Below are 72,089 nucleotides of genomic sequence, written 5' to 3' on the forward strand. Positions count from 1 at the left end.
CATCCACAGCCAGTGGCGTAGCGTGGGTTGTCAGCACCCGGGGCAAGGCAAGTAATTTGCGCCCCCTAACCCGTGGAGCCAGGTAGGGGCAGAGAGCTGCGAGTGCGCCCCCCCAGATGTTGCGCCCGGTGCGGCTGGCCCCCCTGCACCCCCCATGCTATGCCACTGTCCACAGCTGACACAGGCCCAGTAAATTTACTTGAAGCAAGAGGAGTGACTAACTTCCCCGCCCTGTGTTTTAATCCACTTCTGCATTATGTTGCCACCCGCTGTTCTGGAGGCTGAAAATGCACATTTATTCATATTCCAAAAAAACTCCCATTGTGCGTGCTTGATAGAAGAGGTTGACATTCATTTAGAGAGACTGTTAACACTCAGCAAAGGTCACGACATCCATTAGATTTAATGGGAAAATATTTATTTCCAGTCAATTTAAATCATTCTACAAAGAAATACAAAAAAAGGTTTGTACAGAAAAAAAGAGCGTATGCAACACAAAGTGAGAATATAAACACAAGGAACTTGTGAAGACAATATCAACGCACCTGCTGTTTCTTCTTATAGCTGTTTGATCTTTTTAAAAGAGGGTAAGAAGCTGAAAATACATTAGAATGGGAAATAAATATTCTGCTTTCTTTATTGAAGCTCTCCGCTAATCCAAGGGTAAATTCAGGAATAATTTATCACAATTATACACAAAAAATATTCTGGTGTTTTGGATATTGGACTTAACTCCTAGCAATCTCTGGCTCAAATTAATGCTAGCACTTCATGGCTAGGATTTGAGCCTAGATCATGTGACATAGGGTGGCATTCCACTAAATGTTATTCAGAGTCGACCCATTGAAATTAATGAACATAATTAACTTAGGTCCCTTAATTTCAATAAGACTTAGTTGAAAACCACCCATTATAAAGAAAATGGTACATAAATAAAACGTTGCGTATGCATGCTGTAACTACTCAGTAAATACAACCGGGGGGGTTGAAATTCCAAAGTCAGAATTTATGGCTTTCATCTTAGTTTGAGACTCAATAATTTTTATTTAAGCACTATATGGGTGCCATGCCAAATGCTATCATCCCTGGACGTATGTACAGTTGCACATTTCCAGCATGGATATACCAATGTTCTTGTTGTGTGCAATAAACAGATCTTTTCTTTATTTTTTATTTGCACAAATACATGTCTTCATCTCAGAGAAATTACAGAGCAGTCTTCTGAATACCTGACCTCCATGTTTTAGAATAATGTAACACTTTGACAACATGTATCACGATTTTGCATTAGTAGGACAAAAATAAATAAAAATACATCCATGGAAAATTTTAGTCCTCAGAGAGTATGTCAAACAGATGCTTCAGGACCATAATAAAATACCTACAGGCAGCTACTACATCAAAGAGAAAACTCTGATCTACTGACATAGAACAGCTTTAGTCATGATGATACATCAAGTAGATTTACTAAGTCCAAGAAGGTAAGTTAAGCTGGTCTCCATGTTCAGCTCAGAGATTTATCAGCTGTGTTGCCTAAACCCTCTCTATCAATTTAGATGCCAGCACTAATTTCTATGGAGGTTGTGTTTTGGTCCTATTTAGCTAACTTAGTTTTACTGCTGGTGGGTTACATAAATGTGCTCTTTCATGGGACGAGTTGCATTTGCTTTACAGTTAGGAGATGGGTGAGATACACCGAGAGTTTGTATTTTGTTAATGGTGTTTCAGCATTTTTAAAAAATAATTTATCACTCTCATTCACATTCAAAACATTCCAGGGTGATGTTCAGCAATTCAATCAAATGATTCACATGCTGGATAAATAATAAAGTAAAATATAAAACCAGCAAATAAACATGGGGGTTTATCTGACACATTCATAGTTAGAACTGACCCACTGAAATAGTCCATTGACTAACTCAAGCCCATTGATTTCCATGGGTCTTCTCTGAGTATTATTTAATTGGATACAATCCCCAACAATGAAAAGAGGCAGACTGAAAACACATAAGAGCAAATTAAGACAGTTCCCACTAAGATATCATTAAAAAATACAGTGGTACCTCAGGTTAAGTACTTAATTCATTCCGGAGGTCCGTTCTTAACCTGAAACTGTTCTTAACCCGAAGCACCACTTTAGCTAATGGGGCCTCCCGCTGCCGCCACGCCGCCGGAGCATAATTTCTGTTCTCATCCTGAAGCAAAGTTCTTAGCCTGAAGCACTATTTCTGGGTTAGCGGAGTCTTTAACCTGAAGCGCATGTAACCTGAAGCGTATGTAACCCAAGGTACCACTGTAATTCAAAGCTGCAACCATTCATTTTCTACGCTGTCTGAGATTTATTGAATTTGTATACCATCTGAAGACCACAGGGCAGTCCACAGCATAAAATTACAAAATGAGAATAAATAATATAAAATAAACAAAAACCAACCAACAGCCGCCACTCCTGCAAACACCTTTAAAAGGCCATAGAATGTTTATCAGTCAAAGGCCTGGTTACAGAGAAACAGTTTTGCCTGACACCTAAAGATACATAATGAAGGCACCAGGCGAGCGTCCCTGGGGAGAGCATTCCACAAACAGGGAGCCACTGCAGAAAAGGCCTGCTCTTGTGTTGCCACCCTCCAGACCTTCAGTGGAGGAAGCACACAAAGAAGGACTACAGAAGATGATTGCAGGGTCCAGGTCGGACGCAAGGGCTGGCTGATGGAGGAGGGCATGACACATGGACAAGTTGCAGTACCAGTCCACCCCTAATGTCAAATTTACAGCTTTTAAATTGTTAGGAAATACCTGTATAGCAGTACACATCAAAGCAATGGCTAAAAGAAAGAGTGAAACCAAATACTTAACAATACTAATTAGCTCTTTAAAAAAAAAAGCAAGCTGACATGGGCTGTGTATAAGCATACACTGAAACAGAAATGAGCATGGGGTGGGTTTTTTGTTCTTATTTGTGCTGAGCCTGGCTTCTCTGCACCTTCGCAATTTATTTGTCAAGTGTCCTTGCTGACAACTCAATACTGACTGTGTCGTCAATCTTGTACGCTTCAGAAGAGCTCTCCAGCTTCGCTTTCAAAAGCGCTACATGTACATTCAATCAGTGAAATATTATTTAGTCCCCTCATTATTTAAAACAGGAAAATCAATGTTGCAAACCTGGTGATAAGGGATTGTCACCTCACAACTGCTCACCCAATCACAGCTGTGTACAATTCGGTTCTGTTACAAACTGGTGGAACACAATCTCTCTGAAATTTTGGGAAGAATGTGCTTCCAGAACAGCTGTACCATTGTGCCTGCGCTCAGAATATGTATAGTTGTAGACATCTATTTAGCAGAATTTGCATACCGCTTAACTCTAAAGACCTCTGTGAAACTTGCAAAAAATATAAAATGTACACTAAAATTATCAGTACAAGTCATAAGCTAAAAACAAGTTCAACATTCATCTGATCCAGCAAGCCTTTGATTATTCTTACAATTATTCCTCACTGCAGATTGAGCATCAGTCTCTTCTATGATATACAAAGCTATGCTACTGAAGTAACAATTAACTGAATGTGCTCAGCATAGCATATTTATTACAAGGGGCTGATTTTGAGGTTCATTTCCAGTTGTCATAACTGGACAACAACTTCAAGAGCCAGTGGTTATTTTATTCATGCTACTTTGCATTTTGTAATCATTTGGTGACTTAAAGCGATGGATTTTATCCTGCACAAGTCACACAGCAATGAATAGGACTTCTAAAGGGGTATAATCGGCTGTGCCCAACCTCTAGGAAGTAATGGCTTTTCTAACTAAAATACCCCAACCTATCAGTTAAAGACCAAATGCTAAAAGCTCAAACACTGCTGTTTCCACCAGTTTTCCATGACGAAAATACAAAATGTTCCTTCTTTACAATAACTCATTTCCTCCTTGCACAGTCCAATTTGTCCATGCACAGATGGCACACAGCAGCAAATCCTGCAACTATCTTTCTTTCTCTCTCCGTCAATAAAAAATAGATTCCTTAAGCAACGCTTTCTTATAAGGCTAGGTCATGCTCTTCCGAAGGTCAGCAGCAAATTCTTCATTATCCAGTGAGCCGGCTAGAACATTTTCCTTGACGATCTTCTGTCACACTTATGCAAAATGTCACAACTTGAGGGCTTATTTCTTTGTTTAGAGTATTTTTATACTGCCCTTTACCAGAACTGCTTCTAAGGTGCTTTAGACAATTAAGATATTAAAAGGCTGCAATTTTATACAAATTTACCCAGGTGTTAGATCCACTGAAAGCGATGGGATTTGTGTTGGCATAGATATGCATAGGAACGCGATGAATAACTATCAACTCACATGGTGAAACGAAAACAACACACAAAACACCAGAATGAATCTGTGCAACTGCCAAGGTTTTAAAAGGGTGGGAAAGTAAGGAGGAGGTTGCCTGGTGCCACAAACATGACCAAGGTTAGCATTAGGTAAGCCTGTCTGGAGAGCTTTTCCAGCAACACAGTGCCACAACTGAAAAGGCTCTCTCATTGATAGGCCCCGTTCTATGTCAAATAAGCATGGGATGACTTTGCCTGGAGGTGCTGTGTCCATAGATTGCAGGAAAATACTGGGCAAGGTTTCGCCCAGTATCTTCTCTGTGTGATGGGCACATGGGAAAAAGCTGTCCCATGAGCCCTTGCTGAAAAGGGGAGGGGAAAGCCTATATAAGGCTGCTTCCCTTGGAGCTTTGAGAGCTTCTTGTCCTCCCACCGTTGGGTTAGAGCCTTCACTGAGCAATTTTGGGTGACGGGTTGACAGGGCTGGAAATGAATTTTTCTCTCTCAACCTGATTGGCACTTGGCTGGGTATTTTTACGCCTTTCCCTCAGTGAAAATGTGGCTTTCTTTCGTTGTTTGTATGAGGGTGGAAATGGTCAGGATCAACATAGTATAGGGGGGCCCCAAATGGGCCTGAGGGGAGGACTGACCATGGCAAACCCAAACATGGGTTCAGTATTAGCCTGGTTGGAATCTGCACCCTGGTCCCCCAGTGAAACCTTGTTTGCTTGGCGTACACCACAGCAAGGTTCAACACTGGCTGCCTCCTGTCATACCAGTTTAGAGCGATCCAAACCCAGCAAATCCATTCCATCAACGTGGAACGATGAACTGATCTTGGGACCCAATGCCATGCCAACCCTTGCCCTGCCTGCTGCTGTCAATAGAGATTTGGTCTGCTTTTATCCCATCACCATTGTACAGTCTGGTTGCTTTGCTGCTCCCATGGGTCACATAATGTGCCTGCCTGGGCAATGCTTACATTGAAAACAACCAATTATTTTTATGCTTAGAAATTCAACACCCAACTTCCATTCTCAAATTGACACTTTTCCTCTGGCCTTCTCTAGTCTAATGCTGGACTACAACTCCCATCAGATCAAGCCAAATGTCATGCTCAGGAATGATGGGAGTTGTAGTACAGAATATTGAGGGGGTCAGATTGGGCAAGTACCGTATCTATACTTCTCATAATACACTAGGCTGTGATTTCATAGCTTGATGCAGGGTTGCGGGTGGCAAATAATGTCTGACACTTTGAATGCGGGATTCATGGATTCAACATAGCACATGAATTTTGTTCAAGTTCACAGGCTTTCAATATGTCATTCAAGCGTCAGCAAGGCAAAGCCTGCCAAACATTTGACAGCATCCATTTCATGCCTTCCCTGAAACGAAGATGGGGGAGTGTGTGGGCAAATTCTGCTACACCCAGTATCATCTTGTCCTTTGCTATCTAAATTGTTTCAATTTGAAATGATAAGCCATGCCTTGAGCACTTGAGAATCGAGAGCATGTTTTTATTTCAGCAACTTTTGGAGGACCAAAGCTGGTCTCCAGCTTGCAAAACTGATTACCCTATTTTGGTGTCCACTGCATTGAACTACAAACCTTTTTAGATCTACCTTGATCCACAAATGTTATTTAGATCTTTATGGCCAAGACAGTAAAAGTTTCCTTCGGCACCAGTATAAGCCCTTGATTATTCACCAAAGAAGAGACTGCAGCTAGTCAAAAAGGTTATTTCAAGATATTTTGATGCTGAATCAAAAAATTAGGTGAAGGTCATGGGGAATGTTGAGGAAAGGGGATGTTTAAAATTATATGTATTTACGCTGTGGGTGGCGCTGTGGGTAAAAGCCTCAGCGCCTAGGGCTTGCCGATCAAAAGGTCGGCGGTTCGAATCCCCGCGGTGGGGTGCGCTCCCGTCGCTCGGTCCCAGCGCCTGCCAACCTAGCACTTCGAAAGCACCCTTAAGTGCAAGTAGATAAATAGGGACCGCTTACTAGCGGGAAGATAAACGGCGTTCCGTGTGCGGCTCTGGCTCGCCAGAGCAGCGATGTCATACTGGCCACATGACCCGGAAGTGTCTTCGGACAGCGCTGGCCCCCGGCCTCTTTGAGTGAGATGGGCGCACAACCCTAGAGTCTGTCAAGACTGGCCCGTTCGGGCAGGGGTACCTTTACCTTTACCTTTTTACTTTAGATTTATAAGCTCCCATGTTGAACAAGTAGTCCTTAGTTATATTCACCAGAAGGAGCCCTGTGGGAGGTGAACCACTCTCAGCCCCATGTACAAGAAAAGGTGAAATGAAGCAAGGAAATCAGGAATTGTGTAAGTTGAGTACAGAGAGCTGATAACTATGTTGCTTGGGTATAGGCTGGATGCCCTTGCTTAGGACTAGGCGATATATCAATATATCATCCAAAACAGGTTTGAAGTCCATATTGTGATATCGGTTTCATAATTTTTGACCTGGCAATATATTGTGAATCATGAGTGCTATGCAAAAATCACAATGTGGGGGGAAACTGTAAAGCCAGCCAATACCTCTACATAGCTCCATCCTTATTTCAGACACTGTGATATATTGGCATATCGCGATGTGTAGCTGGTGATATATCACAAAGTTGAAAACCGGATATCACCCAGCCCTATGCTTGATCTTATGAACTGGTATGTGAGTCCTTCCAAGGCTCAAACTAAACAACCGCTGCCATCAGTGAAACATAGCTATTGGAACAGATCAGATCCAGGATGCTAGGACAGTACTTTATGCATAGAGCATCACAGGGTTAGTGAAACTTTGCCAGCCAGACATTAGACATCAAACACAACTTGATATAAAAGCTTCTCCTTGGCTCAGTTGAGGATGGAGAAGTGGGGGAGGACTGGGGAAAACTCATCCAAGGGTCATCCCAAAGGCATTTCAAGCGCCACACAGAACCATACATGAGAAATATTTGACAACAACCTTCATAAGATGATTGCAACTGGCAAGCAAAACACGAAGGCTGGCTTCTCCCAGTTCCCAAGGACACAATGCTACTGAAGCCTTGACTGAACAACCTATTCCATGTGCTGTTGCAGCAAAGTATACCTACTTGATCAGAGTGCAAAAAGTACAAACAACACTAAAATATTGGGGTGTTTGTTTTCTAGAAACAACACGGCTTTTTTTTTTTTTTGGTAGTCTATTTTATAACAAAAACCATACTAAAGCAGATGGAAATCACTATAAAGGCCTAATCCTACAAAATTCTAGTTCTTCTGCTAGGAATGGAAAATTCTCGAAACTGATAAGCCTAGAAATAAGTACTTAATTGACGCTTTCTATATCAAACCACAAAATGCAAATTTCATTACATCGTCATTTATATGCCTGTAAATTGATACATTGCAATTTATATGCCTGTAAATTAGTACATTAATATGTTCTGAAAAACCTGCCGAATTATTCCGATTCTTCTAAGTAAGGCTGCAATCCGGGAAATTGGATGCAAACAGGTTCCCCCATCAGCTGTAGAAGGCAATGTCCGGACACGCCAGCCATTTCATCGCTGATAATGAGAAGGCCTGGCTGCTCCTGCTGGATTCAATTTGGGATTGGTGGTTTCCATTATGGCTCTCAGCAAAAGTGTTCAAAGTGCAGTAGCTCATATACAAAACATCTAATTGCACAAACCCTGGTTCCTTTACTTCCAAACGAATCCTCTGCATTCCTCTTTTAAGATATTCTGTCCTCAAGCCACACACCACATATGCAAGTTTCAGAATAAGTAGGTAGGCTGAAGTGGCCACATTCCAGAAGCAACATAGCTCCTGTCTCTTTAAGAATGGTGAGGAACCCAGATATTCCAAAGGTGCAGCTTCTCCCATCTCTGTGCACTGGTGGGGAAACTTTACCTGCTGAACATCGCTCTGGCTCCAATTTCTTAATAGGACCAAAGCGCTGACCCTTTTGAGAGAAAAGCATTAAAGGCTAAAGTGGTTTATAGATCGTAACTTTGGACAAGTGTTTTCTGTCAAAGTTTTCATATAGTGAAAGTTTATTTATACCGCATAATCATACATTCGGTTACTGGCTACTGAATCTCTAGTATTCAGAAGGAGATGACAGCTCCCCTCCCCCCAAAATCACAAAGCTTAGGTCATAATTTATACAAAAGCCCATTCTGAAATATTTCTGTTGTATCACTTCCTTTGTTTCTGTTATGTGCTCAGTGCCTAAAGGCAGAAACCAGAAGTTTAGTAAATGGCTATTTCTCTCTTTCCCTATCAATCTAAGCTCTAGGAGCCATATTGATTGTGGTTCTGATCCCTGATAATTACAATTGCACAAATTCTATACAGCTACGCAGCCAAGGATCTAATCTGCTGGGAAGCTCTCCAATACAAGCTTCACTGAAGTGAATGGGAGAGGTGAACAAACGCCACTCATTGAACGGCACTCACATGCCTGTAAGCACAGAAATTGAAACAGCAGTGGCATCTGCCATGATGTGGCCTCTTCAAAGCAGAGAGCTGCAAAAGCCATCTAGCAAAGTGTTCCTCCCCAGCACTGGTCCAGGTTTACAGAATGAAGGGCATGTAGCCACCACCTATCAGAACGAACTCACCATTTCTTTTGGTTTGAAAGAGTTTCCCCTATTCTTTTAAGATTGGCTAGAGGCAGGACAGCTAGTTGTTGAAAGAGTTAGCCATACAATGCGAATGCAGGCAGGAAGCTAAGAGGATGGCATGAAAGGCGTGTCCGAAAACACCGAGTTCATGGAATCGGATTCCGATTTCGTTCGGGGAGTTTTTAGGATACTTTCTGCAATGATGTTCTCACCAGGAAACATCCTTACTTTCCCATTCTGTCCCGGCTTCGGCTCCTTCACGGGCTCAAGGAACACCACCCTCTTGCCGCTGCTGGCTTTTTTCTCATCAGCTGGAAGGTCCAGGGGAGGATTCGAGGTCAATATGGAGGCATGTGGGTTACTTTGGCTTGGCTGCCTTTTTCTTCTCTTGGACCTGCACCGGCAAGGGCACGGCGTCAGGTAGAGGTAAAGGAGGACCAAGATAATGCTGGCTACACAAGCGGCGAGGGTGGTGAAAGCCGTGTTGAAGGTTTCGTGGGAGTGAGACCGGTCCACGGTGAAATTGCTCACATTGATCCTCACCTCGATGGTCTCATTCAACAGTCTTTTCCTGTTTATTGCAATGCAGGAATAAAGTCCAGCATCCTCATACTGGACCTCGTCGATTTCCAGACTCCCATTGAGAAATACTCTGAAGTGATCAATATCTTTGCTGGGCTCCAAAAACTGATTGTCTGGGCTGATCCAAACAAAGTGGGTGCCTGCATCGCTGATTTTAGTGTCGCAAGGTACGATCAGCCTCTCCCCAAGTTGAGCTTCCTGAATAAAGCCAAACGCATGGAAAGAGCCATTGATGGTGCTTTCTGAGCAATTCAAGTAGTTGTCGTGCAATAAGGGCAGTTTATTCATATTGGAGCCTGACCGCAACACGCATGTGTACTCAGCCTTGAAATCCTCCACCGAGCTGAAGTGTCTAAGATACCAGAAGTTTAGCATGGAGTAAAGTGTGCAGTCACAGTAAAAGGGGTTCCCATGAAGATAGATCCCACTAAGATGTCTAGCCGGCACTAAGCTCATGTAGTGAATGGGTATCGACTGGATTTGGTTGTAAGAAATGTCTAAGAGCACAAGTTCGGAGAGTTTGCGTTTCCCAATGTACAAGTCTATCGGGAACTGGGAGAGAGAATTGTAACTCAAATAGAGCTTCTGCAATTTGTGTATCCCTCCAAAAGCAGCAGAATCGACATGGGCAATGTGATTGTTGTACAGCAACAAAATCTCCAGAACTCTCAGTTCCTGGAAGACAGGACTGCCAAGCGACCTCAAGCTGTTGGACGACAAGTCAAGGTACTTGATATTTGGAGTCGCGGAAAAGCTTCCTGTGGAGATACTCGTGATGCCATTGTGGCTGACGATGAGGGTGGCCAGTTTATCAAGCAACACTGGCATCCAGTCGTGATCCAAAATCCCAATTCGGTTGTGACTGAGATCCAATCTTTTTGTGTGCTTGAAGAGCGTTGCGGGCACTCTTGAGAGGTTCTTACCGGTGCAGCTCACGATGTCGCTGGCACAAATGCAAGCGGCAGGACACATCGCAGAGGCACTGTGGCATACGCTTACGGCGACGACCAAGAGGCATATCAGTTTCTTGTAGTTCACGTGAAGAGCTGAAATGGTGTGCCAAACCGAAGACATGACTGTGTTTTAGCCGTCTCCCAGTGCTCCTTGCCACACTTTATACATGTAGTTAGCTTTGCGCCGGTCGCTGTTAAGAGAAACAGAAAGAATATTAATCTCTACAAATCACCCAACGTCTCACAGTGGCATGGCTGTCACCAGAAAACATTTCAGTGTTGTTCAGGGTGGGAGGGAGACAGGAGTCTGTGTAGCTATCGTTTCCTTACATGAGTGAGCTATCCCATAGCTTTCCTGAACCAATTTTAGGGTATGGCGCTAATTTTTATAAATCAAAATAGTTTCTAAACTTGATATCTGCCAATTTACATTACTCTCCAGTTTGACTGCCCATCTCTTTGCAAGGCCTAGCATTACACACCATGTCATTTTGTATTTCTCTTTCAAACTCTATGGGTTTTCTCGAATGCAGAGCTGAGCGCACATTGTCTCAAAGCTAAAAGCCTGGTACCAAACATCTGACTGGGTCAATGTGCGTTTTTTCTTCCAGCCACTGGTGCATGGATGAATCAAAACGACATCTTGAAAAGAAGTAAAACAGGTTACTAGGATAAATATTTTGTAAACAAACAATAGTGGGTACTACCACAGTATTTGATGCAACACATTGCTCTTTCCTGAGATCCTGTTATACCTTTTTTTTTCAGGGGATGGCCCCAAATAGACACAGATATGCACTTGATTGAACAGGAATAGTCAAGATGCCAAACATACGAAGGCTTATTCATATGCTCCTGAGAAGAATGTAATCTGTGGGTAGGGATGGAGAGAAATTCAATTCAGTTCACATAGGAAGCTGAATTTATCAGATTTGCACTTTCTGATCCAATATGAGAACAGAAACAGCCATACTTTAAAATTCCCAATAATCTGAATTTTGCGATGCTGTTTCTCATTTTTAAAAAATGCACGTATTGTGAATGTGTGCATAAAAAATGAATATTTGGCTAGAAATAACCAAGAACGTGCCTTAGGAGAAACTGCTTGCAAAATGTGTACATCAATGTGTGCACACAAAAATATATTCATTAGGAGAAAATTTCACTAAAATGCTGAATAATTTTCATGATTAAGATTAAAATGAAAATTCGTAAATGTGGAGAACCAAATTTAAGACTGGGAAAAATGAGGAACGTAAAGAAATGGAATTGACAGATCCTTTCATCCCTACCTGTGGGCATATTCGAATTGGTTTCCCATATGGGTGACCTAGATGAAATCCTGGTATCCTAGCTGGCAATGCCAGCGTCCCAGGAGATCCAGTGTTAGATTTCCACTAATGCCTACCCTGGGCAAGCAAGTTCAAATGATTGTACAGCTACCCAAAGCCCAGTTCTTGTGGAAGTGTTTTTTGTAGGTTGAAATATATGATCATATTGCTGCCCTCCCTATGTAGTTAGTTTGCACATACAGTGGTACCTTGGGTTACATACGCTTCAGGTTACAGACTCCGCTAACCCAGAAATATTACCTCAGGTTAAGAACTTTGCTTCAGGATGAGAACAGAAATCGTGCTCCAGCGGCACAGTGGCAGCGGGAGGCCCATTAGCTAAAGTGGTGCTTCAGGTTAAGAACAATTTCACGTTAAGAACGTACCTCCGGAACAAATTAAGTACTTAACCCGAGGTACCACTGTACTTGGCAGATGTTTTGCTGCTATTGTCTGCTATTGTCTGCTTTATATTCTTCTGCAACCACAGGCAGTCTTTGTTTCATGGTATTAGGGTCACTTTGAGGGGAGAAGGGTGAAGGATAAGATCGGAATTAAAAGCTACCTTTACAAGATTGTTCCCTATTGCTTCAACAAGCAATGACAGCAAAAAGTGAATGATAATGTGAGTTTACAGTGTAAGAAAAAATGTGTGTTCTTAGAAGGCTTGGGCTCCCTTAAATATGCCTGCACTGCTAAGTGACTTATTATTATGAAGCACCAACACAGAACAGCCTGGTTATTTTTTCTTCTTCTCCATTGCCTAGCAACTTGCATCATAAGCAAAAGATACCTCCTGATTAGGTAACACTGTTACTCTGCACCTTGTGGAAATTCTGAACCAGACAGTATACATTTGCAAATAGCATTCTTTTACTATAACAAACTAACTTCAAGTGCCAAAATCTCGCAGATTCATTTGTGCTGCATCCTTAGGGTTCCAATGGTCAATTCCGGCATTATCAGTTTTTTGACTGAAGTTTCAGTCCACTTTTACAACTTAACCTATATTTGTAATGCCTAATAATGGTTTGGTGATCATAAAACATCCATGTATAAAATTCTAAAATGTATACAAATAAACAGCCATGTAAAAATATGTAATAAGTATTTTAATTTGGGTTTCTTCCCACTAAATAGTGCCATTCACCACTCTAAGTTTCATTCTGTATTGTGTATCTAGTATGTTTCAGCTGTATTTATCATTCTCATGGGCTTATCCTCAAGATTATCCTGTGATATGGGTCACTACTGTTTCCACATTACAGATGGGTAGCAAAGGTCTTGTTTACCCATCACCACGAGTGCTACTCACTTGATAAAAAGACTGACTGCCATTCCCCCTATATTCACTGGCAAAAATGTGTTCACACAGGACTTGCACACCTCTAGAGGTCCTTCCTCACACAACCTCCCCCTTGTCTAACATGAAAGGAAGATATTCAGGTGAAGTCTCTGTGCTGTTGAAAACCACTGCAAAAACAAACAAATACGCACGCTTTTGCATTCACACAATCAATATCACATCAGTTTAGCCCAAAGACTGCAGATTCTCAAGAGGTCCTCAGAACCCAAAACAAGATTAAGAACACAATCCTTTCCCTCAAGCAGGACATGAGTGCAATATCCATCTCCTGCCCCAGACTGGTATTTAGGGGCATACAGCCCATGACCGTAGTGTTTATGAAAATAAGTCTAAAAAATGGCAGCAGCTGAAACTCTGGTTTGGAAACTATTCTGTTCATAGTTTGCATGGCTTCCTCCTACCCCACTCACAGAAAGCTACGTTTATAGTAAAAATCCAAGCTTCCCTCTCCATTTCAACTATATTTGTTCAAATGATATTCTTTTAATGTTCATAACCTTGACACTAGAAGCCACAAGTATTGAAATGCTAGTGTTCTTGTGAATTGCTATTGCAGAATTTGAAATAATGTTGACTTTGTTAGCAAAATAATCACAAATGTACTTATAATTAAAATGTTCAAATCCAATAGAGCTTGGGGATGTTTTAAGAAAGGATCAAAATGCCAGTCTTACATTTGTACATTTTGGCTCAATCCCCAAAATTCTGTATTTTCCCCATTTTAAATCTTCTTCAAATGAGAATAATTAAGTGTTAACAACAAATATCTATGTTTACCCATCTGTTTTGAATTTTCTACATGGATAATAAAGAAAAATGTGTTTGGTCTAAATATAAGGGTGATTTCTTCTGCGCCCTAATATGAAATAAGTGGGAGGGAGAGAAAATAAAAGTTGGCAATTTTAGTTGTTAGACTCACAGAAAACACACTGGATTTTATTGTTTTATCTTTTTGTAAACAGCTTTGAGGTTTTCTATAATCTAGCAGTGTATCAATTTTATGAAATAGGATAGAAAGGTCTTCTGCTAGGATACTCTACCCCCCCCACCCAATAAAAACAATTTTTTTAGTTGTATTGTAAATGAATCAGGAATATTATGGCTTTTTTCCACTGCATTGTTGGAGGGAACTAGATGACTCAAATGTGCATCAGGAGTTTTTCCTTTTTTAAAAAAAAAAATATGGATGCAAACCCATCTGCAGCAAACAATTCTCTTATTATGGGCCTTTTAAGATAAATACTGTAGGTGTTACAACCAAACAACATTTAATAATAGTAATAATAATAATAATCATTCCTGTCACTCAAACAATGGCTTCTTTATTACAAGAAATTGAAGGATTATTCACACCCACATCCACAGAGAGAGGGGTGGCGGTGATTAAAGCCTAGCATTGTAAAATTCAAATAATATTTGGACTTGGTGTTCTAGATAAATTAAATACAAGTAAAATAATATTTGGGCTTTTTAAATGCTGTGCAGTCATACCTCTTGTTAAGTTTGCTTCCAGTTAAATCTTTTCAGGTTGCGTCCCACGGCGACCCAGAAGTACCAGAAAGGGTTACTTCCGGGTTTCACTGCTTGCGCAGACGCTCAAAATGACGTCACGCACATGCACAGAGGGACGCAGGTGGCGCTGTGGGTTAAAGCCTCAGCACCTAGGACTTGCCGATCAAAAGGTTGGCGGTTCGAATCCCCACGGCGGGGTGAGCTCCCGTCTTTCGGTCCCAGCGCCTGCCAACCTAGCAGTTCGAAAGCACCCTCGGGTGCAAGTAGATAAATAGGGACCGCTTACTAGCGGGAAGGTAAACGGCGTTCCGTGTGCGGCTCTGGCTTGCCAGAGCAGCGATGTCACGCTGGCCACGTGACCCGGAAGTGTCTGCGGACAGCGCTGGCTCCCAGCCTTTAGAGTGAGATGAGCGCACAACCCTAGAGTCTGGCAAGACTGGCCCGTACGGGCAGGGGTACCTTTACCTTTACTTTACTACATGCACAGAAGCGGCGAATCGTGACCCGCGCACGCTCAGACGCAGGTTGCGTTCTGCTCATGTTGCAAACGGGGCTGTGGAATGGACCCCTTTCACAACCAGAGGTACCACTGTATAACCAGGAATGGGTGTGTGGGTGTTATCATCCCCACAATGCTGATGCAAATGAAACATTCACCTGGAGAGATCTGTCATGAGCCTCTTTTCTTTTTCTGGCACACTGGATTAGACAGATCTGGGAAAGGTTGGTACTGGATCATCCTGCTTTGTGGAAGAGTTGGGCAGCTCTATGGAGTTTCTTATCCCCTTTAAATATTCTACTTGTAATGCTGTTGGCTTTTGTTAAGAAAGGTACCCAAAACGATTATTCTGACTGTAAATTCTATGACAGAGGCCTGCTTTGTCCTACACTCCTACGTTAGGATATTAGTGTATTAACATGCCACTCTGAAATACTAATGGAGAGTACATAATACCTTTTGAGGTTGCCAACTATGAAGCAGGACTTTTAGAAATTGGTATAACACTTCTGTAATTCCGCACCAAGTTAAGCTAAATTCAGCATCACAGAAACTCAAATTATGAACATGCGGTAAACATCTCAAACACCTGTTTAAGATCCTAGGCAAAAGATGGTTCTTCTAACATTCCAACACAGACTAGACAAGGAGTAGCCAATGAGGTGCCCTCTTGATGTTGATGAACTACATCTCCCAGCAGCCCGAGTCAACATGGCCAACAAGAGTTGTAGCCCAATGTGGGGCACCATATTGGCTGCCTCTGCACTCAACTTAGGAAAAAACTGAATCCAAATTAGGGCAATGCAGATGCAGGCTCCATTAGTTCTCAGTAAAAACCACCAAGTCTCACGACATGTCAAAGACTTAACAAATTCATTCTGGCATGAAGTATCGCAGACATGGGTGTGGGGTTTGAGGAATGGAAACAGTGGCGTCAGAGGAGAATGAAATACAGATTGTGTTAATTACATTCAAGCTTAAAGGTGGAAAGATGGGCAGTGAGGGTGGACATTAAGAGGAATGGGGACAGGCAGGACTGGAACACTCAATCCTTTCTTTTCTCCAGCTCATGAAATCTGATAGTCATTTGGGGATTGGGAGGGGGGGATAGAGAGCATTAATGGAGAGGAGGACTAAGGATCTGTGCTGAGCCATTATCCCCAGAACAAACTGAGATCCACCTTCATTTTCCTCCAGTTTATGCAGTTCAAGAGGCACTGAGCTCTTGGAAATTCAGGACTTTGGTTCAAATGGAGCTTTCATGAAATTTTGATTACCAACCAAGCAGGAACAATTCAGTGTGATAGGCTAAGTTTGAGCTGTTTCTATGTTTCTGGCTACAACTAAAATAGAAAATTTCCTAGACAACCATTCTGCATGAATCTTAGTTAGGAAGAATTTTTAGATGGGTAGTTAAATCAACCATGCCCTAATCATTTGGATTGTTTATTAGACACAAATTGACTTCTATCAACAGGCATGGTACTGGTTGCATTAAGAAACATGCAGTTACAAACATTATGTTTTGAGTGCTACTTTGCTCTGTGTTAGTTTTGCCCAAGTATTCACATTTTTAAGTGTTTAATAAGCAACCTGCATGCCACATCACACTTTCCAAATGATCTGCTGATCCTTTCTTTTCTTTTCCCAACAGTGGCAGTAAACAAGCAACCAACACCGGCCAATGAGTTACCTAGTAATAACAAGGATGTGCATGCCACCAAGACATGCTAACAAACACATTATTAAAAACAAAATCAGCAGCCCAAATGAGGTACTGAGAGTCACAAAGAACATGAAGACTTACAGCAGAAAATTAGGGGCAAGCTCACCCTGCCCACCCATTTAATTGGATAGAGGAAATAGGCTATCCTCTTGTCATGAGTTGCCAGATCTAGAAACTGAAGGTGTCAGGTCTGTTTTCCACTGGTCTATGTGGTGACTCACCTAGGACTGCAGGTTATAAGTTCCCATAGGCTGTGATTTGCTCTCAGGCTCCAGTGTGAATCACAAAGCCAAGCAGCCCATTTGCTTCATTTGATCTTGTATGGCAATAGAAGCCTCTAAGTCAGACTGGGAGGCATTATATGCTGCTTGTTTGCAGGATTTCTTCTTAAGCCACAATTCCAGAGACTTGTGTCTCTTAATTTGCAGTCTGTGCCTCTTGTGGTAGCCAACGGTTGCCTCCTCCAGTTTTCTCTGATGTCCCAATGCAGAAAATGCTGGTGGGGTATTTGTGTGAAAGGTATAATGGGGACAGGTTGGGGAAAGAATTCTTGCAAATGTCCCTCTTTCCATCAGAGACGAGGAGAATTTAAGCAGATGTTCACCCCTTCATAAGCCTTCCCTCCAGTTTCTAGAACCACATATCAAAAAACAATAGTGTCCCATGAGTGCTACATTTAATGCTCAGGGTTATGAAGATTTGTTGACATTTAAACATATTCGATCAGTTGCTTCAAAACTTTGGGATGACCACTGTCACTGATCTTGAAAACTCCTGTTCTCTAAGACCCTTCTCAAAAGTATGCTGCCAGTAGCAGTGAATCCAGGGGGCAACATGGGTTTATGACTTTTTATATTTGCTATATTGTGTACTTGGGAAGAATGATTCTTTGCTTCTAAATTTTAAACCAAGGAGAAAATACTCTCCACTTTTGAAAAGAACAGACCTAGCGTGTAACCAGATTATAGCATGGTACTGATTACTTATTCAGAAATTACTCTAATGTCCCATCAAATTGCTTCAGGATGGCAGTATATCTCCAATCTAATTTTAATGTCACATCAGCACTAAAAAATAGGGTCAGCCAAGAGGCAACTATCAAGTCCAACAGCACCCAGTAAGTTTGCTAACCAACAGTTTTCTCATATATGATGTTGCCAGAACCCTTTAAGAAACCCCGAAAAATCTCTGAATTGCTTCTGAACATCATTAACACAAAATGGAAAGTGGAAGATTACAAAATCTAATGTAAATATTCATCAGTTATGGGTTCCCCTCAAATAAGAATATAAAAGAGGAAATTCAAACACCATTCTCAGTACAGTGGTAACTTGGATTAAGAACAGCTTAATTTATGAACAACTTGGATTAAGAACACTGCAAACCCGGAAGTAGGTGTTTTGGTTTGTGAACTTTGCCTTGGAAGCAGAACATGTTCCCTTTCCTGTTGAGTGTGTTCCATTTGTAAATTGAGTCCTCCGCTGCTATGGGAAAGCACGCCTTGGTTTAAGAACACTTTGGTTTAAGAACGGACTTCCAGAATGGATTAAGTTTGCAGATCAAGATACCACTGTATCACTGATGAAAAAGGAAGGGGATTCTAACCCAATGTTAAAGGTAAAGGTAAAAGTACCCCTGCCCGTACGGGCCAGTCTTGACAGACTCTAGGGTTGTGCGCCCATCTCACTCAAAGAGGCCAAGGGCCAGCGCTGTCCGAAGACACTTCCGGGTCACGTGGCCAGCGTGACATTGCTGCTCTGGCGAGCCAGAGCCGCACACGGAAACGCCGTTTACCTTCCCGCTAGTAAGCGGTCCCTATTTATCTACTTGCACCCAGGGGTGCTTTCGAACTGCTAGGTTGGCAGGCGCTGGGACCGAACAGCAGGAGCGCACCCCGCCACGGGGATTCGAACCACCGACCTTTCGATCGGCAAGCCCTAGGCACTGAGGCTTTAACCCACAGCGCCACCCGCGTCCCTAACCCAATGTTAGAAACCCATTAAAAGCAGAACAGCCTCCATTATTGGCTAGAATAATGAAGTTACTGCTTCACAAGCTTTTGTGACCCTTAAGATAAATACTGTTTATGACTATTTACCTATTTCTGTTTTTTATTTGTCAGCTACTTTAAGGATTCTATATACTTAAAAAGTTGGATATTAGCTCTCTAAACACTGTGCTCCATTTCTGATGTTCAGATGGTGAGCACCATTGCATACACATTCAAAACATTGCTGTGCATGCACACACACGCGACAGAGAGATCAGCAGGGCTGTGTGAATGCCAAGTTTTGTAGCAGTACAAAAAAAACTTTAGAAGAGAAATCCTAGAGGGAGGACCCTCAAAACAATCCAATGAGTACTGAGTGTGCCCAGCAGTCATGAAATTCTGATTAACTGTAGGGGGACAATAATATTTATTTTAAAAAATCAGAAAAGAGGTGGTGGTGGAAAAGAGTGGTTGAATTCCTGAAAAGAACACTCCATATCGCAACATCTTGACACAGCTCCCACTTTGTAAACAAAGAAAACTGAGATACCTACATGTAGGCTGTACCATATGACCAAATGCTTCTCTAGGCAAGAAAAACAAGGTAAAAAACCCCTACCTAGAAAATTAGATGCTGGTGAACTGGACTGTAATCTAGCATGCTCCCTGTCATACAAGCTTTTCTGTTTACAGAGAGCAACATTCAATTATGTGAGCCCTCATCTGGAATCCGAAATGATGCAGCCTAGAGGAAGTGGACAGTACATTTTAAAATGAATCTTCCTGTGAGCCCACAGGGCCTGCTCCTTGCTTACTGGCCCATTTCTACCTGGTCTGAGAGGATGGGGGCTAGACTGACTACAGCTGCAAAAGCTGCTGCTGAAAGTGCCAGAAATAATTCATCGAGGGCCCTGCTCATCTGTCTTATTTTCACCTGGCCTGACTCCAGCTACAAAAGGCTGCTTATGCTGTGCTGGATGTCAAAAGCCGCTTTTGAAGGTGCTTTACTGTGAGTCCTGCTCCCTGCTTGGCTGGCCTACAAAGGCTGCCCCTCAAAGTGTCATCGGATTGCAAGTCCCACAAGAGCTGTTCACCTGGCCTATTGTGATCTGGCCTGAAAAGGCGAGACCTTGACTGACTCTAGCTACAAAGGCTGCTTCTGCTGTAGAGAGCAGCAGGGTGGGCTGTCACTTGTTGCTGATGTCAGGATTTAGTTTTGGAAATGCATTGTTTTTGCTGTTAATCTGAAGTATTTTCTGGTATTTTTGTTGATGGACCTTGGGAATTATCAAAGGACTGTTTAATGTTTATTTATTAACAGATGATATGTTATCATTGGTTTATCAATTACCGGTTTTTTTGCTCTATAAGACTCACTTTTTCCCTCCTAAAAAGTAAGGGGAAATGTGTGTGCTTCTTATGGAGAGAATGCAGGCTTCGCAGCTATCCCAGAAGCCAGAACAGCAAGAGGGATTGCTGCTTTCGCTGCGAAGCGATCCCTCTTGCTGTTCTGTCTTCTGAGATTCTGAATATTTTTTTTCTTGTTTTCCTCCTCCAAAAACTAGGTGCGTCTCTTGTGGTCTGGTGCGTGAAAAATAGAGTGAAAAATACGGTATATGGCTATTTTAACTTCATGACCTAGATTTAAGTTACTTTGTTTTCATTGTCCTTGTTGCTTTTTTGTTTTGTTCTACTTGGCTGTGTCCCAGGGAAAAATAAGAATGAGCTCACATTGATAACATATATTTAAAGCACATGCCCCCCCCCCAAATCCTGGGAGCTGTAGTTTAAGGGTGTTTGGAATTGTAGTTCTGTGGGGGGGGGGGGATTACAGTTTCCAAGAGTCTTTGGGGGAAGCTAGGTGCTTTAAACACATGGTGTGGGTGTGACTTAATTTAATTCACGCATTACTTTTGCATTACAAACAGCCACTTAGCATTTCTAGAAAACTATTTTGATTTCTTTGCAATGTTAAACGTATTATATTTGTTAAAGCTTAGGGTCAAGTTCAAGGTGCCACCCTTTTGCATTCCTGACATTTAGGGTTAAAACTGTTCAACAGAGAGAAACAAAGAATTTTTGAGCTGTAGGTAGGATGGTATTTTGGGGGGTAATTGCATATGGTGTTTACCCTTTGGCCAATAAATGGAAATATAAGATATTGCTTGGGATATTTGAGGAATTCACTTGATAAGCATTTTAAAGAGAAACTAAGCTGACTGACTCTTCATAAAGTAATATGTGGATCCTTCAGATCTCACTTCTAATCTTGCACTATAGTTCTTGGAGAAAAAAATAGTACTAAAAAAATGTGTATGAAAATTATCTCATATACCATGGCTGGAAAAATAATGCTTCTCTGAGTGAGATATTACAAGAAGCCATACCTGTCACTGTAGACAGTACTAGGCTAAACAGCCACCGCCTAGTCCCATACATGGAAACCTATGGTTTCCAGCAGTTTTCCTTAGGTGAAAGCAAAAATACACATAAAAAGCACAGTGAAAATTTAAAGCCTAATTTGGGAATGAGGAAAAGATGAAATGTCACAGAGGAAGATACGAAATGTAATTATTGCAATAGGTTGACTAAAATATATTTTTGGACTGAATTATTCTCCAGAAATTTACCTCTGCAGTCACAATGACAGTATTATTGGGAAGGGGGCAAAAAAACTCACCAGGATGTTTAGAATGCACTAATCCTTGTCAGAAGAATCAGCATGCTATTTCTCGAACGCTGCATTAGTGAACGACTGAATCCTGGAACAGGGCTTTGTAGGGAAGTGATTAAGGATACTACTATGAATTTATGTCAAAGCCAGATAGAGGAGCAGATTCAAGTCTGTTCAACTAAAATGTCATGAAAGGCCAGGCAGATTCTTTTTACAAATTCCTTGACTGCAGTATGTTAACTCCGCAAGGGCATGCTGCTGGTTTCATCCAAGAGGGATGTTCAGGCACCAGAAAACCCTAGCTTAATATTCAGATGTAGGGATCATTACTGGTGATTACACGAAAAAGGACAAAAGGTCAGCAACTCATAATGCTATCTTGTCATCCCTTTCAACCACATGGCTAGCTCCAGCAAGCCAAAAAACATTTTATAAACAGAGAATCTAAGAGGTATGAAATGCCAGGATCACTTCTGATCCTAAACCACTAAGGTTGAGGTTGATTGCACCAAATTTAATATAATTTATGTCATCAAACAAATAAAAATGGCCTGCACATATTTTAAACATCTATTACTGAGCCCAAAGTATCCCAGATGCCTGCCATTCATTAATAATAATAATAATAATAATAATAATAATAATAATAATATACCCAGGAAGCTAAAACTCATGTTTCTAATCTCTTCTGTTATAACAATTGGGCAAGTCTGCATAAAAGAAGAAAAACCAAAGCTATCTTCCACATTGCCTTAAATATCCGTAATCTACAAAGCACTGATACACTGCTTAATTCACTGGTTCAAGCAGTTACAGACAGCATTCATAGTTAGGTATTTGGGGGGGGGGCACGCAAGAGGCAGAGAGATGTGATGCTAACATAGGGAAATGATTTAGCATAGTTTACATGCCAACAGTGACTAGTTTTCAGTACACCAAGCATTCATGTTTGCAATAGGTGAAACACACAGCTTGTCCGCTCTCATTTACTGTGATACTTCCAAAGACTGCCTGAGTCATAGCTGTATTGAGTAAAGCAATAACATTTTGTGCCACCACCTTGAAGACCAACAAGATAAACACCCCAAGATATTTGAAAGGAAAGGAGCAGAAAAATAATGAAGAATGAAACTGTGGGTGAGTCATTCCCGTGACTGAGAAACTGGTCCGTTGCCTACCCTGGATTCCCCCAAAGGAGAAGGTTTGAAGTTTGAGGGTTCTTCTGCATCCAGGAATTGCATGTCAGCAATTGCATCTGGTTTGGCAGCTGCAGGCATTCATGGATTGGGAAAGCCTTGCCACAGTAGTTCATGGTTTAACTTGGTTACTTCTAAGACTGCATTGCTGCAATGCGCTCCATGTGGGTCTTCCCTTATGCTTGACCCAGAAGCTACAGTTAGTGAAGAATGCTGCAGAACACTTGCTGACAGGAATGAGGGCTTGTCAACATACAACACCTCTGCTCGGAGATTTGCATTGGTTGCCTATTTGCTACTGGGTCAACCTGGGACCAGTTTGTCTTGCAAAACTTTCAAGCAGCAGCCCCTGGATTCTTAGGAATCAAGCTTTGGGTTGATTCTTACAAATCAAGCTCTGAAAAATAAGTTCTGGATTTCAAATGTGAAAAACACCTATCTAGGGCACAGACTACTTCCCTGGTTTATTATATAAGGTATTCTTTTAAAAAGCACAAAAAACACCTCCATTCTTTAACGAAGAGTACTGCTATAGTTTTACTCTAGTTCCTGTGTTGCATTACCCTCTGAGCTGTAAGAACAAAACCAAAAACACAGTTTGATATTTCACAACCAATCATAAACAACTCTGCTAATGACTGTTGAGGATAGAATCTCAGGAGAAAACCCCCTGTATGGTTTTATCTACATACAGAGACTGTGAAATGCAGGTTTTGTGTTTCAAAACACAAGGAGCTGAATGCTGCAGCTTCTGCGCTCTGTATAAGGTTTCTGTCTCTATTGGACACACAGAAAAATAGAGATTATCCTCCATTCATGCTTTTCAAGCTGTGTGGCCATTCCTATTCCAAAATCCTCTTCACAGATGGAAACAATACTTTAGGAAGGGGCTTTCCAGTTTTTGGCACTATTTAAAGCCTGTTAGTACAGTAATGATATTTTCAGAGAAAAACTCGTATTCTGGAGGAAGCCCAGAGTTCTTACATGGGTTCCATTTCCCCAGGCCTACTTTTCCTCCTTCAGTCAATAATCTCAATATTGCTGGGTTGATTAGAAGATTTCTTTTGGGGGATTTATTCTGCAATCCTACTTTCTTGAGTCACAGCAGCTGCAACTAAATCCACAATGCTGACAAACCTCCAAATTGTGACGGCATTGAAATCCCATAATGTTAAAAGTCAGCCCATGCACTGCACCCCAGCCTTCTCTAGTCTGGTGCTCTGCAGATGTTGCGGGACTCCAGCACCCATCTGCCCCAGCCAGCTTGGTCAATGCGGAGTTTATTTATTAAGGTTTTTTTTTATATCACCCATTCCCCACAACAGTCACAAACAACAAAATATAATATAGAATACAATTATTAAAGCCAACTTCAAATAAAATGCTTAGGGTTGTCTCTGGTGTTAGACATACTCAGAGTAGACCCATTGAAATCAATTGACATTACTCACTTGGGTCCATTAATTCAAATGGATCTACTCCAAAATAAGTTGGATACAACTCATTCATAACTATTATAATAGCAGCATCATACTTAAAACGGAGGGTGAAGATCTCTAGAAGACATCACCTCTAGAAGGCTGGCAGGAGAGAGACATCCTCACCTTTCACAGCAAATATGTTGTGGAGGCAAGATGCAAATGAAGCCCCACCAAAATGACTCTTTCAAGGGTCACTACACTGCTCACATCATTCAGAGCAGGGAACACAAAGAGAACCTTACCTACTGATCATAGGCACATAGATAGTCCAAAATATCTGGAGGGTGCTAGGCTGAGGAACACCAGCCTACATCATTGTAATTATTCAGCTTAAAGAGGGAGAGGACAAGTAGGCAAGTTCCCAAATGGGTTTATGGCCATCCTAGTCCTTCAATGCCTGAGTCTAGAACCCCTGAGTCTAGATTCATGTATTGAAAAGTTGTATGGTATGAACGTGGCCAAAGTAGTGTCCCTCCATCACTTCTGTGTGGTACTGCTATACCGGTTACATAACTCAATGTCATGTACCTTGGAAAATAATAGCCACAGACAGTGCTATTTTTCTAGAAAAAGAAGCGCCAGAACTCACCATGAATGCCTTCCTTGTTCTCTTGTAATGGCAATCCACACAGAGGTACAGTTGACTTGCAGGCCTCATTTGTGATCTACTCAACATGGGATGTGCAAAACATCTCTGAGGCCGCACATCTTGAGACAAGAGAAATACGGATGGCAACAATTCATGAGAAATGGCTGTAACAGTTGCTGGCTGTTGGTTGGTTGGTTGTGTCCTCACGAAACACCCTGCATGCTTTGAGCCAGCTGCCCAAGTCTGCCATCACTGGTAGTCCCCCTGGTGTCTACATATGGAGAGCCACTTGTGGCTGAAGACAAAATAGTCGTTCAATAGCAGGAATTGCACTGAAATTCTTTCAGCCACTTATGTTCTGCTTCAAATACCCAGGGCTTCCCCCACCCCACCCTGAAAGAAAGAATACATCAGAAATGTAGGACAGGACAGCTATGATAAAGCTATTCTATTTAACTTTCACTTGAAATTGTTGCTAAGCTATTTCTGCAGCTGGACTTTAAAAGAGAAGCATATGGTTAGATCGTGGATGGGGAAGCTATGGCCCTCCAGATGTCATTGAACTCTCATCAGCCACCATGTCCACTGATCAGGGATGACTGATCAGCACTACAGCTTCTTCACCCTCAAGATAAATGAAGTTCAAAAGAGAGGCTTCCAACAGCTTAAGGAAAGGACAGCTGGTGCCACACCCTTCAGATGCACTACAACTCCCATGTTCCCTGTCCATTGGCTATGCTGGCTAGAGCTGATGGGACCATCTAGAGCAGCCTTTCTCAACCTGTGGGTCCCCATATATTGTGGAACTACAACTCCCATCACCCCTAGCTAGCAAGGCCAGAGCTCAGGGATGATGGGAGTTGTAGTCCAACATCATCTGGGGACCCACAGGTTGAGAACCGCTGATCTAGAAGTCACCGTGTTGACAACCCATAGCTGCCTTAGGCAGTCAGCCAGAAAAGTTTCATATAATTTTATGATAATACTAAGGCAAAAACAGTGATGCATTTCTTACGAAAATATTCTCTGTGCCTTTGCAAGTCCTTGTAGAAAAATAAAACAGAAAGATTTCCATCTGATTCTTTAACAGCCAGGCATTCCAAATCAGGCTCCTGGTTTTGAACCGAGTCCAACTTTCTAGTAATGTTAATGGATATGAGTAATAATTACATATCTTCTTCTTTGTAAGTCACTTTGAGAGAGCTGTTTTTGCTGAAAAGTGACCAATATGTTTATTAAATAAACACAAAAATAAAGGCAGATGTGAATAAAAAGGGCATTTTAGACAGCACAAGTATGTTGTGATAAAAAGCAAAAAGGCAAATGAATTAAACTACCAGAAGGTATTGAGGGGTTGGAGACTTCCCTACCAATAGACATGATTTGACAAATCCATGGGAAGTAAGAGAAAAGTTAAAGAAACTATGGATCCAATGCTTTTAACAAAAGGAAACCATCCTGCTCTTTTAATTATGTCTAATGTTGTTTTTTTAAAAAAGGAAAGAGAAGAATAATTACACACCCTATACAGGCCTCACCAGAAATGCTATTTCCTCTTTGGGACACCTTCCAAAAAACAATGTAACCAATTTAGAATTTAACCAGATGCCGGCAACAATGATAAGCAAATCTTTGGGATACATTATCAAGCTGGAGAATTACCCAGCCAAAGTTTGATATTAATTCATTGATTTCCACAGGAGTATTAAGCACTTGCTGAAATCTCTCTCCCTTAAACTGCTTAACTGGTTGGATTACGAGGTTTCTTGTTCTCTATTCACCCATTCTATGCCTACAGAATCTCTTAATCATGCTTTGCTAAGGAATACATTATTTGAAATTACACGCAAACATTGACTCTGTGAGAATGTATTTGATTATTGTGCATTATTTTGAACTTGGTATTTTGCTTGATTTGAAGTATTTAGCAAAAAGAATGGTTTGCTGTGCCTGAAGAGATTTTATATGCATATGTCTCCATGCTGATCAGGATGAATGTTAAGGTTCTAATGGAGCATTGTATATTCAGTTATGATAATAATATAGGATAACAAGCATGGTTCAGCATGTTACGTTGGGGTGGGGGAATAACCTCCCTAGTTTTCAAATTGTGGCAATCCACTGCATTTGATATAGTGACTGATTTGATCATCCCTGCCTGATGAAAAAATAAACCCAAGTGGCTGATATCCAGTCACATAGAAAAATTATGCTAAACCACAAGAATCTGAACTATGTTTTGATTCCCGCATAGGGATCTTAATAGCTATTTAATGCAGTGTTTATCAAGCAATTACAAGTTGATTAATCACATGGATCTTAATCAATTAATCAACTGCATTTAAATACAGAACCTTTATGAGAAAAGTTCCGTCTACTTGCTCCCCTGCATATAACTTACTCAAACAACTGGATAAAATAAAAGCTACCACCCCTTGTTTGAAGGGAATATTGTCTTTCATATGCTATTTCTCATTATACTTGAACCAGGGTACAAAATGTTCCCTTCAAGATTCCAGTTGATCTAGGTCTAAGCAAAGATAGTGACATTGATTTCAACTGACTCAATTGCTTGTTGTTCTTATTGCTAGAAGAAAAGCCATAATGGTTTCATTCCAAAATGTCTGATAGCTTCGGATAAAAATGGGAAGAAAGTCATCTGATTATTCTCCCTTAACCTTGGCACAAGGAAGGAGAGGGTCCATCTGTACAACCTGCCCAGTCATTTGCTCTTCCATATCAGCCCTTGCCAATTAGCTGAGGGACGAATTTTAATCTTTAAACTATAATTTTAATTCTTAAACTATAGGCTGCAGTTTGAGCATGCTTACTTGAAAGGATGGTCCATGGGCAATCAATGGGACCTTTCCTTAGGGAAAGGTGTCTACTTGGGACTGTGGAGTTAACTGATAAATCTACCAAGCAAATTCCAAAAAAGCTTGCAGCCATATTTTACTTCGAAGCCATTACTTTGTATCATCTCACAAATAAAAAGAAATGAAAGGTTGTATCCAAGGCATACTCAGAAGTAGACCTCAGAAGACCTACTGAATTCAATGGACTTACATTAGCCACTCCCTGGCTTTCTGTGGGTATGTTCAAATCAAAGGAAACAAAATTCAGACACCCTTTGATTGTACACAAGAGACTTTGCAGAAGTTTGCATCTATGTTATTGGCATCTCTCCTAATTACCGGTACTTTTATGTGAATGATAAGGGAGAGGGACAGATGTAAACACTCATAATTGCAACCCCACCAGTTTTATACCAACATATATATCCCCCAGTTTTTCTGCTCATAATGGACTCTTGTTTACATAAATAAAAAGGGACTTTATATATAACAAAGGTTCATTTTTGGCACTTATAATCATTACTTTCTTGGACATTTTCCCTTCTTCCATTTTGCCTGGGGCCTACAGTATCATTCCGTTACAACCTTCATACTGCTCACTGTTACCTAAACTTAAGCCCACCTGTCCCAGCCAGCATCTGACTCACCTCCTTCTTTACCGAGTCTGATTATTAACCCACCTCCATGCAATTTCGACATCCCACCTTCTCCCAACATATCGCTGTAGGCAATGCATCTCTTCCCAATTACCGCTACCTAGCCAGGTTTGCAGCTCCCTACTGAGATTTGCCTCCACCTGCAATTCGTTTCCCTTTTCTGTCTTGGCGCCTGAAAATGTGCTGCTCTTAAAGGCCCGCGGAAATGCAGCCCAGCTCCCTCCATCATTCTCCTTGGGGAAAGTAGGGATCTGCCGTTTGCCGCCGTATCAACTCCCCTTGAACTGGAATGCACCTCCGCTTCCTCTCCTCAGCAATTTGCCCTTTCCTTTTCAACCCCGCATCCTACTCTTTCTGTCCCCCACCGTAACTTCATTTTTAGAAATCTGGTGCCAGAGGCTTCCCTTGTCGCCACAACTGAACATCAAAGTTTCAACAGCAAAGCTGTTGTGGCGCCTCGACGTTCTAACACATGGCCATTATTTTCTGGGACGTTGTCACGTCTGGGGGACGCTGAATAAATCTCAAAATAATCGACACCCCACCAAATATATCTCCAGAGTTTGCCGACGCGTCGCTTCTCTGTCGCTCCCCAGTCATTTCATTCCACTCCCCTCGGAATCCGATTCCATTCATAATTTCGCACGTTAGGAAGCCTACCCTAGCGCGACGGATCTCCCCGCGTAAGATTTACACCTCGATGCCCAACTCTTCGACGTCAATCCCTCTGGAACAAAGGGCGGATTGCTTCCGAGAAATCGAGTGAAGGATCGCGTGCATAATCCTTAGGGCACGTGTGTATTTAAAGGGTGAACGAGACTCCGAAAACTCCCTGCCCTCCCGGGTCAAAGCATCCTGCGCAGTGTTACGTCTGGACAAGGAAAGCGCAGCACGAAAGACCCTCCAAAGGAACACCCTCACCTCGGCCAAGCTTACCTCTGATCCTGAAGGTGCGGGAGCCAGTGCTTCATGGCAAAGAGCTGCGGAGATCCGGCGTGGGACCAGGGGCCTGGGCTTTCGCGCTGCGCCTCCGCCCGCCGTGCATGCTCCTTTGCCCGGAGTGCGCTGGAAGTTTTCGAGATCGGCGGAAGGGAGCGAGCTGGCGGGAGGGCGAGCGGCGGCGGCGCCAGGCAAGCAAGCGAGCGCTCTAAGCGCGCACAAGGCATCCCCTGCGCACCCGCTCCGTCGCCTCCGCCCACCTCTCCGAAGCGGATTGGCTCCCCGGAGTCGGGAGCCTCGCGATTGGCCGAGTCAGCCGGGCTCGAACCAGTTCGGACGGCCCTGGCGACAGAGCGCGCTGGTGAAGCTGCCGGAGAGCTCGCAGCGGCAGGAGCGTTTCGATTCTCGCTCCCGGGTTGGCTTGCCAAGGGCCGAATCCTTAGCGGCAGCGCAATGCCAGGGGCGAACTCCAGGCGCAGAATGGTCCGCCCCCGCTGGAGATGGATGGGGCGGCTCCGTCAGTGGTGGAGGGTGTGGAGCCTTCCGCACGTGGAGAGGTCTCCCAAGGGAGGTTTGGGTTGGAAAAGACCCGGGAGGAAACTGAGCAGCGGGTGGGGAAATATTGCATGATGATGATGATGATGATGATGATGATGATTTATTACTTATACCCAGCCCATCTGGCCACGCCTGCCCAGCCACCCTGGGCGGCTTCCAAAAGAATATTTAAAACACAATAAAACATCAAAAATTAAAAACTTCCCTAAACAGGGCTGCCTTCAGATGTCTTCTAAAAGTCAGATAGTTGTTTATTTCCTTGACATCTGATACATGAGAAGCAGCCAGCTAGCCAGACCGTCAAATAATAAGAACACAACAATTTCTCTTCCTTTGCCAGCAGATGAAAGAGGGATGTATTTAAAGGGTGACCAGCGACCTTCTCTGAGCATTGCTTCTCTTGGGGGAGCAGGGAAGGTGTTATAGAAGTCAACTCCTAGGAACTGAGGTCCCTTCGCCCCCCCTAAAATATTTCAGAGGGCCATCCCCCAAAAAGTTGATGGGCATTGCCATTCAAACGGTGTGTGTTCACCATGTCTTGTGATCCATTATGCCTATGAATGGTCTGCGACCGCAATAAACATTCATTCATACAATTCTATGTACACCAAGAAGGCCATTATCAGTGCCGGATTTAGGGCAGTGCAGAGGGTTCCCCGTCATAAGGCACCAAACCAAGAGGGTGCTTTTGTAATAATGTGAAGTTTCAGAGAGCCTATTGAAAAGATCCATTAAAAGGCAGCTACGCCAAAAGGAATGATTGTGGAACTATTACCAAAGTCTGCTCCTGATCTTATCCATGCCCATGTTCTTGGCTGGAAGGAGTTTGGGTGGTGTGTTGGTGCCTTTCTTCCAGCCTTCATTTGCAGAGAGGAGCACCACTGTTGGTGAGGGTTCTGCTATGGAGGAAGCTCCCACTGTGTACGTATGGATGGAAAGCTAAAGGCAACAGCAGGCAGAGAGTCCCAGAATGGGTTGTTGACAGAGTTGACCACCAGAAGTTTTGAATCCAGCAAGAGGCTCAGTCCCGTCAACTACATCAGTCTGAAGCTGTGTGTGTGTGTGATTCGCTCTCCATCCTAGCAAGCAAGTCCCCCTGGTCTCAGTTGTGGTGGCAGATAGTTTTCTCTGCTTCTCCCATGCTCTTTAGGACTGAGTAAATTTTTCAAAGGACTAGGCTACAACTGCCTGAAAAAGCAGATATCCATTATATGATCATTTCTGATGAAGCAAGAGGTTATTTATCTTACTCTTTAAGGTACTCCAGAGTTCTCCCTGTTCATGCAAATTAACACCTGTTTTGGAATGAAAGCTGCAATCCAATAGAGTGTTATCTTAAGCCCCATTGAACTCCGCAGGGTTTGCTTTTGAGTAGGTCTGCATAGGATTGGCTGTTGTGTTCCTAAGCAGCGTGGATATAATAGACATTAATCAGATGACATACCTATTATTAGAATTCATGAGGCTCAACATGTACATTGAATTTGCACATTGTATATGTAGGACCTGTGATTTTACTTTGTTTTCTACATGGAAAGTTCTGCAGAAATGTGGGATTAAAATTTAAAATGGTTAACATTTTAAATAATAAGCTTCATACATTTAATGCACGGATCTTACTGTAAAAGACTGTGATGTTCTCAAGCAAGGGACACGGAGCTCAGAGGGCGCTGCTTCCATAGGTATAAGAGGGCAGAGGTTTTCTAAAACAAGATCCAGCAGATTTATCACCCAGCTTTTGTCCCAATGGAGCTCAGCATACTGCGGATTTGTTTGGATTTTTGTGATGGGTTTTCATCAAACAATAGATGATTGCAACCATGAGCCGATCGTGATGTTCTCAGAAGCTGTGACTGTTCTGAAAGAACAAGGTACAAGCCCTTAAAGTCAAGGCCAGATGGCAAGTCTTCTGATGGTGTTCATGCAAGAGTCTTCCTAGAGGGCAAAAGCATAGCCAGAGAGGATTTCCTTCTAGCTAAGCAGAGAACTTCAGCACTGCTGCTGCATTTTACTAACCATCTGTCTTGTGGGCTGTTTGTCTTCCCGGGCTGATTTTGTTGCTGCTATTCCCACCGCTCTTCCACTCAGGCTTCGCCTCCTGCACTGATAGGGGCTTCCCTGTGTTCCTGGGAATTAAATGAAGCAGCAATGCTTCTTGATTTTCTCAGGCGCTTTCCCTAGTGAGCTCATCAGAAACAGAAATACAGGCGCTTCCTGCTGCATGAAAAATCCGCGTTTCATAAAGCTCGCCATCGTGCCGCATGGCCCTGATGGTGCACGAAAGCCCCTTGATCGTGACTTTAAGCAGAGCATTATATTTGGAACGGTAATATGTGGAAATGTCCTGATGCGCTTCACTGTTATGTTAAGGCAGAGCTTATCGCTTGGGGGACTTGTGCCTTCTCCAGTCACCTTGCATGAGGTAGGACCCTGCTGGTGTGCTGCCCACCTGGCTGCCTCTTGCTGGGACCAGAATGGGGCAGGGAAAGTGCAGAGATATCATGGCTCGCTGCTGTCAACCTGGTGTTCCCCCAACATTGCCACCACCCTGCCCTGTCCTTGCTGTCCGTAAGGAAGGTGCAACAGTGGTGGCACCCCACCTGCATTCTGACTGGTTGCTGTTAGATTTTACTACAAGGCTGAGCAAATCTGCTTGAAATATGGATTTGCTCAGCTTTGCAGGAATTCCTATTGGATGAAATCGCAAATAGATGAGCTCATATTTCCTAGATGAACTCACTACTATGAAAGGAGGCTTTCAGCTACCCCAGCAGTTGGATCCTTACCCTGGAGCATGGGCACTTTCTGGTTTTGCAAGACCTGGTCTTCTTGTCTTATTAGATCAGGAGGTCTGATTTTTCTACTGACTGCAGCTGCAGAGCCCAAATAGAATTACAGGAGCCTATTTGCTGCCATCTTCTGGGGTGCCCCATAATACTCTCAATGTTTTCTATGTTGGCAGAGCAAGCAAGGAACACTAACTAACAGACGGCGCCATTGGATTAATCATGAGTAAGGCAAAAGGACACAGACTCTCATTAGAACATATCAGTCTTGGGAGGAAGTGGGAAGTTTTGAACTTGGGGATATCATTGCGGTTTTTCATCTGTGCTGCTATTTTGTAATTGCTACCGCTGTTTGTAAATTTGGAAAAGAACAAAAAACTCTGATGTTTGTAGTTAGGTGGGGGGCAGGTTAACTACACAGATACCCAATTTGGTTATCCAGGTTTTCCGGGGGGGGGGGGGCTCAAGCCAGAACCAAATAGGAAAAAATGGAAAATCACCTCTAGACACTAAACGTGGTTCTGCATTCTGAGGCCGTGGCTACAAATGTATTAAGGTAATTTATAAAGAGATCATCACGACTGCAGCTGCTAAGCCTCCAAGCAATCTTTTCCTCTGCCCAAGCAATGGGTGGGTGGGAACTCTGATGTATTTGTTGATTTTGGTGCCTTCAAAGGAAGTTATGAGTATATTGTTTTATTGGTCTAACAGCCTAGATTCCTTATTCACTGTTGGCGGGATCCTCTATGCCATTTTTGATTCCCCTGCAACAGAAATCGACTCATCATAGTTGGAAGAAAGGATCCATTAGCTTTTGGGGGTAGGTTTGCAAATAGAAAGTTCCTGGAAAGAGTCCCCTTATCATGGACTTGGTCCTTGTCAATTAATTGGAAGCATTCTGCCATAGACAGCAGCTCATTATCTCTAGCAATTAGTGGCAACACCTGCTGAAAAGCAGCCCCATCTTCAAGAAGGAAGAAATTACTCTTCTTTATTTTCTTCTACTGAAAATGGCTGAAGCCAAAGAATTAAGCCTCTAAACACAACTTGCAATGGGGAAGGACACATATCGCAATGAAGGCTGCGATCCCAGTTGCACTTGCCTGGGAATAAATCCCAGTGAAGTCAATGGGACTGATTTGGGACTAAACATAGGATTGAATTGTCAGATGTTTACTGTGAGGCTCAGGGTGATGAAGGCTCACCTCTCACACTTGGAAAACCATCACATAGCCTATTCCTGACCACCATTGGTGACCACCCTTTTCCTCTACATCTCATCAGTTATACATTTCAATAGAGGACAGTTCTGTTAATTTAATTGTTGCGCTTTGTCTGTTGCACGTATATGGACAGACGGACAGTTCTCATTGGTAAGGTTCCTGTGATCAGTTGGTTAAGCTGATTAATTGACCAAAACACAGGATTGAATTTAAAGGTGCTGCCAATTGATTTGGTGCCCCAATCTGAAAACTGCAAATGCCGTTCCTTAAAGGAGGCATTCCGTTCTGTGTGAAGAGAAAATGGAGACACGTCTTTTGCAAGCAAGAATGTGTGTGCCTCATTTAGAAACAAAGAAGTAATGCTTCTTTCTTTAATGCTTATGTAAATTTATGCAGATTTAATTAATTGCTTAAGGGAATGCAACCTGTACGATTAACACACACACAAGTATAATGTGGTAGGTGTACTTATTTAGGGATAGCCTAACTTCTGTTGTCTATCCTCTGGTAACCTTTAGGCCAGATTACTGCAACACATTATACATGGGAGTGCCTTTGAATGCAGTTCAGAAACTGCAGCTGGTATAGAAGTCAGCATCCAGATTCATGACTGGGGCAAGACAGTCTGAACATGAAAGACCTACCCAGTCTTGACTGTACTGGCCACCAATCAGTTTTTCAGCTCAAGCCAAGGTGCTGGTTTTGACTTATAAAGCCTTATGCAGCTCAGAAGCCCATGACCTTGAGGACTGCATCTCCCCACATGAACCAATCTGGACACGGCGTGCCGTTTCTGAGGCTGCTTTTCAGTGGTGGCTCCTTATTGGGGGGATGCTGTCCCTAGGGAAGCATGCCTGGTGCCCATTCTCTGTTTTTAGGTATCAGGCAAAAACATACTTATTTATCCATGCTTATGGTTTTTAGCTATGTCACTGGCTTTTGTCATGTTCATCGTTTGTTCTCGTGTAGCCCAAACACTGAGATCCAGCTCCAAGGGCTTCTGGCGGTTCTCTCAGTGTGAGAAGCAAAGTTACAGGGAACCAGGCAGAGGGCCTTTTCGGTAGTGGCACCCACCCTGTGGAACGCCCTCCCACCAGATGTCAAAGAGATGTGTACAGTGGTACTTCGGGTTACAGGTGCTTCAGGTTACAGCCGCTTCAGGTTACAGACTCCATTAACCCAGAAATAGTACCTCAGGTTAAGAACTTTGCTTCAGGATGAGGACAGAAATTGTGCACTGGCAGCATGTCGGCAGTGGGAGCCCAATTAGCTAAAGCGGTGCTTCAGGTTAAGAACAGTTTCAGGTTAAGAATGGACCTCCAGAATGAATTAAGCTCTTAACCTGTACAACCTTTAGAAGACATCTGAAGGCAGCCTTGTATAGGGATTTTTAAAAAATGTTTAATGTGTTTATTTATTTCAGTCAATGACCAGTAATGTTAAATGTTTTGTTATGTTTTTATATATGTTGGAAGCTCCCCAGAGTGGCTGGGGCAACCCAGTTAGATTGGCGTGGTACCAATTATTATTATTATTATTATTATTATTATTATTATTATTATGTGGGGTAGATAGGCCTTGCTCCTTTAAAATGTATTATTGAATGAGTATTTTAGTTTTTGTTTATTGTTGTGATGATGATGATGATGATTGACATCACATACAAACACTAGGAGGAAGGATTTAACACTGGTTCAAGTTGTGGCATTCCCCTGCTCCCGTAACAAAGTTAATTTTTCTATTAAAGATTTTGCTTTGACCAAATTCACATGCCGTGTAAAAGGCATTAGCAGCCTCTACTAAGTACATTAGAGCAAGTGTTTGCCCCCACCCATGGCTTAGATTCCTAGGAGTAAAGACTCTGGGATTTCATAAGTCATGCTGAGGGGGTGGGGGGAACTGTTACTCAAATACTGCAGATAACCTAAGCCAGAAGAACACATTGAAATAAATGCTTTGAGACAATACTATTCCTATGGTAACGTCACTGAAGGAATCTGACTTACCACAAGGATAAATTTGCCTCAGTGTGTAGAAATAATCCTCAATTCAGAGCAAGCTTTTCAGCTTCCTAAATCCCTGGCACTGATAGGGAACCAGAGCTCTGGTTATATAAACAGGGAAAAGCAAGGTTCTAATCTTGGAAATAGCATTGGAATTGATGGTATAATGTCACCGTGCAGATTTCATCCCCCAAATCTTGCCTTGGTAAAGGCAAAAGCCTCTGACCATGAATGCAAGGATAAATAGATGCAAAAAACAGATTTTGTCTTAATGTATTAAAAAGCTTACTTCAGTTAATTAAATGATGATAATCAACAGAATCCTAGCTCCACAAACTAGGCATTTCCATTGGAACAAAAGACTCCATCAAACGATAAAAAGATAGGTTTAAAAATAATTGCTATGAACCCTGATTGCCTAGTAGAGTGATTATACTTTAGCTCAAAATAGGATTGCATCAGAAGGTGAAGGCTTGGTTCCAATACAGTGGGACCTTGGGTTACAGACGCTTCAGGTTACAGCCACTTCAGGTTACAGACTCGTCTAACCCAGAAATAGTACCTCAGGTTAAGAACTTTGCTTCAGGATGAGAACAGAAATTGTGCAGTGGTGGCGGCGATGGCAGCGGGAGGCCCCATTAGCTAAAGTGGTACCTCAGGTTAAGAACAGTTTCAGCTTAAGAACGGACCTCCAGAACGAATTAAGTTCTTAACCTGAGGTACCACTGTACTTACTTTCTTCCCTCCCCAAAAACTCACAGTAACATTTCCAGTGGATTTTTCACTGGATGTCAACAAGTAAAAGGCTGATTTGTATAAGTTCTTTGGAAAGCACTGGAGCAGCTCAAAGTAAATATGTTTAGGGTAACGGTGTCAAACAGCAGACTAGCATGTGCTTGAGCACAAAGTAGGAGAAGTGAATTTATGGCCAACGTGGCATGCCATCTAGAGAATAACTCTTAGCTAGCATGCTTTGTCAGAAAGCTACTGCGGATCAAGATTTCTTTTCTAGGCAAGCAACTAAACCAATTTTTCACACTGTACTTGGCTGTTCCTTACAATGTTTCCAAGAACATTGCCATTCTGAAATTACTACCTTGCGAACAAAGAATTGGATTTCATTGAGGGAAGTGGCACAGACTCAGCAGTGGACACAATTCTCAGCTGTTATGGTTCAGGAGTTCAAGAGCGGAGCAAGAAGTTCAGAATGGAATGGAAGAAACAAAGATGTCCTAACAAGTTTTCACACCTGCCAGCCAAGCTTTTAAAGATAAGGCAAGGTGTACTCACACGTGAGATGCTCTCATGTTGCAGGGATGTCAGGATTGCAAACAGGCACCCCTACCGGTGGGTAGGTCTGCTCCTATATGCAAAGATGACACCTGCTTCTTAGTGACAAAACTGCACCCTACTTTTGGGGTTCACATTCAGCCATTCCTGCCTCAGGTTCCACTTTCACATATGGCTGCCCCCAGCCTCCAAGCTTCTACTAAGAACTCAGCTAGGTAAAGGTAAAGGGACCCCTGACCATTAGGCCCAGTAGTGACCGACTCTGGGGTTGCGGCGCTCATCTCGCTTTATTGGGCAAGGGAGCTGGAGTTTGTCCGCAGACAGCTTCCGGGTCATGTGGCCAGCATAGCAAAGCCTCTTCTGGAGAACCAGAGCAGCACACAGACACGCCATTTACCTTGCCGCCTGAGCAGTACCTATTTATCTACTTGCACTTTGACGTGCTTTCAAACTGCAAGGTTGGCAGGAGCAGGGACCAAGCAATGGGAGTTCACCCCGTCACGGGGATTCAAACTGCTGACCTTCTGATCGGCAAGTCCTCGGCTCTGTGGTTTAACCCGCAGTGCCACCTGCGTCCCTCAAGGAATCAGCTACACAGCTGCAAATAAAATGTTTTAAATGTGTTTAGTGCAATATACAAATGTGGCACTAGATGGCAAAGGCGAGCTATGCCAAATTCAATGTATTTTTCAAAACTTTTCACTGTGTGTTTTATATGTGTGTAGATTCCACCTAAGACTCTCTGCTTCCCAGGGAAGTCAGGTTCCCACAATGGTTCCCCCTTCCTCCTCTTCCTCCTCCTGCTAATGCAACCCAAACACAACTCCAGGTCTCATGGAGCTTGTATTTCTCAGAACAGCAGCCCCTACTCTTCCCAACCACCACATGGCCAACAGCTTTGAAGTGAGTGGAGACTTTTGGAAGCAGATTATTATATGGTGGGGGGAATCTGCTATACAAGCAATAAAAATAAAACCCCATATACTTAAAATGACTCTTGGGGTTCCGGCCTATAATCAGTCTTTGACACTGACAATGTTTGAAAACAATTCAAGCACTGCTGAGTTCTTGCAACTTTTGTCAAGTTGTGGGTGACAGCCTCTCCATCTTGTTTCAATTGAGCTGCACAGTGGGAAGCTTCAAGTGAGGGTGAATGCTCTCAGTTCTTAAGTTATTGCCATGGTTCATTCAATTTTCCAGAAAACTGAAGTTACAGTGGATCAACATTATTAGGCATTTGGTGTTAAATAAAAGCACTGCATGGTAGGCTGTGTCTCGCAGTTACTTTTGCAAAATGTCATTTTGGCTTTCTTTGATTAAAGGAATGATGAATGCTTTGAATTAAAATAGTAAAATATTCTGTATGAAAAATGGGAAAACCCATACCAGGAATCACTTTCACAGGAAACTATTACTGAAGGAAACCTAGCTTTTCCACAAGGTAGCAGGGCGCTGATGTTAGATGCTTCTCCACTCCCAACCTGTCATTTAGATTGCTTCGTCCTTCATGAGATGATTTTGGCTTTTCCCTTCTGCATTCTGTGCAGTACTAACTACTTTGTCAGTGCTAAGTAAATTGGCTGTAATGATTTTCCTCGGAACGCCAGATCAGAGCCTCGAGGCTGTTTTGAGAAAGTTTAATAGCTTTTTGTATCCAATAAAACTTTATTATTATAGGTCTGTTCCACAGCTCCAGCACTTTGCATGAGAACTTGGCGCCCTCTGAACAAATCAGTATAATGCAAAATTTTAAAACTGACTTTAAATTGCATCTTTAACAAAAAAAAGGGGGGGGGAGGCGAAGAAAAACAGAAAGGAAAAAAAAAGGGGTGAGAAGAAAGGAAAAACATCATCCACTCACATTTTAACTAAAAAACTCACAAGACATCCATCATTATTTAAACCTATACATTGATATATTACATTTGGCAAATGTCCAAATAAGTACCTACATGAAGTAGATGCTTTTAAGTTTAAATGCAGCAAGAGCAGTTAAGGCTTCAGATCATTGTGTCATAGACTGTGGTTTTTATTCTTCCAGTCTATTGTATTATTATTATTATTATTATTATTATTATTATTATTACCCTGCCCATCTGGCTGGGTTTCCCCAGCCACTCTTGAGATATAAGTCTCTTGTCAACCATAAAAACTCACGAAATCTACTTTTGTTGTCCTAATGATAGCCCCCATATCACAGGAATGTAATTAAAAAGTGCACTGACATCCGTTAATATCAATTATTTTTAGCTTGATATATCTATGAAATTACAGAGGATGCCATTTAAATCCTACTTGTGGTAGACTGGAAAGCAAAGTGCTTGGGCAGAGTCACAGAAGCCAGGGAGTTTTTGACTCCACCCAGATACAACTAAGTTCAGTGCCACCTAGTGACTAAACTATATGATGACACTATCCACATAGGTAGCGTTACATTTTCGTGGCTCAACCTGTCCCTTCATTTCTGCATGTTATAAAAGTGAGCTGGAAAACAGATCTAGGAATGCTGTTCTTTTTTAATATCCCCACAGTTGCGCATGAGTAATAGATTACAGCATGTCTTAACGTCGTGTTTTAATATTAGGTTTGATAAAGAAAGGGGGGAGTTTAGTATGCATCCTTGCATTCAGCCTGCTGAATTTGTACTGATCACCTGGACTGAACTTTTCAACCTAGGCAAACGGAAAGCAATTAAAGAGGTGATCTCAGTACCTGTCTCTTTGCTCTGAACATGTTGCCAACCAGGAATGAACTATTCTCAAATAGTGCTAGAAGACCTGTTATATAACCAAGCTTTAATTGGCTAGAGAATCAGTGCAGGAGGTATTTTAGTTGTAAACATTTCTCTGTGGCATTAATTATATCTCATTCATTCATTTCTCTCCTACCACCAGATGGACCAGGGTGCTTAATACATTTTAATTTTTCTGTTGTCAAACTCCTGCTGCCTGCCATGAGCCCAAAATAGCGCAGGGTGTTATTTCTTTTTTTTAAGGCATAAATAAACTTTGTTTCAAAAGTTACAGAAAACAGAGATTCAACATATCCAGAGAAAATACCTGGAACACAGCTGCAATTCTATAAATACTTACCTGGCTGGGATCAAGCCCTGTTGTACTCAGTGTGGCTTACTTGTAATGTTTAGGATTATATTAGCAAGATCATATAATGATTTTGGGTTGGGGTTGGGTCTGGGGTGTATGATTGACATAGCTCAAAAAGGGTGGTCTTCAAAGACAAATAAATGCATAAATTGCCGCATAAATTGGACTGCTGCCAAGTTTGCCTCCAGAGACTGAGCTATGTCCTTCACTTCTGGAAGAATGTTGAAAACGTCCATCTAATTTTTGCTTCAGATGGGTGTTTATAAACACACAAGTTAAAGCAAACCGCACAAAGGAAGGTTTATTTGCACAACACATAACAAATTAGCTTGTGCTGTCGAGCCCACACACCAGATGGTATGGATATGGTTATAACTGAGATGTAATTTAAATACTGTGCAAGTCTGGTAAACCTAAACAACAACATTTAAAGAAGGCAGCCGTTCTTTTTAGTACTGATGCGAGATGGTACTACAAGGGGTTTTTCAAGGAAATCTGTAATATACATAGAGAGCCAAGGAATAATTAAAGCACCTTTGTGATGTTGTTTTAAATGCACACCTCTTTAAATGGAAAAAAAATGGCCTGAGAATTTTCATTGGAGAAATGGATGTGAACTGATCAGCCACTGAAATATCTATCCACCTGAGAAAGGAAATCTTTATTGCATTGGCAGCCAACATGGTGTCGAGATCTTGCTGGACTCCAAACCCTGTTAGGTCCAGCCACCATGAGATTTGGGAGATGTTGGGCGTAGTGCACCCAGCTGGTTCCAGGTCTGCTACCTCTGCCCTACTGGCTTGGCTGAGACACAGGCTACTACTTAGCTCCTCCTCTTCCTCTTATGTCACCTGTCAGCAGGATGTCCATCTGGCTGTCACAAAGGGAGAGATGTACGGCAGAGCTAAGTCCATCACGTCTGCTGAGAGACCACTTAGAAATTGCTGCCCTTCCCCTCTCTGATTTGATTCTGTTTAAGCTCACCATTATCAAATTGTTTTGTTTAATTAGCAGGGCCATAAAATGGTTGCAATGAATGTGTGCAGAGCTGTGGTAAGTTCACCTGCCTGATACATTCCTGACCACATCACCCCACACACTTTTAGAAGATGTATTGCTAAGGCCATCTAAACCTGTGGATATGGCGCTGCTTTGCCATTCAGCTGGAAAAAATCCTGTGGAATGAGAAAAGATGGAAGAACCTCCAAGAAAATGCAGGATGGTAATGATTGAATGGCAGTGTTGCCTAGATGCCCTGGAAAAAGTCAGTGACTGAAGCATAGCAAGGCAGAACTGAATGCCCAGGCTAGACGTATCCTTAGAGTTATGCCTATGACAAGAGTAGCAGCAAAAATGGTTATGCAAATGTGTCCTCCACACCACTTATGCACATAAAATCTAATGATTCAAGACTGAATTCTGTGTATTTGTTGGCTACCAGGATCATCTCTGAGCAACTTTTGAGACTGCGAATCTGCACAATACGTTTCCATAGGTAGACAGGCATAAAAATTACATGGCTGCAAAGTGATATTCAAGACTGGTTTTGTTATGACTCTGCAAGCATCTTGTTTACAGTCTGCTGTCTGGCATTATACAGACTCCTTTGAATTGTCTCTCTTGCATGTTGCCAAAATGTCTTGTTTGGATTTTTTCGCAGTGGAATCAAATGAGAAGCAGCTAAATGTGTACAATGGCACAAGATGATAGCTATTTTAAAAGTTGCTTTTGGCAAACATGAAAATTAACATGGAAATGTAATTATCCTTTACCAATTGAGCAGGAGGGAAGAAGTTTTTTCAGCCTGACAGCTGCATTGCCTCATGGGTAACCTTCTGGGGCAGGGCAGCCCAACATGCGGCCCTCAATGTCTTTGTTGGTGGCCCTTGGTGACATTGGACATCCCCTGACCCTGTGGCTCTTGCACTGCCTTACTCACAGGGTATACAAAAGTTGAAGCAAACAAATCTCCACCCACTGCCAGTAAAATGAAGATGAAAAATGTTTCCAAATGGCTTAAAAAGAAAAGTGCTTGGTTTTCTTATGGGTTAGCAAAGATGCAGGTTTTAATGATCTTCCTTTTGTAGAGATTCAGTTCACCTGGAGGGAGCCATGATTGTATGTCTCCTCCTTCACTTGCTCCAGGACGCACAGAAAAGAAAGAAAGTGTGGGCAGAGGAGCAGAGGCTGCTGTGAGCCAGCCAAGACACACCCACTCTGGCAACTTGAGCTCTGGGCTCAGGTTAACCCTTTCATGCATGCATGTGTGAGTCAGTAACTGTATATTACAACAGAGTCTTGTCCCCTAGAACCAGGGGCCGCCTTTGCATAGGGAAGCAGACCCATTTGCCCTGATGGAGTGCACTGTTGAAATTCTGATCTCCCCAGAAGCTGCCCTACTCCAACTCAGGACAAGCAGGCTGGCCTGACCTGGATCTGTCCATTAATCGACAGTCAAGCAGCTGGGAGGGTGTGTGACATGAGATGTGCCTCTCCTTCTTCTCCATGTGTCAGTAGGTAACCCTGATTTAACCCTGATTAAACAAGTGGTTAAGAGTGGGAGAGGTGCACACCAGCTGCTCTTTATCCACAGGTTCACAGATATGTTACACTAACCTTGGCTGTGGTATACTGGTGCCATTCAATCAAGCTATGATTATGCTTCTATAATGACCTTCTTAATCTAACACTATCCAGATGTTTCTGGACTATAACTGTCATCAACTGAGCATTGGTCATGCAGACTGGGACAGGTGGAAATTGTAGCCCAAAGTATCTTGAGCACACCAGGGTGAGGAAGGCTGTTCTTCAGTGATTTGTAAGAACTATTGTCAGTAGGCAACACAGAGTTTGCCTAAATTGTAATGGGCAAGGAACAAAGAATACCTCAGAATATTATTTTCCTGCTGAATTGATAGTTTTAATATGTGATTATTTGTTGCTGTGTTCATAAGGACAATGACAACAGCAGCAGCAACAACAACAACAGAAAAGGATTGTTATGCAGTAAGAAAAGTATTCAGATATGAAAAATAACTGCACCCTTTTATCTACCTAAATCATGTATAAATATTTTGATTCAAATTTAGTGGAGAGCGTTGAATTATCATACCAGATTGCTCTCTTTCAGGAAAAAAGTGTAATCCAGGGATTTTCTGTTTACATTATTTGTGCAATTAAAAAAGCCTACAGTTGATGTCAGTGTATTAAATTCCAGCAAATTGGAGCAGTTGGTTACCTATTGACACTAAATCCCCGAAGATTCAGCAGCATAGCTAAACTAATCCATGATTAAAAGAGTGATTAATTTGCTTGATATGAAACAACCCCATTGCAATTGGAGCATAGTTCCTGCATTAGCAGCAGCAGCAGGATCTAAATACAGTGGTACCTTGGGTTACAGATACTTCAGGTTACAGACTCCACTCACCCATAATTAGTACCTCGGGTTAAGAACTTTACTTCAGGATGAGAACAGAAATCATGTGGCGGCAGCGGGAGGCCCCATTAGCTAAAGTGGTACCTCAGGTTAAGAACAGTTTCAGGTTAAGAACAGACCTCCAGAACGAATTAAGTTCTTAACCTGAGGTACCACTGTACTCCATAGCCACAGGCAAATTTACCCCTTAATTTAGATGTCTAAAGCAAATTTATTTTCTGATTCTAAGCCCAAGGTCTCAGCAACTTTAAAGATCAGCTGAACGTGGCTAGCTGAACATGCATCAAGATTCAGCATGGCCTGCATAATCCTCAGACTCACACTCATAAATGAATTGAATTCAGTTGAATTGACCACTTTGGTTAGGAGTCCTGCTCCCTGCCTTGCAAGCCGATTCCTGCCTGCCCTAGGAGGGCAGGGCCATGTCTGACTCCTGCTACAAAAGCTGAGGATACTGAAAAGGCCTTTGGGAGGAGGAAAGAGCATTGCTGACCCACTCACAATGCCTCCACCCAACCCTGGAGGGTGAAGGCAATAGGAAATGGTATGATGGATCAAACTTGACATGGATTAAAAATTGGCCATAGCTTTATTGATTACAGGTGTAGCATTGGGTGTATATCCATTATCAGCCTCCTGAAGCTTCATTATGGTAGTGCCTGGGGTTTGGGCCACCATCAATACACCGGTCAACTGAGGTGGACCACCCCTGGCCACTGCTGGAAGCACCACTTCACATCAACCCATTAATGGACTAGGATTCCACCCAATGTCTTATCTACCACTTGAGGCGGCTTCCTTTGGCTTCCAAACCAATCTACAGCTGCCACCAATCCTCTATATTCTTAGGCACATCAGACTACCAGCACTTGTTACCAGCGGGAGGCAAGTGAACACCATCAGGGCAGTAAAAGTCCAATGTATAAAACTTTATGCCAAGGAGCAGAATGACAAGCTGGATCCAAGCTATTTGGTTCAAGTGTAATGAAGGCTTCATGGGTTCAGCTTCCTTTGGAGGAGGAAAGAGCATTATAGCATTCGGTATGAAAGGTAAATGACCCCTGGACGGTTAAGTCCAATCAAAGGCGACTATGGGGTTGTGGCACTCATCTCGCTTTCAGGCTGAGGGAGCTGGCATTTGTCCACAGACAGCTTTCCGAGTCATGTGACCAGCATGACTACAGTAATCTGCTTCTGGTGCAACGGGATAGTGTCAGAGCGCACAGAAACACCATTTACCTTCCCGCCACAGCGGTACCTTTTTATCTACTTGCACTGGTATGTTTTCGAATTGCTAGGTTGGCAGAAGCTGGGACAGAGCAACGGGAGCTCACCCCATTGCGCAGATTCGAACTGCTGACCTTCCAATTGGCAAGCCCAAGAGGCTCAGTGGTTTAGACTACAGTGACTTTACCTTTTATAGCACTGTGGTGTTTTTTGTCAAATATAGTTTTGGTTATGTACACATTAGTAGCTTGAAATGCAGCAATGATATGGGCTCAGTAATGCATGGCAAGGATTCATCAACTAATTCCACACTGTGCCTATATGTGCAGACACCAGGTTGTGTGGCACGTTGACACAGCTCTACCATACATCAATACAATGCCCGGGCATCAACTTCTGACTAGGGTTTATATCTCCAATGCATCACAATAGTTCCCATTAATGGCTGACGGATTTTTCTGGGCTCCAACTCCCATCATTCCTGACGACTGGCTGAGGTTTCTGGGAGCTGGAATCCAACATTATCTGGAGAGGACAGGTCTCTTACCCCTGCATGAGGGAAGCATTCATCAGCCCCTCTGGTCCATTAACAAAAAAATCTCTTGAACAAAGGAAGGTAGCATTTAGATAGTACCTTTATGAATCTTTGAAACGCAGGAACCCCTACAACATTCCTGTAAAGTACATCAATAATATTATTCTCACATTGCAGATGTAGGATGGAGACAGAAAGCTTTGACCAGGTTTCCTCGGCCCTCCAGATGTTTTGAGACTACTATTCCCATCATCCCTGACCACTGGTCCTGCTAGCTAGTGATCATGGGAGTTGTAGGCCAAAAAACATCTGGAGGGCCGAGTTTGAGGAAGCCTGCCTTTGACTAAGGTCACCTAGCAAGTTCTGACTAAGGGCTTTCTGGAATGTTCTCACAACATCTCCCACCATCTGTTAAGCATGACATATAAGAAAGTTTTAATTAAGTTCTAGTGCTTTGGCTTAATTGATTGACCGATTGTGCTTCCTGATACCATTTTTACCTCTACAAATTTATTTTGCTTTCATTAAACTAAAGCCTTGATGTAATTGATAACCCAACAGTACAATTAATGTGGCTTTGTTTCTCTCACTGGGGAAACAGCTGCCAAGCTGAAAGGTGCTATAGAAGTAGCTGACACAGTGTGTTACGCTGACTTCCTTCATCATATTTGTGCCTTTTCATAAATATCAAATTTCATGCTCTTCAGTGGGTTCATTGTCTATAGAGTGCTAAAAATATCTTCAATCTTTTAGCATCTCTAATTAAAAAGTTGCTCTCTACATTCATGGGGCATTATCTCAAGCGTTATTTGATTCAAATAATTCAACATAGAATTTTTTCTGGGAAACAGGGATAGCTGCAGGTCTGAGAGGGCCCCGGATTTTGTAAAAACTTGCTGGATATTGTTAAATACTTATTTGCACCTATTTTGGGATTTCCAAGGGATGGTACGTGGTTTATTTTGTTTTTCTTGTGGTTTGTTTGTTTTCTCTTTGGAGAAACAGGAGGATAATCTACTCTTTACTAAAGAATGGCAAACCTGTGACTCTCAAGATATTATCTGAGTCAGTCCCAGCCAGCATGGTCAAGGGTCAAGTATAATGGAAGTTGTGGAGGACCAGCTGTTCCGCATCTACTCTAGAGCATTCTCTTGATCCTATCTACTTTATGTCTGAAACCACAGGGTCAAGTCACCTTGCATAAGCAAGGCTAGTTCATCTAAACTTACACGGCTTCCAACACACAAATCAAAAGCTTCACTTCCATATAAGTAGACCTTATATACGGAGATCATGAATTGGTGCTAATTTTTATTATCATTCCATTATTATATTTTTATCGTTGATGTCTAAAATACTTTTCATGTTGTACACCACACTGAGACCTTTTGATAAAGGGTGGTATAAACATTGAAATAATAATAATAATAATAATAATAATAATAATAATAATAATAGTAATAATAGTAATAATAGTAATAATACAATTTCCATGTAATAATACTAATACTAATACTAATACTTTATTATTTATACCCCGCCCATCTGGCTGAGTTTCCCCAGCCACTCTGGGCAGCTTCCAATCGAGTGTTAAAAACAATACAGCATTAAATATTAAAAACTTCCCTAAACAGGGCTGCCTTCAGATGTCTTCTAAATGTCAGGTAGTTGTTTATCTCTTTGACATCTGATGGGAGGGCATTCCACAGGGTGGGCACCACTACCAAAAAGGCCCTCTGCCTGGTTCCCTGTAACTTTGCTTTTCACAGGGAGGCAGCCACCATAAGGCCCTTGGCGCTGGATCTCAGTGTCTGGGCTGAACGATGAGGGTGGAGATGCTCCTTCAGGTATACAGGACCGAGGCCGTTTAGGGCTTTAAAGGTCAGTACCAACACTTTGAATTGTGCTCGGAAACATACTGGGATTTAGACTGCCATCCTAAACGGATTTATATCAGAATAAGCCCCATGGAACTGTGTAGTCTATGTGCATAGGACTGCACTGTTTAAAACTATGATGCTATCAAACTAATGTACACAATGCAAATACTACATCATTATCAATTATAGTTATATCCTGCCTCTCCTCCAAAGAGCTCAAAGCTGTGTATATAACTCCCCTTTTTATACTCACAACAACCCTGTGAGGTAGGTTAGTAGTGACTGGTCCAAGGGGACCCTAGTGAGCAGGGGTGCCGACTATAGGGGGCTCTGGGGGCCTGAGCACCCACACTGCAGAGCCCCCAATGCAACGCTTGGTGCCTTGCGGAGACCAGAAGTCACGTCCAAGGCCTCGCGAGACCTTTGAGATGCTGCCTGAGGCCTTGCGAGACCTTGGAACCTGACGTCCGGTGCCACTGAGGTCACGGGGTGCATGATGTCATGTGCAGGCACTGGGCACCCATAACCTGGGGCCCAAGTCAGCACCCCTGCTAGTGAGCTTCATAACTGAGCAGAGATTTGAACCTGGGTCTCCCTGGTCCTAGTCCGATAATCTAAACACTTCACCACCCTGAATCTGATCATTATAGCCATAGATATCATTACAGCTATGATTTTCATTAGAATATTTGTACAGAAGGATAATGTGAAAATGTTTTTAAAATAAATATACAATATATATATATATATATATATATATATATATATATATATCTGCCTACTTTTCAGTAAATGCTTGAATGTTTGCATGCTCATACACAAGTTGCTGGAACACCTTAGACGTCTGATATCTGTTTTGTTAAATGAGCCACGTAAAAATTAATCTTCCACCTCTTTACAAACATGGCATTAACTGTAGCTAAGGACATATCTGAAAAAGACAATTTAGAATGAAAAGAGGTATAAATTTTGCTGATCCTTTTCCTGCGTAGTGCAAATATTTAAAGTTTCTGCAGTTCTTTTTTTCTCATAATATTTCTCATGGATGAAAAGAGAGTTTTAATTAGAAAGAAGCCTTTCTGAGACCTGAAGCTTCATTAGACTTGTTTGAATTCCTTGGATAGTGTAATTTCAAATGTAATAACACGCTATGCCAGAAACAATGATATGGTTATAGGAAAAAAATTACAGTGTGCTCTCAAGCAGGCAGGCTGAAAGTAATATTGGGGAAGAATTATATGGTCGGGCAGGCTTTCGGAAGATCTTTGAATCCACAACTTGGTGACATGCAAGTTATAGTCTATTATTGTACTTAAGATGATATGCTGGAGCAGAAGAATCTTCCCAAAGTCTCTCTGTAGGTGATATTTCATATCACACATTATCTCATTGTAGCCTAACACTACAACTACTACCTTTATATCATCTATCTATCTATCTATCTATCTATCTATCATCTATCTATCTCATCTATTATTTATGTCTATCTATATCCATCTATCATCTATCTATCTATCTATCTATCTATCTATCTATGTATCATCTATCTATCATCTATATCTATCTATCATCTAGCTATCACCTATCACTTATCACCTATCATCTATATCTATATCTATCTATCATCTATCTATCTATCTATCTATCTATCTATCATCTATCTATCTATCTATCTATCTATCATTTATCTATCATCTATCTATCATCTATCTATCTATCTATCATCTATCTATCTATCTATCTATCTATCTATCTATCATCTATCTATCATCTATCATCATCTATCATTTATCTATCATCTCTATCTATCATCTATCTATCTATCTATCTATCTATCTATCTATCTATCTATCATCTATCTGTCATCTAGCTATCATCCTATATCTATCTATCATCTAGCTATCACCTATCTATCTATCTATCTATCTATCTATCCATCATCTATCTATCTATCTATCTATCTATCTATCTATCTATCTATCTATCTGTCAATCACCTATCATCTATCTATCATCTATCTATCTATCTATCTATCTATCTATCTATCTATCTATCTATCATCTATCATCTATCACTGCCAATCAAAGTCTTTAATCACCATAGGCTTTCACCAAGGCAAGAAGTAATACAGTATGTCTAGCCTTTGATAGCTATCTCCAGTTGTATCATGTCTGCTATTAGTGTGTATAAAATGGGCAAGGAACCAGAGTACAAAGTCACACATTTCTTGTCTTTGGACAATACAGTGGTACCTCAGGTTACATACGCTTCAGGTTACATATGCTTCAGGTTCCAGACTCCGCTAACCCAGAAATAGTGCTTCAGGTTAAGAACTTTGCTTCAGGATAAGAACAGAAATTGTGCTCCAGCGGTGCAGCGGCAGCAGCAGGACACCCCGTTAGCTAAAGTGGTGCTTCAGGTTAAGAACGGACCTCCGGAACAAATTAAATACTTAACCCGAGGTACCACTGTACTGCTGAAAGCCCAGGATGGGCAACCTACAACCCTAGGGCTACATGGCAGCCTTTTCCTAAGTTTATATGTTCCCTAGCAGTGGTGTGTGGCCAATGGATTAAATGGACTAGGCTTGTTTCCTAAATGTTCCCAGTAAATTAAAATATTAAAGCCTAGCACCTCCCTCCCAAAGCCCAGGAAACTTCTGCCCAACTTAGGAAGGGAAGTGCAATGCTCTCATGTCCAAGAGCCTTCCTGCCACCTTCCCAAAGCCCATCCGGCTTTGAGAAGGTGGGAGGAGGGCTCCAACATCATGGCAGAGGCCTAGTATCTCCTTCCCAAAGCCTGGGAAGCTTCTGCTTAGCTTAGGGAGGGAGGAGCCAGTGTGGTGTAGTGGTTAAGAGCGGTAGTCTCGTAATCTGGGGAACCGGGTTCGCGTCTCCGCTCCTCTACATGCAGCTGCTGGGTGACCTTGGGCTAGTCACACTTCTCTGAAGTCTCTCAGCCCCACTCACCTCACAGAGTGTTTGTTGTGGGGGAGGAAGGGAAAGGAGAATGTTAGCCGCTTTGAGACTCCTTCGGGTAGCGATAAAGTGGGATATCAAATCCAAACTCTTCTTCACACGCATAGTGTCGGGATGTCAGGACACCACACACGTGATGTCACCCCCCATCACCTTTGCAAGCTGGCACCTCTGACCCTAACTGTTTCCATTACCAAAAAATTCACCTCATGCCACTGTTCGTCAGCCTGATTTAAAAACTCATCTTCAGGCAATAATAAGTTCAGCTGCTCTCTAGTTGAGAAAGGAGTTACTTCCCTCAATAATTTCTCTACTTTCCTTCCATATGGTGATTCCATCTAATTCTATAGGAGGCTCTTTAGACTACAGCTTCTTTTTTGGTTTGTAGTGCCTATGCTTTACAAGATGAATTAATTAAAAGGACGTACACAATGGATATCTGACGCCCAGATCGACTTTCCAAGCGATCAAGAAAACAATTTTTAATCAGTCAGTATCTACTAGAGGAACAAATTAATCTTCACTTATTGGATGCCAAATCATTTTCTTGCATGCAGAATGATTGCATAAAACCGCTGCAGAATTGTGAAATGTAATTTATCTAACAATAAAATGGAATTGAACTCTTGGAAAGTTATTTTAATACGTCTTTTTTCTCTTCTTTCTATAAAGCCTACTGTGGTTAATATATTGCACAGCAAGTCCAATTTGTCTTCCTCTTTGGGGAGCATACAAAATTACCAATAAATGAACTACAACATCAATCTTAGTTTGGGGAGAAAAACATTAGAATATCTGTGGGTCTCTGATACATTTGTTATGCTGGTATAGATACCCACATGAGCGCGCCCAGGAACAAGTTGTTGTGAATGGGTTTGCACTAGTTTGCACACTGGGGGAAAAAATTACCGGTACTCAATTCTCATACAGTGATGACAAAAAATAATTACTTTGTCAACAGCCCACAAACCAGGTTATTAAATGCAGCTCATTAATGGCCTCATTCCCAGACATTCAGGTGGCAATCCTATGCACATTTTTCTATGAGATAACTTCAGGGTAGAAATGTATAGGACTGCATTCCCCCCCCCCCCTTTTAAAAATATTTATTAAATTTCCCATTTTAACAATCCAATAAAAAACACATCAAAACATTCCAAATTACAATACAATCAAATAAGCCAAACATTCAGTGCCAAATTATATATCTTTTGGGTCACTTCCCATGCTCTGAAGTTTGGGGGGTGCTGATCTAATCTCATACTGCATTTTTTAAATTAGTCAATACTCCAAATAAGACGTTCCTGATGTTGATCCTTCATTAATTTTTTAACAGCCTCTAAATTAGTTTAGCCAGCGGGCTAGTCCATTGTATTTCTGTGTGAATTCTTTATTTCCCTCTTGTAATCCAAAGTCCACTGCATTTCACTTTCTATTTCTGCACACAACGGCAAATCTTAGTGCATCACATCCAAGACAAAGGGAGTTGTGGACTGTACAGCGGTACCTCAAGTTAAGTACTTAATTCATTCCGGAGGTCCGTTCTTAACCTGAAACTGTCCTTAACCTGAAGCACCACTTTAGCTAATGGGGCCTCCTGCTGCTGCTGCACCGCTGCTGCGCGATTTCTGTTCTCATCCTGAGGCAAAGTTCTTAACCTGAGGTACTATTTCTGGGTTAGCGGAGTCTGTAACCTGAAGTGTATGTAACCTGAAGCGTCTGTAACTCGAGGTACCACTGTAATTTCAAGCCATTCAGAATAACTTCCTGAGTTGAAGAGAAGCACTTGGACATAAAAATATCTATACAGAACCCAGTTGTAGAGGAGCAGAGGAAATATCTCTAAATACTGCCGCCCAGAGCTTTCCAAACTGTGTGTCTCAACACATTGGGCTACAGTGTGTAGGTGTGTCACATGAATGCTCCCTGCGCTCCTCCTGGGGCTGGAGAGGGGTTAGTTTACTAGTAAAACTAGTTTACTAGTTTACTAGTAAAACTGAATTACCGTGTCACGAAATGATGTACGTCTAAAAAGTGTGTCACCAACATGAAAAGTTTGGAAAGCTCCACTGTTGCCCTATGAGGATCCTATCCCACATCAAGAAAGTGGTAGTTTGGGAGAATGAATCACACTCTGAAACCAGCTGAGAATTACTTCATGGCTTTTGCACACTTTCCTGTGTAATAATACATTTTATCAGATGGGAGATGAAGATATCTGACTGCTTATAAGGGTCTTATAAGGGTCTGTCAGTGAACATGAGCAGGCATCTTGAAAGCGTTAATTCAAAGGAAAAAATATAGCATATTGCCTGGAGGGAGTGAAATAAAATAATGATTCAAAAATTGCTTAGATATTACACTAAACTTTAGACTATAGGGAAAATATTTTTGATGTAAAATAAGAAAACTGTAACCAAGGATCAAAATGACAACATCTGAAACACTCATTGATTGCGGGAAGCACTTTTTAACATATTAATGTAGATGTTAAGAAAGTGTTAGGTTAGGTGTTTGTTCACAAGACTGTACACAGCAGGGATAAGAATCATGGAATAATTAGAATGAAAGTACCAACTTACCTTTTAAATTTTAAAGTCCAACCTTGAGTTATGTTCTAGACTCCTGACTTCAAGGTGCCACACTGGAGACAGAAATCCTTACCAGCAAGATCCACTTTGGTCAACCTGTTTTAGCATGGTATATTATTAACAAACAGATCACATTGGGATGGGTGTGAATTTCAAAGGATAGCTGTATTTCACTTCTCAGATTGTTTCGCAAAGTGTAAATGTGCTAGATTCACCTTTAAATGGAAACCGAATCAAATTTTTCCTTTATCCCTGGCTTGGAGTGTTGGGTCTGAGCTGAAGTTGGCAGCACTCTCATGGAGGTGATGTTTCTGGTTGCTGTGATCTGCAAAGTCGCCAAAGCCCTCCACCCGGCCTCTTGTGATTTTGGAGCCTGTGTGCGTTGTCTTTCCCTGGATATACCAGTACAGTGGTACCTCGGGTTACATACGCTTCAGGTTACATACACTTCAGGTTACACACTCCGCTAACCCAGAAATAGTGCTTCAGGTTAAGAACTTTGCTTCAGGATGAGAACAGAAATTGTGCTGCGGTGGCGCGGCAGCAGCAGGAGGCCCCATTAGCTAAAGTGGTGCTTCAGGTTAAGAACAGTTTCAGGTTAAGAACTGACCTCCGGAATGAATTAAGTACTTAACCTGAGGTACCACTGTACTCACCAATGGCATCTCACAATGTGTTGGTCCTGGCAGTCAAACTGATAGCGACTCCTGTGTCAACCATGCCTCTGCAAAAACTTGCAAAGTCAATGTGACTTAAGGCATCCTGATACATACATATCCAGAAAGGTAGAAATTGCCAGAAAGGAGAGGCAGAACCTCAGGTGGATAAGAGGGAGAATTAACTGGGCGAACCAGCACACGTCTTCCCTCCCAGACTTCAGCACAACAAAGGAGATGCAATTGTGCAGATGATGTAGGGGCAGGGAGGTGGAAAGAAGCCCCACTGTGTAAAAAGTCACTTAGTTCTAAAGCAGTCAGAAAAGCTTCTATGCATCATGTCAGGGGACTGCCATCGAAAGGGGGGAGGGGAGCAGAAGAATACAGGGAGCCTCCTACGTCGCTGAGAAGTAGCACTTTGTCAGGCAGTGGAGAGAGTCACGCCTCCAGCAAAACAGAGGGAGAAAGGAGGGGCGAAATGAGGCAAAGGCTCACAGATGTTACTGTGAGCCCAAGTACCTTGCTTAGCCAGGCTGGTCGGGAAATGGACATGCTACTTCCGTCGCCCAGTTTTCTCAAGGGGGTCAAACGTAAGGAGGGGAGGCGGAGATTTGGGGTGGCCAAGTATTTATGTTGGGGGGGGGGGAAACCGGAAGGGGCCACTTGCGGAATCTGCAAGTGACTGAGACAGACATGAATTTTGGATCTCTGAACTGTACATAAAGGTAAAGGTAAAGGAACCCCTGACCATTAGGTCCAGTCGTGACCGACTCTGGGGTTGCAGTGCTCATCTCGCTTTATTGGCCGAGGGAACCAGCATACAGCTTCCGGGTCATGTGGCCAGCATGACTAATCCGCTTCTGGTGAACCAGAGCAGCGCATGGAAACCTTCCCGCCGGAGCGGTACCTATTTATCTACTTGCACTTTGATGTGCTTTCGAACTGCTAGGTTGGCAGAAGCAGGGACCGAGGAACGGGAGCTCACCTCGTCGCAGGGATTCGAACCGCCGACCTTCTGTGGTTTAACCCACAGTGCCACCCGCATCCCTAGTTTGCACTTAATAAAACCTGTAAAAGACAGGTCGGAGTCCTGGCTGTTTACTCGTGAGCAACCACCTGCAAACCTGACACATCACATCAAGGATATTCTATTATGCCTATTCGCATTCATTGCATGCATTCAGAATGTTCCATGAATGTTGTATAGTCAACAAAATGATTGACTCCTCAAAGGAAATGCCAGGATATGGAGGTAAGTTTAACTGGATTTTCCAGCCATTTTAGCAAAAAAGATTTTGGACTATAGCAGATTTTGAATTGCTATATTTGATCTTCCCTGCTCCGAATGGAGAAAATGACAAACACCCACACCCACCCTACAATTGCTTTCGGGTCATGCTGGGATTAATACCCGCCCCTCACTTTCACAGTTATGTATCCTGTCTTTCAGGATGTGTGCAAGAAGACTTTCAAACAACATAAAGAGATATTAGTGTGGTGTAGTGGTTAAGAGCGGTAGCCTCGTAATCTGGGGAACTGGGTTCGCGTCTCCGCTCCTCCACATGCAGCTGCTGGGTGACCTTGGGCCAGTCACACTTCTCTGAAGTCTCTCAGCCCCACTCACCTCACAGAGTGTTTGTTGTGGGGGAGGAGGGGAAAGGAGAATGTTAGCCGCTTTGAGACTCCTGAAGGGGAGTGAAAGGCGGGATATCAAATCCAAACTCCTCCTCCTCTTCTTCTTCTTCTTCTTCTTCTTCTTCTTCTTCTTCTTCTAATAAAACCATATGAAAATGCAGCGACCACGATCCTTTCCACAGGGCTGTTAGTGGTAGAAGGCCCTGTGGCTAGGAAAGGAACGGTCAAGTTGGAGCAGGCCCTGCGGTGGTCTTCACTTGCTCCTCATCTTTCCTGGAAGTAAACAAGTCGGTTAAAATGGTCTGAGGAGACTTTAGGTTGCAAATTTACTAGTGGGGGAATGCCACTTCAATTATTCAAACATTTTAAGATTTTTTTAAAAATAATTGTTTTCACTCAATTTTTTCATTAGTTTCTAATTATCACCACCCAACATTTTGCCACTTTTCGATGCTTTTTCCTCACCTCTTTTAATTATCCTGCCTGCCTCCTACTATTGAACCTTCAGCCAATTAATATTCCCTTCCGTACTACTACTGCTCTCCACAGCCTCCTCTAGATTAATATATCTTTGCCATTACAATTTCCTGCTTCTTCCCTTTTAGTCATCCTTTGAATAGTTTTGCTGGCTCAGTCCCTACAAGTCACTGCCCCCGATGCTGAATATTCCTGTAAAGTGTTTTGTGATAATTGGAGGAAGGCAGGGGTGGGGTGGGGAACGGCTGCCTTGTGCTAAATACTTCAAGTAGGAGGACTTTAATTAGAAGGGATTATATCCTCAGTCAATCAGGCCCCATTAAGGTTAATGGTTAAATGTCTTTTTATAAGACATTAATAAGTTTAATAGCATGCTTGCTCTGTTGTCTGCCTACTATTAATGCTTAGCGCTTATACTAGAGTGCTTTTGTGGGTGTGTTCTCCAACCATGTCATACATACTACTTTTTCGCAGGAGTCTTTACAGTAACTCTCTAAAATTGGTCAGTAGTATCCTCATGTTGCAAATTAATAGCTGATGTTTAGGGCTAATGGCTCATGCAAGTTCACCTAGATGTCAAGTTCAGCTAGCACTTCTTAAAATGTGTGTCTGTGTGGGATGGGCAGGCAAAGCACGGTGAATGATTTTTAAAGTGCCCATTTGTGGAGTCTAATGGTGAAAAAGTCCTTTCTTGGCTGCATAAAAAAATGTACATTTTGGAGTTATCAACAAAGTCTTATTTGCATAAGGACTTCCACTCATGCAGTGATACTTAGGCCAGCTACACCCCAGACATTTAAAGCACTATGATACCACTTTAAACAGTTGTGGCTTCCCCCTGCCCCAAAGAATCTAGGAGCTGTGGTTTGTTAAGGGTGCTGCAAGATGTTAAAAAGCCAAAGGTAAAGGGACCCCTGACCATTAGGTCCAGTCGTGGCTGACTCTGGGGTTGCAGCGCTCATCTCGCTTTACTGGCCGAGGGATCCGGCGTACAGCTTCTGGGTCATGCGGCCAGCATGACTAAGCCACTTCTGGCAAACCAGAGCAGCGCACAGAAACGCTGTTTACCTTCCCGCTGGAACGGTACCTATTTATCTACTTGCACTTTGACGTGCTTTCGAACTGCTAGGTTGGCAGGAGCAGGGACCGAGCAATGGGAGCTCACCCTGTCGTGGGGATTCGAACCGCCGACCTTCTGATCGGCAAGTCCTAAGCTCTGTGGTTTAACCCACAGCACCACCTGCAAAGCTAATTCCCCTACTAGAGATACAATTCCCAAAGTTCCATGGGAAGAGCCATTGATTGTTAAAACACTCTGAGAATTGTAGCTCTGTGGGAGGGAACAGGGAGTCTCCTAACAACTCTACAGCATCATATTTTCACAGTAGCCAACCAGATGCCTTTTTTAATTTAAAAAAACCCAGTTATTTATCTGAGAATTTTGAAAATAAAAATGCTCGCATACATTATGATCCAAATATCTTGTGCTAGATATTGATTAAGAAGAACCTGAATGAGCAATGATTTAAGCTGCTGAACTGAACTTGCAGGAGGGAACAGTAAATAGGAGCTTGCCCTTTGCATAAATGAATGTTCTGGTGACCTTTAATGGCTTTCCCCTCCACCGTTTTTCACACACCATTGGCTTCAGTAGGGAAATGTCACAAGTCAAATCTAGCTCCGAATGAGGCATCCTAAAAGCATGTAAAACAAAACCTTGCAACCCGCAGAGCAATTTATGATTTCAAAAGATACGACGTCTAATAGGGCTGGGCACTGGGTTAAAAGCTCAGATTAGTTTTGTTCATTCTGTGACCACTGAATGTCATGGCTGTTTCTCCTGTCTCTTCACAACAGTGTGGGGCCACACTTGCAATCTCTTCTTGGACAAGAAACCCTACAACAAATGCTACAGTCACCAGCACGTCTTTTCAGCTTGACTGACATTGATTTAAACTAGACAAGATAGGCCTCTCACACCCCAAATTCTACCCTGCCTTGTGGCTTTTCAATGGGCACCCAGCAATTTTACTTCACATCCTCCACTATCCTGCAGCTCCCCTGATGATTAGGCCTACAGCTCCCATCAGCCAGCAGGCTGAATGCTCAAGGGTGATGGGAATTTAGAGTCCTAAACATCTGGGCAGCATCAGGCAAAATATGACCCTTGTGTTGGGTGAGGGTAGAAAGGAAGTGCTGCCTGGGGTCCTGTGCTAACCCCCCTGGAGTAAGTGAAATATTATTTCTGAATCCCCTGAATTCCTGTTTTATTTGTTTTCATGGGGACTTTGAACTGGTTTGGAGTTGCATTTTTGTTTTAATGATACTGTTTATTTTCATATGCAAGTGCAACCCACTTGAAGATATTTAAACATATTTAGCAGTTTATAAATGCTTATAGATAAATATACAAGGGCAAACTATGTACAGTAGTTACTATAGGATTTCATTTTTTATTGTTTACTCTCACCATTTTCCTGCAAGGTGCACTGTTTATAAATGCACTGAAAGATAAGCTTGACCTGAGATGACAAAGTTAATTCCCCCCCTCTAGTACTGAATTGTAGCAAAGGTTTCTTCTGGACCTGTTCTCATTTCTTTTGTTTTTCTTTGTTTTGCTTCTCAGCTATAGTGCACAGGCAAAGAGAAACAGACGTCTTTTGAAATCTATGTATCTCCATATGTACAAGCAGGTGCTTCATGTTTGATCTAACTCCCCAGTCTAACTGTCACGGGTTCTGCACAGTTTTCTCTGCCAAGAAATCAGTAAAAGCAGCACACAAGCGTTGGGGAGGGAAAGAGGAAGCAAGATTTAGTGCAACTCGCCAGCATTGTAACTAGATTTCTGAAAGTACTAGATGTGCACAGGCTCCTTTGCTCTACAAGAGCACATGGGGGTGGGGTGGAAATTGACATACACATATCGGGCACTGCACTACATTTAAGAATAATGAAACAGGATTGTAGACATGGAGGGGAACCTTTGGCTCTCCAGATGTTGCAGAAATACAGCTCCCATTACTGCTAGCCATTGACCATGCTTTCTGGGGCTGATGGGAGTTGTAGTTCAACGATTTCTGGAGGGCCAAAAGTTCCTAACACCCGATCTAGCCCAACCCACCTCTTGGCTCATGAAATTCTGAGCCACACCACCACTGTCACTAGAGAATCCCCAGCCTCTCCCTGGAAAGTGCTAGCAAGAGTGCAGAACTCTAAATTTGAGCTTGCTGTTTCTCATTGTTAAGATTACTTTCCCTGTAAAACACCATGATGATTTTCCAGACTGATTTCTGCAGGGTTCAGCCATGCTGTGTTTCCAAGAAGCGGTTTTTACCTTAATGCAAAATGATTCCTCAAGCCCTAAGCAAAGGACTGATGCTTCCCCATCGAAAGCAATTAAAGAACCAGAACATTGTTGGTTGGTTTGTTTTTGTAATTTGAAAGCTTACTTTTTTTTAAAAAAAAAAAAGTAGTGCATTGATTCATTATACAGTCTAATGCTCACTGATGCCACACACAGAAAAATATTATATATTACAAATGGAACTTCAGCAAATTGCATCACAGTCTGATATGTCTATTCTGAAGTAACTCCCATGGAGAGCTGCTCAATCATAGGTAAAAAGATTTTGGGCTGCAGCCTTACAGTGCAATCCAAACTCAAGATTCGCTGAGCTGAGACACCCTTGATTTCTCAGATCTGGGGCTCAGCCAGCCTATGTGGTAAGGTAACTCCCCCATCCTTGCTCAGCCAAGATATGTTGGCAGAACCTCCACCTGGCCAGCCAGCAACCTGGTGCAAGTACCCCAAAAGGGGAGGTCCCAGGGGTGTGGCAGGGGTGAGAGAGGGCAAGGGAAAACATACACCTATTAAAAACTCCTTTCATCTTGGTTACATGATTGACAGCTTTAGCCAGCAAAACGGGTGGTGGCAGTCAAAGAATGGCAGAAGCTGCAGGAGTGGTGCTGAGGGTGGAGACAGCAGTAGGAGCTACCATTGTGGATAGGGCTGTTGAGTGTGATCTTAATCTCTCTGTTATGTATGCTGTGTTTCAGTGCTCTCCCTACATTGGATCAAATCTATGCTTCCGGGTGCCAGAAGAAAGCTTCAAAGATAGTGCAGGGCAGTGTGCACCCCGGAAATGATCTCTTTCAGCTTCTGCCTTCTGGAAGAAGGTACAGGATTATGAAGACTAGGACTAGCTGCCTGAGAAACAGTTTCTACCCAAATGCAATTCTGGTTTTAAATTCAATTTCATTGTTCTGTATGGGACAATGACAATAAAGATTATCGTATCATATCATATCGTATCGTATCGTATCGTATCGTATCGTATTGTATCGTATCCATCCTTTGAGGCAGGAGGCCACCGCTGCTTCACACCTGGCACTGTGCACACTTTCTGATGGTATCAGAGAGGTGGCTATGCAGTTGAGTATGATTGCAAAGTCCTCACTGAGTGTCCAGTGGAAGGGGGCATTGCTGCCTCCATTGACTGGTCTGAGATCCTGCAGTGGCATGTGGTTGGCATCTACCATGTTATGGGTGTGGTGGCAGGGCTTCAAGAGATGTCCCGCTCCTCCAAGATGAGATCCAAGTGGTGACTGGCATGGCATCTGGAGTGCGTGTTTTTAAAACTTCAGTTTCTGAAAACCTATTCATTTACTGTAACTTACTCTTGGAATGTTATGTTTGCTTTTGTGAGTTATATTAGCTACATTACATTAGGTACAAACAATTAAAATCTGACTGACTGGCTGATCTAGCTACAAATGTTTGTAGCTGTGTCAGCTCATTGGAAAAAGAAATCAAAATCGTTATAAGAACATTATTGTTTTCATTAGAGCTGTGGAATAATTTTCCCCCGAAACCGATTACGAAAAGTATTTGCCTGTACAGAATAAAACAAACAAGCCGTGATTCAATACTTTCCCGAATGGAAATATCTTTTGTTATCCTTTCAAAGATAATACTTTCCTTAGAACCAGCCAGAGCATTACCAAATGGCCAGCAAGGTGCATAGAACTCTTTTTACGGCTGGACGCAATGTTAAATAAAAATAGTAAAAGGGGCAGAGGGGAACATGTCAGAAAAGCCCTGTTGTTGTTGTTGTTTAGTCGTTTAGTCGTGTCCAACTCTTCGTGGCCCCATGGACCAGAGCATGCCAGGCACTCCTGTCTTCCACTGCCTCCCGCAGTTTGGTCAAACTCATGTTGGTAGCTTCAAGAACACTGTCCAACCATCTCGTCCTCTGTCGTCCCCTTCTCCTTGTGCCCTCCATCTTTCCCAACATCAGGGTCTTTTCCAGGGAGTCTTCACTTCTCATGAGGTGACCAAAGTATTGGAGCCTCAGCTTCGCAATCTGTCCTTCCAGTGAGCACTCAGGGCTGATTTCCTTAAGAATGGATAGGTTTGATCTTCTTGCAGTCCATGGGACTCTCAAGAGTCTCCTCCAGCACCATAATTCAAAAGCATCAATTCTTCGGCGATCAGCCTTCTTTATGGTCCAGCTCTCACTTCACTACATCACTACTGGGAAAATCATAGCTTTAACTATACAGAGCTTTGTTGGCAAGGTGATGTCTCTGCAATTCTAGAATTTCAAAAATGTAGAAAATAACATTGAGATTAAGGAGTTTGCTCAGGCTGTAGTGGTGGCAGCACACCCCTTCTTCTGATATGAAATGTTTTGCAGGGGGATGACAAAAAATGGAGGGTTGTGGAGGGTCAGTTGCAGGAGAAATGGTCATTTTTTTGATCTGAGGAATGTTGGAGATTTGTCCTTTATCTTTAAACAAGAGTGACTGGCTGGGGAGTGCTGGGAGGCAGCGTTGCTCACCCAATTTCCCATTGCTGCTGGTTACTGAGAGAGAGGGGCGAGGCAGCTTTGTGTTGTGGTCCCAGCAGCAGGAGTGCTGGATTGGCCCCGCTCTCCCCACTCCCCACTTTGTGCTGAGCTCTCCTTTGCCTCATTCCTCTCCCTCCCCCTCTTACTAACCAGCCGTGATGCACAGGTGAGCAATAGAGGATGGTCCTCCATGAATTAGGGTGCATGTCTGGATTGGGTTCAGCAGGTTGGAAACCATAAAAACATCCAAGCCATTCTTAAAACTTGGGGAATCTCCCTATCCATTTGCTTTCTGAAACCTATTTTTGGATTTCTTTTAATAATTACATGACTGAGCTTTTTTTTTCCCTGAAAAAGAAAGATGAACACTTTGCAAATTAAGAGTCAACAACTATAATTACATTTTTTAAAATTAGAACAGCTGTTCTGGGCAAAATGCAAACCGCAACACCACTCAGTGGGTGAGGAAAAGTGTTGGTTAGAAACTGACATGGAAATATTGCTGCGTATTGCAAAAGTTAGGAAAAAGAAGTAGAAAAGAGAGAATGAGAATGAATGGAATTTTATACAATATAAGGAAAAAGAAGCTTATACAATACTCTGGTGAGGAGTCACTTTTCAGTAATCACTTTTCTTTTGATACAGATAAACCAGCTTCTTCTTTACAACATGCTATCACCACCAACCTGTCTTAATCCCTTCATTTTAGCCATGGGTGCATGCATTATAGTTATGGCCTTATAGTTAGCTGGTTGATAATGTGTGAAGAACAATCCATTGTCAACATTTTTTCTTTTTTCATTTTTCTGTTAACTAATATTATAATTATAAATTCTGGATTAAGCCTTTGATAAGGATATTGATGATGTATCTTATATAATAACTATATTTTCTCATCCAAAGCCCTGCAGTACTTTGGTCTCCACAAGAGATGAGCTTGTGGAAGCACTCCAGTACTAAAGAAGATAAGCACACTGGATGGAAAATCCCATAAGGTGTCAGGGACTGGCTGGGCGAAGAAAAGTGGTGGGACGCATCAGTTGGGGAACCCCAAAGGGAAACCCCAGAGGAGCAAGGCTCAGAACTCAGAGCCTGGGGATTGGTGGTGGGACAACCAAGGAGAGGTCAGAGAGAGAAGATTGGGAGGAGGGGATGGATGCTGAAGGGGCAACAGTGCTTAGTGAGCAGGAAGAGTATGAGAAAGGGGGCAGTTCAGATTCCAAGGCTGATGCAGAGGAGGGTGGTCAAGGGACTGCTGAATAATCCCAGGAGTCTCCCTCTCCTGATGTGACAAGCTCCCCTCCCCTCTGGTTTCCAAGAACATACAGAGTAATGAGAAGAACATAACAGTGGTCAGAGGTGCAGGTTCAGACGGGGGGGGGGCATATGGGCCACTTGGCCCGGGCCTCCGATTCCAAAGGGGGCCTCGGTCAGCATATTCACAATCGCAGGGGATGCACTGGGGCATTTTTAAATGTAAATACTTAAAATAATAATTTTCCCTATGCACTATTTTATATCTATATTTTCCATTTTGTCTTTATATGCATATACGGTTCAAGCCTTGAAATAAAATTATTTGTCAGCGTAATTTGTGTGAAAATTATTTACATACTTACTTATTTATAAGACTTCAGTTATCCCCAGGGTAAAAAAAAAAAAGAGGGGGCCACATTATCTACCTGGCCGGGCCTCTGCCTGGCTCTGCAAGGCCCTGCAGAGGTGCACAGACACAGTTTGAGACTGCTTGGGAAACATCTGGGAGAGGAAGAGCCTTAGAGAGGAGTGAAAGGCAGGCATCTTCGGTCCTGGCAACTGTTCCGTAGGGGCAAGACCTACTGGGAAGTGTTGCTGAGACCACTAGCCTGAGCTATACGTTTCTTTCCTAGAATACAGTGGTACTTCAGAAATCGTGCTCCGGCGGCGTGGCGGCAGTGGGAGGCCCCATTAGCTAAAGTGGTGCTTCAGGTTAAGAACAGTTTCAGGTTAAAAATGGATCTCCGGAATGAATTAAGTTCTTAACCTGAGGTACCACTGTACTTACTTTCTTCCCTCTCCCCAAAAACTCACGGTAACATTTCCAGTGGATTTGTCACTGTATGTCAACAAGTAAAAGGCTGATTTGTGGAAGTTCTTTGGAAAGCACTAGAACAGCTCAAAGTAAATATGTTTAGGGTAACGGTGTCAAACAGCAGACTAGCATGTGCTTGAGCACAAAGTAGGAGAAGTGAATTTATGGCCAACGTGGTACCACTGTATAGAGTTAGCTTCCCTGACAACGGAGATCTGCGTCTTTTATTGCTGACCTGTGTCTGACTCCAGCTGTGATAGCAGATTACTTTTGCTCACAATTTTGGTCCGATGAAACAGTTTTGTCCGGATTGGGTCCATTATGGATCGCTTATACCAAAGCAGTGACTGGCCCGACTCATTCTCTTCCACTTTTAATTTCTTGTTACCAGAAACACTATCAGTTGTTTTCCTCGCAATTACGTTTTCTGGGTGGAAAGAGATCTCTAGAAAAAAATAAGTATCTCTCACAGAGCGGCTGATCAATAGAGGGATTTGCTCCACAGTTTCATTAGTACTTGGCAATCGATTACTGGGATTAAAAAAGAAAAATGCAGTTAATAAACACAACACTTCTGTGAAATCAACTATTGTTGAAAGATGCTTGACAATTATGGATAAGTGAAGAAAATTATTTGTTATAATGGCAGCAGATATGATTCCTAAACCATGAAAGTACTTTATTTTTCAAAACCTTTGTCAGACAAACATTTCGGTTTTAAAATTCCTATTCATGCTGAGACCATGTTGTATGCTATTGTTGGAAAGAAGCTCTGCAGTGGTCAAAGATATGTAAGGAGATAGTAATTTGTTATAATGGCAGTAGATACTAAAGGATTTTTTAGATCAGATCCTTATAAGTACTGTTAAGAGTTGGCGGGGTGTGGGGAAGAGAGTAGGCTATATGCCGAGACCCTTCTAATCCCTGGAATAGCCAGGCAGCTTTATGGTGAACCATTAAGGAAACAAAGGGAATGACTCTGTGCCAGATGACAAATGGGTGGGCTTCCTTCCTTCAACTCACTGGTATCTAGAAAGACAAAGGCCAGAGTTGAGAGTAGAGTATGTGTGAGCTAGAAGCTGGAAGCAGCAGGCTGGGAAGCCAGAGAGACAGACCAAAATGCATTGCACTGTTCCCAGCACTATAGAAGTCATATGCACATCATGTCAAACCCAGAAGTGACCTGAAAACCTCACAAAAACAACATGAAAGGGGGTGGATCAGGGTGGAATGGGTTTTTCCCCCAGGCTTTTTCAATGGTGTTTCAAACATATGCAATTTCACATAAATGCACGATGCCTTGGAACATCACCTCTGAGTAAATTGGGAGTTGCCTGTAATGCAAAAAAGGAGAAACAAAAAATGCTTGGATTTTGATCATTTTTTTCCACTTGCTTTTTGCTCTTAGATGAAAAATAGGCATACTATACTCTCGGAACAGCGGAACCATTCTGAACACCATCAGTTCCCACACTGAGTGCTCTGTGCTATTAACTTGTGTTTGCTGACCAATCTATCTCATGCTTTAATGGAAATACTGTAAGTTAATGTTCCATAAGTGTTCATATTCATTTCAATGCCATTCTTCTCTTTCATTCTTCATATTGCTTTAATATATATATTGGGCACAAGGAGGGTGCTTTTAATAATAATAATAATAATAATAATAATAATAATAATAATGGAGCATGTTTATGAGCAAATTAAACCCAGCAGTTTTATATAACAGAAATATGGCTAGCTGGTCTTAAATATTTACAGCCTTTCCCGTCTTTCAAATTACTGGGCAACTGTTAAGTGTAACTCGGTGTTCAGCTCACAAGTCAAATGGTTTCTCTCCCTCTAAAATTTCTTTGCCAATCAATTTTGGAATGTAATGACTGTTAAATGAAAACTGTAAATATGGAGTGGAAAAAGTAGGGGCCTTAAACTATTCCTCAATATTTGATTCATTTTCTTTGGGCTGATACCTTTTGTTGAAAAAAAAGTGGATTTCATTTCAATTTGGGGATTCATTGTCCTGAAATATATGAGGATCATTAATACGACAGAGAATTGGTGTTCATTAAGGGTTATATCCAACTAAATCAGAGTTGGCCCGTCTAAATCAAAGGATACAAGAAACTTAAATTCATGTACTTCAGTGGGTTTACTCTGAGTATGATGTAGTTGGATGCAACCTGTAAGCAAATAATTTGTTGACATTTTTACATGCATGCTCCAGAATTCAAGTGGACGACACTATAAATGAATGTCATCAATGCAACAAAAACCAAATAGCTCTTCTCCAACATCAGTCCAATAATTGTGAGATTGACTTTTTATAAGAGCAATGTAGGTAGAGGAGTAAGAAACAACAGCACTCACAAGGATAAACATTCTTAAAAGAAGGCTAAGATTTTATTAGAGACCTAAGGTTTTATTAGAGACCCACATTCTCCCTTTGAAAAAAGCACAACCTCTCCAACAGCCAGCAAACCAAGCTCCAAATTGGTGATCTACTTTCTTCTCTACATAAACTGGATGGTGACTATGTCCACGCTGGGCCTACACTGAGCCTCTAATGGTAGTGACAAGTGCTTAAAAGCAGGTCAATACTGCCGGCTTCCTCCTGCTGAGTGTTCTCCAAATTCATCTTGAGGGACTGAGAAATGTTCGTGCCCCACTAAGATACTATATTTATCATGTTTTATATTTCCCAGGTCTTGGTTTCTTCTGTCATAAAGACCAGGAAACCATAAGAGTGGGAGGACAGCTAAAATTAATAGTTTGGAGACAGCAGTCATCAGTTTTAAGTGACGGCAAAATGATGTGTGCTGCAATGAATTGAATAACTAACATCAGATTGCCCTAGCAATGGTAGCAGACTCATAGTTCTGTACAGACCTCTGAATCTGGGAGGAACATGAAAAAGAAGTTCCATAACATGGACGCTAACAGTTTCACATTGCGTAGCAAAAAGAGCTGCCGGCTGTCAAGGTTAGGTAGTTATTTTAAGAGCTGGTTCAAAGGCTCAGGAGGGTAAGTGGGGCAGATGCTCTACGGCTATAAATCAGAGCTTTCCAAACTGTGTGTCGTGACATGTTAGTGTGTTGGTTGCAGTGTGTAGGTTAAGGTTACTAGATGTCCGTGTTTCCTGGGGACAGTCCCCGGATTTCCAAATCAGTCCCCTGACAAAATCCTATCATTCCTACTGAAGTTGAAAAGTGTCCCTGGATTCATTGGAAAAAAATCTGGTAACCTTAGGTAGGTGTGTGTGGTGTGAACTCTTCCCTCACTCCTCCTGGGGCTATAAAAGGGATAGTTTAACCTCCCGTTTGATAGTAAAACTGAATTGCTATGTCACGAAATGATGCACATCGAAAAAGTGTGTCAGCAACATGAAAAGTTTGGAAAGCCCTGCTGTAGAACCTCTAATGGAGCTATGCCACAAGATGGTGTGAGGCTGAATGGGTGTGGCTGCACTACATTCGATGGTGGAGATCTGAAGAAGAAGAGTTTGGATTTGATATCCCACTTTATCACTACCCGAAGGAGTCTCAAAGCAGCTCACATTCTCCTTTCCCTTCCTCCCCCACAACAAACACTCTGTGAGGTGAGTGGGGCTGAGAGACTTCAGAGAAGTGTGACTAGCCCAAGGTCACCCAGCAGCTGCATGTGGGGGAGCGGAGACGCGAACCCAGTTCCCCAGATTACGAGACTACCGCTCTTAACCACTACACCACACTGGCTCTAACTGTCCAAGTGCCCCATGGTCCCTCCTTCCTGGTTGGCTCCAAGTTTGAAGAGACCCTGAGCAAAGTGCACTCTAGGCCTGTTCATTTGTTGGTGGAGCCCAGTAAAAAGGTAATGGTAAAGGACCCCTGGACGGTTAAGTCCAGTCAACGGCGACTATGGGGTTGCGGCGCTCATCTTGCTTTCAGGCCCAGGGAGCCGGTGTTTGTCCACAGACAGATTTCATGTGGCCAGCATGACTAAACCACTTCTGGCACAATGGAATACCACGACGGAAACCAAAGCGCCCAGAAATGCTGTTTACCTGCCCGCTGCAGCGGTACCTATTTATCTACTTCCACTGGTGTGCTTTCAAACTGCTAGGTTGTCAGAAGCTGAGACAAAGCAACAAGAGCTCACCCTGTGGCGGGGATTCAAACTGCCGACCTTCTGATCAGCAAGCCCAAGAGGCTCCATGGTTTAGATCCAGTAGCTTACCTGGTAGTGGTGACAATGCAGCAGCACCAGGTACAGGGACGGTGGAGAAATGTGTCTTGCTGCTTTGTATTTTAATACTGATTCACCTAATTCACTCCTGAAACAAAAGCCTGAGGCAAAATGGAGATAATCCTTCAAACCTGGGCTACCATTTTAGCTAAGGGGGCCTCCCACTGCTGCCGCACGATTTCTGTTCTCATCCTTAGCAAAGTTCTTGCTGCTTTGTATTTTAATACTGAGCTACCTAATACACTCCTGAAACAAAAGCCTGAGGCAAAATGGAGATAATCCTTCAAACCTGAGGTACCATTTTAGCTAAGTGGGCCTCCCACTGCTGCCGCACGATTTCTGTTCTCATCCTGAAGAAAAGTTCTTAACCTGAGGTACTATTTCTGGGTTAGTGGAGTCTGTAACCTGAAGCGTCTGTAACCTGAAGCATCTGTAACCCGAGGTACCACTGTATTCTCTCTATATATGTGGGGAACTTTCCTTGCAAAAATGTGCATATTAAAGGAACTGTGTACTAAAAGGCTGATGAATTTTCATGAGAACTTTTTTAAAAAATGCAAATGAATGTGGAAAAGTGGCAAACTGAACTGAAGATTGGGAAAAATGAGAAAAGGAAAGAGAAATCAAAACTGACAGATTTATCAACCCCTAATTGGCTGACTGAAGGCTCCCAGTTTCCTGCAATGTGATGAGTCATCAATGCCGTTGTGGGGACTTTTCATCAAATGTTCAGGTGCTGCCAATGGCCCTGCCTGCTACGCATTTAACAACGGAGAACGGAGGAGGAGGAGGAGGAAGGGGACTAATTAAGCTTATGGAGTGTGCAGGCACTTAAGGATGCTGAATTTTAAAGAACTCTCCAAGGATCTTTAAAGGAATGAGTAGTCATGATTCCTGTCCCGAGGAGTTAAAACACCTGCACCTTTATGGAAACAGAGGCTGCATCTATCTGCTGTAGAGCCTGGTTGCAAACTCTTCAAACAATAATACAGATATAGATGGGTGGACCTGATGTGTGTGTGTGTGTGGAGACAGTTAGTCTGGTGCTGCACCCAAGGGACAGCATCAAGCTGGAAATTCTGGAGATGGAGTTCAGTGGTTTTGGGTGGGGCCTGAAAGCTACCCAGTATGTGGGACTGAATCCGGGATGGGGAATCTTGTCAAGAGTTAGGGCTCCATTGTCTTCTCAGCAATCTTCCAGAAGGCTGCATGCACATGTTGTGTGGGGCCAGAGACAAAATTGAGCAGAGCAGTACACAGGGGGCAAGGGGCCCGCATGATTTTGATGGGGTGAGAACCAGGTGCCCTCCCACGGGGATCCGCATCCTATCTGCTTGCTGCCAGGGGGTCTTTTGGCCCTGGAGCCTGGCCTGGCCTTGCCTCCCTTGCCAAATGGCCCTCTAGCTAGTGGTCTGGGCTCTCCCCTGTGTGGGTGGGCAGCGCAGCATGGCTCCGTGAACTCTCTGTGCCCCACACTCACCTGGTAGTATTGGTGGCGAGGGCTGAGCTGGCACGGCAGGTTTTGTTGACTCTTCATGCCCTGTCCTTTGTCACGCCCTGTACTGGAAAAGGACGCAACGTCATTGGCAGTATATATTAATTTCATATTTGCACAGTATCCTACTATTTACATATGCTCTGAAACACGTGCTTTTCCATAGCAGCAGAGGACTCAATTTACAAATGGAACACACTCAACAGGGAGCGAAACATGTTCTTATTCCAAGGCAAAGTTCACCAACCAAAACACCTACTTCCGGGTTTGCAGCATTCTTAATCCAAGTTGTTCATAAACTAAGCTGTTCTTAAACCAAGGTACCAGTGTACAGGTCTGGCTGAAGGGAGCAAAAACAGCCAGTTTTGCCTCTTGCTTTTTCTGGCAGCTGGCCTGAAGGCAAACAAGCCATCCAAACCCCTCAGAAAACAAAAGCAGCCATGGCATTTTTAGCTCCTACTTAGTTGGCAACCTCCATTATATTTATTTTAATTTCTGTTTAATTTCAGGTCCTGCTTTTTGTTTGATGAAAGGATAAATATTATTAAAAAGGATATCTTTGTATAATCTCTGTTGCAGTTCTCTCAGGCTAATACCAAGGAATGAAAAGCACCACTTTGTGGCACCACTTATGCACTGGGATATTATTAATTTGTACAACGCCTACTGTTCCTAAATACCAGCTTGGCACCTCTCACGTGACACAGCTTGCAGAGTAACGCCGCCGATGAGATGGCTGTAGTGTGCTGGCATTATCAGAAGCCTGCTGGCTTTCCCTATTCAAAGGAGAATACATGTGTGAAGGAATGGAACTGTTCAGCCATTTTGTGTAATCTTGGGCCAGTCACCATCTCTCAGCCTAATTTACATTACAGTGTTGTTGTAATGGAAGGGCAAGAGAATAGCCACATATGCTGTCTTCAGCTCCGTGAAAGAAAGATGATACATAAATACATAAAATGAAATAATAAATCCCAATGAGCAGAGCTGGTGTGTTCACAGTATCTGTCCCATCATCATTTTTTTTAAACCCCCATGATGGTTGCAAATTCATTTTTCTTCTCACTGCTCATTTTCCCTCAGCAAGGATTATATATTTGTGATTTTTTTTTTTTAATGAACAGTTCAACTTATTTTTAACATTCATAAGGCACCAATAATGTGAAAGATGCTGACAGTGGTTTGCTTGGTGTGTGTGTGTTTTAAATGTTCCCACACATCTCCCCTTTACGCTTAGATTATTCTGCTTAGCAAAGTGAAATCATTAAAAACTCGATTTCATTGGCCTTCAGAAACTGAGAAAGATTGTAGCCATTTCACACGGTTACATCTCATAGAATCATAGAATCATAGAATCATAGAATCATAGAGTTGGAAGAGACCACAAGGGTCATCGAGTCCAACCCCCTGCCAAGCAGGAAACACCATCAGAGCACTCCCGACATATGGTTGTCAAGCCTCTGCTTAAAGACCTCCAAAGAAGGAGACTCCACCACACTCCTTGGCAGCAAATTCCACTGTCGAGCAGCTCTTACTGTCAGGAAGTTCTTCCTAATGTTTAGGTGGAATCTTCTTTCTTGTAGTTTGTATCCATTGCTCCGTGTCCGCTTCTCTGGAGCAGCAGAAAACAACCTTTCTCCCTCCTCTATGTGACATCCTTTTATATATTTGAACATGGCTATCATATCACCCCTTAACCTCCTCTTCTCCAGGCTAAACATGCCCAGCTCCCTTAGCCGATCCTCATAAGGCATTGTTTCCAGGCCTTTGACCATTTTGGTTGCCCTCCTCTGTACACGTTCTAGTTTGTCAGTGTCCTTCTTGAACTGTGGTGCCCAGAACTGGACACAGTACTCCAGGTGAGGTCTGACCAGAGCAGAATACAGTGGCACTATAACTTCCCTTGATCTAGATGCTATACTCCTATTGATGCAGCCCAGAATTGCATTGGCTTTTTTAGCTGCCGCGTCACACTGTTGGCTCATGTTAAGTTTGTGGTCAACCAAGACTCCTAGATCCTTTTCACTTGTACTGCTCTCAAGCCAGGTGTCACCCATCTTGTATTTGTGCCTCTCATTTTTTTTGCCCAAGTGCAATACTTTACATTTCTCCCTGTTAAAATTCATCTTGTTTGTTTTGGCCCAGTTCTCTAATCTGTCAAGGTCGTTTTGAAGTGTGATCCTGTCTTCTGGGGTGTTAGCCACCCCTCCCAGTTTGGTGTCATCTGCAAATTTGATCAGGATGCCCTTGAGTCCATCATCCAAGTCGTTGATAAAGATGTTGAATAAGACCGGGCCCAAGACAGAACCCTGTGGCACCCCACTAGTCACTCTTCTCCAGGATGAAGAGGAACCATTGATGAGCACCCTTTGGGTCCGGTCAGTCAGCCAGTTACAAATCCACTGAGTGGTAGCATAGTCAAGACCGCATTTTACCAGCTTCTTTACAAGAATATCATGGGGCACCTTGTCAAATGCCTTGCTGAAATCAAGGTAGACTACATCCACTGCGTTCCCTTCATCTACCAGGCTTGTAATTCTGTCAAAAAATGAGATCAGGTTAGTCTGACATGACTTATTTTTCAGAAATCCATGCTGACTATTGGTGATCACAGCATTCCTTTCTAGGTGCTCACAGATTGTTTGCTTAATGATCTGCTCCAGAATCTTCCCTGGTATTGATGTTAGACTGACTGGGCGGTAATTATTTGGGTCCTCTCTTTTCCCCTTTTTGAAAATAGGGACAACATTTGCCCTCCTCCAGTCTGCCGGGACT

At 42.5% G+C, this 72,089-nt stretch overlaps 1 protein-coding gene across 2 annotated transcripts; it reads right to left on the reverse strand.

Moving 5' to 3' along the window:
* Window positions 1–396: 396 nt before the first annotated feature.
* Window positions 397–29,858, reverse strand: AMIGO2 (adhesion molecule with Ig like domain 2). 2 transcript variants are annotated; one of them, XM_083399845.1, is made up of 5 exons: window positions 29,294–29,858; window positions 8,945–10,673; window positions 6,526–8,832; window positions 2,295–6,160; window positions 397–2,063 (listed from the first exon to the last, which is right to left on the reverse strand). In XM_083399845.1, the coding sequence occupies exon 2, from the start codon at window positions 10,601–10,603 to the stop codon at window positions 9,053–9,055; it is 1,551 nt and encodes a 516-aa protein (XP_083255971.1). In that variant the 5' UTR covers window positions 10,604–10,673; window positions 29,294–29,858; the 3' UTR covers window positions 397–2,063; window positions 2,295–6,160; window positions 6,526–8,832; window positions 8,945–9,052. The 2 variants fall into 2 exon arrangements, with proteins under 2 accessions (XP_083255971.1, XP_083255970.1); XM_083399844.1 differs by having other exon boundaries at window positions 6,526–10,673.
* Window positions 29,859–72,089: the final 42,231 nt, after the last annotated feature.

This window comes from Podarcis tiliguerta, assembly GCF_965153285.1.
Source record: "Podarcis tiliguerta genome assembly, chromosome: 10".
Classification (NCBI taxonomy): domain Eukaryota; kingdom Metazoa; phylum Chordata; class Lepidosauria; order Squamata; family Lacertidae; genus Podarcis; species Podarcis tiliguerta.

Coding starts and splice junctions, on each gene's coding strand:
- AMIGO2 (XM_083399845.1), bottom strand. CDS start 10,603: ATGTCTTCGGTTTGGCACACCATTTCAGCTCTTCACGTGAACTACAAG.